Here is a 72,089-nt window from a genome sequence, read left to right on the forward strand (position 1 = left end):
AGGTGGAGAAGAGCAGCATCATTACAAACTGTGCGCTTGATGCGACTGCAGGTGGAGAAGAGCATCATCATTTCAAACTTTGTGCGCTTGATGTGACTGCAGGTTAAGAAGAGCAGCATCATTACAAACTCTTTGCGCTTGATGCGACTGCATGTGGAGTAGAGCAGCATCATTACAAACTCTGTGCGCTTGATGCGACTGCAGGTGGAGAAGAGCAGCATCATAACAAACTCTGTGCACTTGATGCAACTGCAGGTGGAGAAGAGCAGCATCATTACAAACTCTGTGCGCTTGATGCGACTGCAGGTGGAGAAGAGCAGCATCAATACAAACTCTGCGCTTGATGCAACTGCAAGTGGAGAAGAGCAGCATCATTACAAACTGTGCGCTTGATGCGACTGCAGGTGGAGAAGAGCAGCATCATTACAAACTCTGTGCGCTTGATGCGACTGCAGGTGGAGAAGAGCATCATCATTTCAAACTGTGCGCTTGATGTGACTGCAGGTTAAGAAGAGCAGCATCATTACAAACTCTTTGCGCTTGATGCGACTGCATGTGGAGAAGAGCAGCATCATTACAAACTCTGTGCGCTCGATGCGACTGCAGGTGGAGAAGAGCAGCATCATTACAAACTCTGTGCGCTTGATGCGACTGCAGGTGGAGAAGAGCAGCATCAATACAAACTCTGCGCTTGATGCAACTGCAAGTGGAGAAGAGCAGCATCATTACAAACTGTGCGCTTGATGCGACTGCAGGTGGAGAAGAGCAGCATCATTACAAACTCTGTGCGCTTGATGCGACTGCAGGTGGAGAAGAGCAGCATCATTTCAAACTTTGTGCGCTTGATGCGACTGCAGGTTGAGAAGAGCAGCATCATTACAAACTCTTTGCGCTTGATGCGACTGCATGTGGAGAAGAGCAGCATCATTACAAACTCTGCGCTTGATGCGACTGCAGGTGGAGAAGAGCAGCATCATTACAAACTTTGTGCGGTTGATGCGACTGCAGGTGGAGAAGAGCAGCATCTTTACAAACTCTTTGCGCTTGATGCGACTGCAGGTGGAGAAGAGCAGCATCATTACAAACTCTGTGCGCTTGATGCGACTGCAGGTGGAGAAGAGCAGCATCATTACAAACTCTTTGCGCTTGATGCCACTGCAGGTGGAAAAAAGCAGCATGAATATAAACTCTGTGCGCTTGATGCAACTGCAGGTGGAGAAGAGCAGCATCATTACAAACTCTGTGCGCTTGATGCGACTGCAGGTGGAGAAGAGCAGCATCAATACAAACTCTGCGCTTGATGCAACTGCAAGTGGAGAAGAGCAGCATCATTACAAACTGTGCGCTTGATGCGACTGCAGGTGGAGAAGAGCAGCATCATTACAAACTCTGTGCGCTTGATGCGACTGCAGGTAGAGAAGAGCAGCATCAATACAAACTCTGCGCTTGATGCAACTGCAAGTGGAGAAGAGCAGCATCATTACAAACTGTGCGCTTGATGCGACTGCAGGTGGAGAAGAACAGCATCATTACAAACTCTGTGCGCTTGATGCGACTGCAGGTGGAGAAGAGCATCATCATTTCAAACTTTGTGCGCTTGATGTGACTGCAGGTTAAGAAGAGCAGCATCATTACAAACTCTTTGCGCTTGATGCGACTGCAGGTGGAGAAGAGCAGCATCATTACAAACTCTGTGCGCTCGATGCGACTGCAGGTGGAGAAGAGCAGCATCATTACAAACTCTGTGCGCTTGATGCGACTGCAGGTGGAGAAGAGCAGCATCAATACAAACTCTGCGCTTGATGCAACTGCAAGTGGAGAAGAGCAGCATCATTACAAACTGTGCGCTTGATGCGACTGCAGGTGGAGAAGAGCAGCATCATTACAAACTCTGTGCGCTTGATGCGACTGCAGGTGGAGAAGAGCAGCATCATTACAAACTCTGTGCGCTTGATGCGACTGCAGGTGGAGAAGAGCATCATCATTTCAAACTTTGTGCGCTTGATGCGACTGCAGGTTGAGAAGAGCAGCATCATTACAAACTCTTTGCGCTTGATGCGACTGCATGTGGAGAAGAGCAGCATCATTACAAACTCTGTGCGCTTGATGCGACTGCAGGTGGAGAAGAGCAGCATCATTACAAACTTTGTGCGGTTGATGCGACTGCAGGTGGAGAAGAGCAGCATCTTTACAAACTCTTTGCGCTTGATGCGACTGCAGGTGGAGAAGAGCAGCATCATTACAAACTCTGTGCGCTTGATGCGACTGCAGGTGGAGAAGAGCAGCATCATTACAAACTCTGTGCGCTTGATGCGACTGCAGGTGGAGAAGAGCAGCATCAATACAAACTCTGCGCTTGATGCAACTGCAAGTGGAGAAGAGCAGCATCATTACAAACTGTGCGCTTGATGCGACTGCAGGTGGAGAAGAGCAGCATCATTACAAACTCTGTGCGCTTGATGCGACTGCAGGTGGAGAAGAGCAGCATCAATACAAACTCTGCGCTTGATGCAACTGCAAGTGGAGAAGAGCAGCATCATTACAAACTGTGCGCTTGATGCGACTGCAGGTGGAGAAGAGCAGCATCATTACAAACTCTGTGCGCTTGATGCGACTGCAGGTGGAGAAGAGCATCATCATTTCAAACTTTGTGCGCTTGATGTGACTGCAGGTTAAGAAGAGCAGCATCATTACAAACTCTTTGCGCTTGATGCGACTGCATGTGGAGAAGAGCAGCATCATTACAAACTCTGTGCGCTTGATGCGACTGCAGGTGGAGAAGAGCAGCATCATAACAAACTCTGTGCACTTGATGCCACTGCAGGTGGAGAAGAGCAGCATCATTACAAACTTAGTGCGCTTGATGCATCTGCAGGTGGAGAAGAGCATCATCATTTCAAACTTTGTGCGCTTGATGCGACTGCAGGTTGAGAAGAGCAGCATCATTACAAACTCTTTGCGCTTGATGCGACTGCATGTGGAGAAGAGCAGCATCATTACAAACTCTGTGCGCTTGATGCGACTGCAGGTGGAGAAGAGCAGCATCATTACAAACTTTGTGCGGTTGATGCGACTGCAGGTGGAGAAGAGCAGCATCTTTACAAACTCTTTGCGCTTGATGCGACTGCAGGTGGAGAAGAGCAGCATCATTACAAACTCTGTGCGCTTGATGCGACTGCAGGTGGAGAAGAGCAGCATCATTACAAACTCTTTGCGCTTGATGCCACTGCAGGTGGAAAAAAGCAGCATGAATATAAACTCTGTGCGCTTGATGCAACTGCAGGTGGAGAAGAGCAGCATCATTACAAACTCTGTGCGCTTGATGCGACTGCAGGTGGAGAAGAGCAGCATCAATACAAACTCTGCGCTTGATGCAACTGCAAGTGGAGAAGAGCAGCATCATTATTAACTGTGCGCTTGATGCGACTGCAGGTGGAGAAGAGCAGCATCATTACAAACTCTGTGCGCTTGATGCGACTGCAGGTGGAGAAGAGCATCATCATTTCAAACTTTGTGCGCTTGATGTGACTGCAGGTGGAGTAGAGCAGCATCATTACAAACTCTGTGCGCTTGATGCGACTGCAGGTGGAGAAGAGCAGCATCATTACAAACTCTATGCGCTTGATGCGACTGCAGGTGGAGAAGAGCAGCATCAATACAAACTCTGCGCTTGATGCAACTGCAAGTGGAGAAGAGCAGCATCATTACAAACTGTGCGCTTGATGCGACTGCAGGTGGAGAAGAGCAGCATCATTACAAACTCTGTGCGCTTGATGCGACTGCAGGTGGAGAAGAGCATCATCATTTCAAACTTTGTGCGCTTGATGTGACTGCAGGTTAAGAAGAGCAGCATCATTACAAACTCTTTGCGCTTGATGCGACTGCATGTGGAGAAGAGCAGCATCATTACAAACTCTGTGCGCTCGATGCGACTGCAGGTGGAGAAGAGCAGCATCATTACAAACTCTGTGCGTTTGATGCGACTGCAGGTGGAGAAGAGCAGCATCAATACAAACTCTGCGCTTGATGCAACTGCAAGTGGAGAAGAGCAGCATCATTAGAAACTGTGCGCTTGATGCGACTGCAGGTGGAGAAGAGCAGCATCATTACAAACTCTGTGCGCTTGATGCGACTGCAGGTGGAGAAGAGCAGCATCATTACAAACTCTGTGCGCTTGATGCGACTGCAGGTGGAGAAGAGCATCATCATTTCAAACTTTTTGCGCTTGATGCGACTGCAGGTTGAGAAGAGCAGCATCATTACAAACTCTTTGCGCTTGATGCGACTGCATGTGGAGAAGAGCAGCATCATTACAAACTCTGTGCGCTTGATGCGACTGCAGGTGGAGAAGAGCAGCATCATTACAAACTTTGTGCGGTTGATGCGACTGCAGGTGGAGAAGAGCAGCATCTTTACAAACTCTTTGCGCTTGATGCGACTGCAGGTGGAGAAGAGCAGCATCATTACAAACTCTGTGCGCTTGATGCGACTGCAGGTGGAGAAGAGCAGCATCATTACAAACTCTTTGCGCTTGATGCCACTGCAGGTGGAAAAAAGCAGCATGAATATAAACTCTGTGCGCTTGATGCAACTGCAGGTGGAGAAGAGCAGCATCATTACAAACTCTTTGCGCTTGATGCCACTGCAGGTGGAAAAAAGCAGCATGAATATAAACTCTGTGCGCTTGATGCAACTGCAGGTGGAGAAGAGCAGCATCATTACAAACTCTGTGCGCTTGATGCGACTGCAGGTGGAGAAGAGCAGCATCAATACAAACTCTGCGCTTGATGCAACTGCAAGTGGAGAAGAGCAGCATCATTACAAACTGTGCGCTTGATGCGACTGCAGGTGGAGAAGAGCAGCATCATTACAAACTCTGTGCGCTTGATGCGACTGCAGGTGGAGAAGAGCAGCATCAATACAAACTCTGCGCTTGATGCAACTGCAAGTGGAGAAGAGCAGCATCATTACAAACTGTGCGCTTGATGCGACTGCAGGTGGAGAAGAGCAGCATCATTACAAACTCCGTGCGCTTGATGCGACTGCAGGTGGAGAAGAGCATCATCATTTCAAACTTTGTGCGCTTGATGTGACTGCAGGTTAAGAAGAGCAGCATCATTACAAACTCTTTGCGCTTGATGCGACTGCATGTGGAGAAGCGCAGCATCATTACAAACTCTGTGCGCTCGATGCGACTGCAGGTGGAGAAGAGCAGCATCATTACAAACTCTGTGCGCTTGATGCGACTGCAGGTGGAGAAGAGCAGCATCAATACAAACTCTGCGCTTGATGCAACTGCAAGTGGAGAAGAGCAGCATCATTACAAACTGTGCGCTTGATGCGACTGCAGGTGGAGAAGAGCAGCATCATTACAAACTCTGTGCGCTTGATGCGACTGCAGGTGGAGAAGAGCAGCATCATTACAAACTCTGTGCGCTTGATGCGACTGCAGGTGGAGAAGAGCATCATCATTTCAAACTTTGTGCGCTTGATGCGACTGCAGGTTGAGAAGAGCAGCATCATTACAAACTCTTTGCGCTTGATGCGACTGCATGTGGAGAAGAGCAGCATCATTACAAACTCTGTGCGCTTGATGCGACTGCAGGTGGAGAAGAGCAGCATCATTACAAACTTTGTGCGGTTGATGCGACTGCAGGTGGAGAAGAGCAGCATCTTTACAAACTCTTTGCGCTTGATGCGACTGCAGGTGGAGAAGAGCAGCATCATTACAAACTCTGTGCGCTTGATGCGACTGCAGGTGGAGAAGAGCAGCATCATTACAAACTCTTTGCGCTTGATGCCACTGCAGGTGGAAAAAAGCAGCATGAATATAAACTCTGTGCGCTTGATGCAACTGCAGGTGGAGAAGAGCAGCATCATTACAAACTCTGTGCGCTTGATGCGACTGCAGGTGGAGAAGAGCAGCATAAATACAAACTCTGCGCTTGATGCAACTGCAAGTGGAGAAGAGCAGCATCATTACAAACTGTGCGCTTGATGCGACTGCAGGTGGAGAAGAGCAGCATCATTACAAACTCTGTGCGCTTGATGCGACTGCAGGTGGAGAAGAGCATCATCATTTCAAACTTTGTGCGCTTGATGTGACTGCAGGTTAAGAAGAGCAGCATCATTACAAACTCTTTGCGCTTGATGCGACTGCATGTGGAGTAGAGCAGCATCATTACAAACTCTGTGCGCTTGATGCGACTGCAGGTGGAGAAGAGCAGCATCATAACAAACTCTGTGCACTTGATGCAACTGCAGGTGGAGAAGAGCAGCATCAAAACAAACTCTGTGCGCTCGATGCGACTGCAGGTGGAGAAGAGCAGCATCATAACAAACTCTGTGCACTTGATGCCACTCTAGGCGGAAAAAAGCAGCATGAATATAAACTCTGTGCGCTTGATGCGACTGCAAGTGGAGAAGAGCAGCGTCACTACAAACTTAGTGCGCTTGATGCATCTGCAGGTGGAGAAGAGCAGCATCAAAACAAACTCTGTGCGCTTGATTTGACTGCAGGTGGAGAAGAGCAGCATCATTACAAACTCTGTGCGCTCGATGCGACTGCAGGTGGAGAAGAGCAGCATCATTACAAACTCTGTGCGCTTGATGCAACTGCAGGTGGAGAAGAGCAGCATCAATACAAACTCTGCGCTTGATGCGACTGCAAGTGGAGAAGAGCAGCATCATTACAAACTGTGCGCTTGATGCGACTGCAGGTGGAGAAGATCAGCATCATTACAAACTCTGTGCGCTTGATGCGACTGCAGGTGGAGAAGAGCAGCATCATTACAAACTCTGTGCGCTTGATGCGACTGCAGGTGGAGAAGAGCATCATCATTTCAAACTTTGTGCGCTTGATGCGACTGCAGGTTGAGAAGAGCAGCATCATTACAAACTCTTTGCGCTTGATGCGACTGCATGTGGAGAAGAGCAGCATCATTACAAACTCTGTGCGCTTGATGCGACTGCAGGTGGAGAAGAGCAGCATCATTACAAACTTTGTGCGGTTGATGCGACTGCAGGTGGAGAAGAGCAGCATCTTTACAAACTCTTTGCGCTTGATGCGACTGCAGGTGGAGAAGAGCAGCATCATTACAAACTCTGTGCGCTTGATGCGACTGCAGGTGGAGAAGAGCAGCATCATTACAAACTCTTTGCGCTTGATGCCACTGCAGGTGGAAAAGAGCAGCATGAATATAAAGTCTGTGCGCTTGATGCAACTGCAGGTGGAGAAGAGCAGCATCATTACAAACTCTGTGCGCTTGATGCGACTGCAGGTGGAGAAGAGCAGCATCAATACAAACTCTGCGCTTGATGCAACTGCAAGTGGAGAAGAGCAGCATCATTACAAACTGTGCGCTTGATGCGACTGCAGGTGGAGAAGAGCAGCATCATTACAAACTCTGTGCGCTTGATGCGACTGCAGGTGGAGAAGAGCATCATCATTTCAAACTTTGTGCGCTTGATGTGACTGCAGGTTAAGAAGAGCAGCATCATTACAAACTCTTTGCGCTTGATGCGACTGCATGTGGAGAAGAGCAGCATCATTACAAACTCTGTGCGCTTGATGCGACTGCAGGTGGAGAAGAGCAGCATCATAACAAACTCTGTGCACTTGATGCCACTGCAGGTGGAAAAAAGCAGCATGAATATAAACTCTGTGCGCTTGATGCAACTGCAGGTGGAGAAGAGCAGCATCATTACAAACTCTGTGCGCTTGATGCGACTGCAGGTGGAGAAGAGCAGCATCAATTCAAACTCTGCGCTTGATGCAACTGCAAGTGGAGAAGAGCAGCATCATTACAAACTGTGCGCTTGATGCGACTGCAGGTGGAGAAGAGCAGCATCATTACAAACTCTGTGCGCTTGATGCGACTGCAGGTGGAGAAGAGCATCATCATTTCAAACTTTGTGCGCTTGATGTGACTGCAGGTTAAGAAGAGCAGCATCATTACAAACTCTTTGCGCTTGATGCGACTGCATGTGGAGAAGAGCAGCATCATTACAAACTCTGTGCGCTTGATGCGACTGCAGGTGGAGAAGAGCAGCATCATAACAAACTCTGTGCGCTTGATGCAACTGCAGGTGGAGAAGAGCAGCATCAAAACAAACTCTGTGCGCTTGATGCGACTGCAGGTGGAGAAGAGCATCATCATTTCAAACTTTGTGCGCTTGATGTGACTGCAGGTTAAGAAGAGCAGCATCATTACAAACTCTTTGCGCTTGATGCGACTGCATGTGGAGAAGAGCAGCATCATTACAAACTCTGTGCGCTTGATGCGACTGCAGGTGGAGAAGAGCAGCATCATAACAAACTCTGTGCACTTGATGCCACTGCAGGTGGAAAAAAGCAGCATGAATATAAACTCTGTGCGCTTGATGCAACTGCAGGTGGAGAAGAGCAGCATCATTACAAACTCTGTGCGCTTGATGCGACTGCAGGTGGAGAAGAGCAGCATCAATACAAACTCTGCGCTTGATGCAACTGCAAGTGGAGAAGAGCAGCATCATTACAAACTGTGCGCTTGATGCGACTGCAGGTGGAGAAGAGCAGCATCATTACAAACTCTGTGCGCTTGATGCGACTGCAGGTGGAGAGGAGCATCATCATTTCAAACTTTGTGCGCTTGATGTGACTGCAGGTTAAGAAGAGCAGCATCATTACAAACTCTTTGCGCTTGATGCGACTGCATGTGGAGAAGAGCAGCATCATTACAAACTCTGTGCGCTTGATGCGACTGCAGGTGGAGAAGAGCAGCATCATAACAAACTCTGTGCGCTTGATGCAACTGCAGGTGGAGAAGAGCAGCATCAAAACAAACTCTGTGCGCTTGATGCGACTGCAGGTGGAGAAGAGCAGCATCATTACAAACTCTGTGCGCTCGATGCGACTGCAGGTGGAGAAGAGCAGCATCATAACAAACTCTGTGCACTTGATGCCACTGCAGGCGGAAAAAAGCAGCATGAATATAAACTCTGTGCGCTTGATGCCACTGCAAGTGGAGAAGAGCAGCGTCACTACAAACTTAGTGCGCTTGATGCATCTGCAGGTGGAGAAGAGCAGCATCAAAACAAACTCTGTGCGCTTGATGCGACTGCAGGTGGAGAAGAGCAGCATCATTACAAACTCTGTGCGCTCTATGCGACTGCAGGTGGAGAAGAGCAGCATCAATACAAACTCTGCGCTTGATGCAACTGCAAGTGGAGAAGAGCAGCATCATTACAAACTGTGCGCTTGATGCGACTGCAGGTGGAGAAGAGCAGCATCATTACAAACTCTGTGCGCTTGATGCGACTGCAGGTGGAGAAGAGCAGCATCATTACAAACTCTGTGCGCTTGATGCGACTGCAGGTGGAGAAGAGCATCATCATTTCAAACTTTGTGCGCTTGATGCGACTGCAGGTTGAGAAGAGCAGCATCATTACAAACTCTTTGCGCTTGATGCGACTGCATGTGGAGAAGAGCAGCATCATTACAAACTCTGTGCGCTTGATGCGACTGCAGGTGGAGAAGAGCAGCATCATTACAAACTTTGTGCGGTTGATGCGACTGCAGGTGGAGAAGAGCAGCATCTTTACAAACTCTTTGCGCTTGATGCGACTGCAGGTGGAGAAGAGCAGCATCATTACAAACTCTGTGCGCTCGATGCGACTGCAGGTGGAGAAGAGCAGCATCAATACAAACTCTGCGCTTGATGCAACTGCAAGTGGAGAAGAGCAGCATCATTACAAACTGTGCGCTTGATGCGACTGCAGGTGGAGAAGAGCAGCATCATTACAAACTCTGTGCGCTTGATGCGACTGCAGGTGGAGAAGGGCAGCATCATTACAAACTCTGTGCGCTTGATGCGACTGCAGGTGGAGAAGAGCATCATCATTTCAAACTTTGTGCGCTTGATGCGACTGCAGGTTGAGAAGAGCAGCATCATTACAAACTCTTTGCGCTTGATGCGACTGCATGTGGAGAAGAGCAGCATCATTACAAACTCTGTGCGCTTGATGCGACTGCAGGTGGAGAAGAGCAGCATCATTACAAACTTTGTGCGGTTGATGCGACTGCAGGTGGAGAAGAGCAGCATCTTTACAAACTCTTTGCGCTTGATGCGACTGCAGGTGGAGAAGAGCAGCATCATTACAAACTCTGTGCGCTTGATGCGACTGCAGGTGGAGAAGAGCAGCATCATAACAAACTCTGTGCACTTGATGCCACTGCAGGTGGAAAAAAGCAGCATGAATATAAACTCTGTGCGCTTGATGCAACTGCAAGTGGAGAAGAGCAGCAACATTACAAACTCTGCGCTTGATGCAACTGCAAGTGGAGAAGAGCAGCATCATTACAAACTGTGCGCTTGATGCGACTGCAGGTGGAGAAGAGCAGCATCATTACAAACTCTGTGCGCTTGATGCGACTGCAGGTGGAGAAGAGTATCATCATTTCAAACTTTGTGCGCTTGATGCGACTGCAGGTTGAGAAGAGCAGCATCATTACAAACTCTTTGCGCTTGATGCGACTGCATGTGGAGAAGAGCAGCATCATTACAAACTCTGTGCGCTTGATGCGACTGCAGGTGGAGAAGAGCAGCTTCATTACAAACTTTGTGCGGTTGATGCGACTGCAGGTGGAGAAGAGCAGCATCTTTACAAACTCTTTGTGCTTGATGCGACTAAATGTGGAGAAGAGCAGCATCATTACAAACTCTGTGCGCTTGATGCGACTGCAGGTGGAGAAGAGCAGCATCATTACAAACTCTGTGCGCTTGATGCAACTGCAGGTGGAGAAGAGCAGCATCAAAACAAACTCTGTGCGCTTGATGCGACTGCAGGTGGAGAAGAGCAGCATCATTACAAACTCTGTGCGCTCGATGCGACTGCAGGTGGAGAAGAGCAGCATCATAACAAACTCTGTCCACTTGATGCCACTGCAGGCGGAAAAAAGCAGCATGAATATAAACTCTGTGCGATTGATGCAACTGCAGGTGGAGAAGAGCAGCATCATTACAAACTCTGTGCGCTTGATGCGACTGCAAGTGGAGAAGAGCAGCATCATTACAAACTGTGCGCTTGATGCGACTGCAGGTGGAGAAGAGCAGCATCAACACAAACTCTGTGCGCTTGATGCGACTGCAATTGGAGAAGAGCAGCATCATTACAAACTCTGTGCGCTCGATGCGACTGCAGGTGGAGAAGAGCAGCATCATAACAAACTCTGTCCACTTGATGCCACTGCAGGCGGAAAAAAGCAGCATGAATATAAACTCTGTGCGATTGATGCAACTGCATGTGGAGAAGAGCAGCATCATTACAAACTCTGTGCGCTTGATGCGACTGCAAGTGGAGAAGAGCAGCATCATTACAAACTGTGCGCTTGATGCGACTGCAGGTGGAGAAGAGCAGCATCAACACAAACTCTGTGCGCTTGATGCGACTGCAATTGGAGAAGAGCAGCATCATTACAAACTCTGTGCGCTTGATGCGACTGCAGGTGGAGAAGAGCAGCATCAATACAAACTCTGCGCTTGATGCAACTGCATGTGGAGAAGAGCAGCATCATTACAAACTCTGTGCGCTTGATGCGACAGCAGGTGGAGAAGAGCACCATCATTACAAACTCTGTGCGCTTTATGCGACTGCAGGTGGAAAGGAGCAGCATCATTTCAAACTGTGCGCTTGATGCAACTGCAGGTGGAGAAGAGCAGCATCAAAACAAACTCTGTGCGCTTGATGCGACTGCAGGTGGAGAAGAGCATCATCATTTCAAACTTTGTGCGCTTGATGTGACTGCAGGTTAAGAAGAGCAGCATCATTACAAACTCTTTGCGCTTGATGCGACTGCATGTGGAGAAGAGCAGCATCATTACAAACTCTGTGCGCTTGATGCGACTGCAGGTGGAGAAGAGCAGCATCATAACAAACTCTGTGCACTTGATGCCACTGCAGGTGGAAAAAAGCAGCATGAATATAAACTCTGTGCGCTTGATGCAACTGCAGGTGGAGAAGAGCAGCATCATTACAAACTCTGTGCGCTTGATGCGACTGCAGGTGGAGAAGAGCAGCATCAATACAAACTCTGCGCTTGATGCAACTGCAAGTGGAGAAGAGCAGCATCATTACAAACTGTGCGCTTAATGCGACTGCAGGTGGAGAAGAGCAGCATCATTACAAACTCTGTGCGCTTGATGCGACTGCAGGTGGAGAAGAGCATCATCATTTCAAACTTTGTGCGCTTGATGTGACTGCAGGTTAAGAAGAGCAGCATCATTACAAACTCTTTGCGCTTGATGCGACTGCATGTGGAGAAGAGCAGCATCATTACAAACTCTGTGCGCTTGATGCGACTGCAGGTGGAGAAGAGCAGCATCATAACAAACTCTGTGCGCTTGATGCAACTGCAGGTGGAGAAGAGCAGCATCAAAACAAACTCTGTGCGCTTGATGCGACTGCAGGTGGAGAAGAGCAGCATCATTACAAACTCTGTGCGCTCGATGCGACTGCAGGTGGAGAAGAGCAGCATCATAACAAACTCTGTGCACTTGATGCCACTGCAGGCGGAAAAAAGCAGCATGAATATAAACTCTGTGCGCTTGATGCCACTGCAAGTGGAGAAGAGCAGCGTCACTACAAACTTAGTGCGCTTGATGCATCTGCAGGTGGAGAAGAGCAGCATCAAAACAAACTCTGTGCGCTTGATGCGACTGCAGGTGGAGAAGAGCAGCATCATTACAAACTCTGTGCGCTCGATGCGACTGCAGGTGGAGAAGAGCAGCATCAATACAAACTCTGCGCTTGATGCAACTGCAAGTGGAGAAGAGCAGCATCATTACAAACTGTGCGCTTGATGCGACTGCAGGTGGAGAAGAGCAGCATCATTACAAACTCTGTGCGCTTGATGCGACTGCAGGTGGAGAAGAGCAGCATCATTACAAACTCTGTGCGCTTGATGCGACTGCAGGTGGAGAAGAGCATCATCATTTCAAACTTTGTGCGCTTGATGCGACTGCAGGTTGAGAAGAGCAGCATCATTACAAACTCTTTGCGCTTGATGCGACTGCATGTGGAGAAGAGCAGCATCATTACAAACTCTGTGCGCTTGATGCGACTGCAGGTGGAGAAGAGCAGCATCATTACAAACTTTGTGCGGTTGATGCGACTGCAGGTGGAGAAGAGCAGCATCTTTACAAACTCTTTGCGCTTGATGCGACTGCAGGTGGAGAAGAGCAGCATCATTACAAACTCTGTGCGCTTGATGCGACTGCAGGTGGAGAAGAGCAGCATCATTACAAACTCTGCGCTTGATGCAACTGCAAGTGGAGAAGAGCAGCATCATTACAAACTGTGCGCTTGATGCGACTGCAGGTGGAGAAGAGCAGCATCATTACAAACTCTGTGCGCTTGATGCGACTGCAGGTGGAGAAGAGCAGCATCATTACAAACTCTGTGCGCTTGATGCGACTGCAGGTGGAGAAGAGCATCATCATTTCAAACTTTGTGCGCTTGATGCGACTGCAGGTTGAGAAGAGCAGCATCATTACAAACTCTTTGCGCTTGATGCGACTGCATGTGGAGAAGAGCAGCATCATTACAAACTCTGTGCGCTTGATGCGACTGCAGGTGGAGAAGAGCAGCATCATTACAAACTTTGTGCGGTTGATGCGACTGCAGGTGGAGAAGAGCAGCATCTTTACAAACTCTGTGCGCTTGATGCAACTGCAGGTGGAGAAGAGCAGCATCAAAACAAACTCTGTGCGCTTGATGCGACTGCAGGTGGAGAAGAGCAGCATCATTACAAACTCTGTGCGCTCGATGCGACTGCAGGTGGAGAAGAGCAGCATCATAACAAACTCTGTCCACTTGATGCCACTGCAGGCGGAAAAAAGCAGCATGAATATAAACTCTGTGCGATTGATGCAACTGCATGTGGAGAAGAGCAGCATCATTACAAACTCTGTGCGCTTGATGCGACTGCAAGTGGAGAAGAGCAGCATCATTACAAACTGTGCGCTTGATGCGACTGCAGGTGGAGAAGAGCAGCATCAACACAAACTCTGTGCGCTTGATGCGACTGCAATTGGAGAAGAGCAGCATCATTACAAACTCTGTGCGCTTGATGCGACTGCAGGTGGAGAAGAGCAGCATCAATACAAACTCTGCGCTTGATGCAACTGCATGTGGAGAAGAGCAGCATCATTACAAACTCTGTGCGCTTGATGCGACAGCAGGTGGAGAAGAGCACCATCATTACAAACTCTGTGCGCTTTATGCGACTGCAGGTGGAAAGGAGCAGCATCATTTCAAACTGTGCGCTTGATGCAACTGCAGGTGGAGAAGAGCAGCATCAAAACAAACTCTGTGCGCTTGATGCGACTGCAGGTGGAGAAGAGCATCATCATTTCAAACTTTGTGCGCTTGATGTGACTGCAGGTTAAGAAGAGCAGCATCATTACAAACTCTTTGCGCTTGATGCGACTGCATGTGGAGAAGAGCAGCATCATTACAAACTCTGTGCGCTTGATGCGACTGCAGGTGGAGAAGAGCAGCATCATAACAAACTCTGTGCACTTGATGCCACTGCAGGTGGAAAAAAGCAGCATGAATATAAACTCTGTGCGCTTGATGCAACTGCAGGTGGAGAAGAGCAGCATCATTACAAACTCTGTGCGCTTGATGCGACTGCAGGTGGAGAAGAGCAGCATCAATACAAACTCTGCGCTTGATGCAACTGCAAGTGGAGAAGAGCAGCATCATTACAAACTGTGCGCTTAATGCGACTGCAGGTGGAGAAGAGCAGCATCATTACAAACTCTGTGCGCTTGATGCGACTGCAGGTGGAGAAGAGCATCATCATTTCAAACTTTGTGCGCTTGATGTGACTGCAGGTTAAGAAGAGCAGCATCATTACAAACTCTTTGCGCTTGATGCGACTGCATGTGGAGAAGAGCAGCATCATTACAAACTCTGTGCGCTTGATGCGACTGCAGGTGGAGAAGAGCAGCATCATAACAAACTCTGTGCGCTTGATGCAACTGCAGGTGGAGAAGAGCAGCATCAAAACAAACTCTGTGCGCTTGATGCGACTGCAGGTGGAGAAGAGCAGCATCATTACAAACTCTGTGCGCTCGATGCGACTGCAGGTGGAGAAGAGCAGCATCATAACAAACTCTGTGCACTTGATGCCACTGCAGGCGGAAAAAAGCAGCATGAATATAAACTCTGTGCGCTTGATGCCACTGCAAGTGGAGAAGAGCAGCGTCACTACAAACTTAGTGCGCTTGATGCATCTGCAGGTGGAGAAGAGCAGCATCAAAACAAACTCTGTGCGCTTGATGCGACTGCAGGTGGAGAAGAGCAGCATCATTACAAACTCTGTGCGCTCGATGCGACTGCAGGTGGAGAAGAGCAGCATCAATACAAACTCTGCGCTTGATGCAACTGCAAGTGGAGAAGAGCAGCATCATTACAAACTGTGCGCTTGATGCGACTGCAGGTGGAGAAGAGCAGCATCATTACAAACTCTGTGCGCTTGATGCGACTGCAGGTGGAGAAGAGCAGCATCATTACAAACTCTGTGCGCTTGATGCGACTGCAGGTGGAGAAGAGCATCATCATTTCAAACTTTGTGCGCTTGATGCGACTGCAGGTTGAGAAGAGCAGCATCATTACAAACTCTTTGCGCTTGATGCGACTGCATGTGGAGAAGAGCAGCATCATTACAAACTCTGTGCGCTTGATGCGACTGCAGGTGGAGAAGAGCAGCATCATTACAAACTTTGTGCGGTTGATGCGACTGCAGGTGGAGAAGAGCAGCATCTTTACAAACTCTTTGCGCTTGATGCGACTGCAGGTGGAGAAGAGCAGCATCATTACAAACTCTGTGCGCTTGATGCGACTGCAGGTGGAGAAGAGCAGCATCATTACAAACTCTGCGCTTGATGCAACTGCAAGTGGAGAAGAGCAGCATCATTACAAACTGTGCGCTTGATGCGACTGCAGGTGGAGAAGAGCAGCATCATTACAAACTCTGTGCGCTTGATGCGACTGCAGGTGGAGAAGAGCAGCATCATTACAAACTCTGTGCGCTTGATGCGACTGCAGGTGGAGAAGAGCATCATCATTTCAAACTTTGTGCGCTTGATGCGACTGCAGGTTGAGAAGAGCAGCATCATTACAAACTCTTTGCGCTTGATGCGACTGCATGTGGAGAAGAGCAGCATCATTACAAACTCTGTGCGCTTGATGCGACTGCAGGTGGAGAAGAGCAGCATCATTACAAACTTTGTGCGGTTGATGCGACTGCAGGTGGAGAAGAGCAGCATCTTTACAAACTCTTTGCGCTTGATGCGACTGCAGGTGGAGAAGAGCAGCATCATTACAAACTCTGTGCGCTTGATGCGACTGCAGGTGGAGAAGAGCAGCATCATTACAAACTCTTTGCGCTTGATGCCACTGCAGGTGGAAAAAAGCAGCATGAATATAAACTCTGTGCGCTTGATGCAACTGCAGGTGGAGAAGAGCAGCATCATTACAAACTCTGTGCGCTTGATGCGACTGCAGGTGGAGAAGAGCAGCATCAATACAAACTCTGTGCGCTTGATGCGACTGCAGGTGGAGAAGAGCATCATCATTTCAAACTTTGTGCGCTTGATGTGACTGCAGGTTAAGAAGAGCAGCATCATTACAAACTCTTTGCGCCTGATGCGACTGCATGTGGAGAAGAGCAGCATCATTACAAACTCTGTGCGCTTGATGCGACTGCAGGTGGATAAGAGCAGCATCATAACAAACTCTGTGCACTTGATGCCACTGCAGGTGGAAAAAAGCAGCATGAATATAAACTCTGTGCGCTTGATGCAACTGCAAGTGGAGAAGAGCAGCATCATTACAAACTCTGCGCTTGATGCAACTGCAAGTGGAGAAGAGCAGCATCATTACAAACTGTGCGCTTGATGCGACTGCAGGTGGAGAAGAGCAGCATCATTACAAACTCTGTGCGCTTGATGCGACTGCAGGTGGAGAAGAGTATCATCATTTCAAACTTTGTGCGCTTGATGCGACTGCAGGTTGAGAAGAGCAGCATCATTACAAACTCTTTGCGCTTGATGCGACTGCATGTGGAGAAGAGCAGCATCATTACAAACTCTGTGCGCTTGATGCGACTGCAGGTGGAGAAGAGCAGCTTCATTACAAACTTTGTGCGGTTGATGCGACTGCAGGTGGAGAAGAGCAGCATCTTTACAAACTCTTTGTGCTTGATGCGACTAAATGTGGAGAAGAGCAGCATCATTACAAACTCTGTGCGCTTGATGCGACTGCAGGTGGAGAAGAGCAGCATCATTACAAACTCTGTGCGCTTGATGCAACTGCAGGTGGAGAAGAGCAGCATCAAAACAAACTCTGTGCGCTTGATGCGACTGCAGGTGGAGAAGAGCAGCATCATTACAAACTCTGTGCGCTCGATGCGACTGCAGGTGGAGAAGAGCAGCATCATAACAAACTCTGTCCACTTGATGCCACTGCAGGCGGAAAAAAGCAGCATGAATATAAACTCTGTGCGATTGATGCGACTGCAAGTGGAGAAGAGCAGCATCATTACAAACTGTGCGCTTGATGCGACTGCAGGTGGAGAAGAGCAGCATCATTACAAACTCTGTGCGCTTGATGCGACTGCAGGTGGAGAAGAGCAGCATCATTACAAACTCTTTGCGCTTGATGCGACTGCAGGTGGAGGTGAGCAGCATCATTACAAACTCTGTGCGCTTGATGCGACTGCAAGTGGAGAAGAGCAGCATCATTACAAACTGTGCGCTTGATGCGACTGCAGGTGGAGAAGAGCAGCATCATTACAAACTCTGTGCGCTTGATGCGACTGCAGGTGGAGAAGAGCAGCATCATTACAAACTCTTTGCGCTTGATGCGACTGCAGGTGGAGGTGAGCAGCATCATTACAAACTCTTTGCGCTTGATGCGACTGCATGTGGAGAAGAGCAGCATCATTACAAACTCTGTGCGCTTGATGCGACTGCAGGTGGAGAAGAGCAGCATCATTACAAACTGTGCGGTTGATGCGACTGCAGGTGGAGAAGAGCAGCATCAATACAAACTCTGCGCTTGATGCAACTGCAAGTGGAGAAGAGCAGCATCAACACAAACTCTGTGCGCTTGATGCGACTGCAATTGGAGAAGAGCAGCATCATTACAAACTCTGTGCGCTTGATGCGACTGCAGGTGGAGAAGAGCAGCATCAATACAAACTCTGCGCTTGATACAACTGCAAGTGGAGAAGAGCAGCATCATTACAAACTCTGTGCGCTTGATGCGACAGCAGGTGGAGAAGAGCACCATCATTACAAACTCTGTGCGCTTTATGCGACTGCAGGTGGAAAGGAGCAGCATCATTTCAAACTGTGCGCTTGATGCAACTGCAGGTGGAGAAGAGCAGCATCAAAACAAACTCTGTGCACTTGATGCCACTGCAGGCGGAAAAAAGCAGCATGAATATAAACTCTGTGCGCTTGATGCGACTGCAGGTGGAGAAGAGCAGCATCATTTCAAACTGTGCGCTTGATGCGACTGCAAGTGGAGAAGAGCAGCGTCAATACAAACTTAGTGCGCTTGATGCAACTGCAGGTGGAGAAAAGCAGCATCAAAACAAACTCTGTGCGCTTGATGCGACTGCAGGTGGAGAAGAGCAGCATCATTACAAACTCTTTGTGCTTGATGCGACTGCATGTGGAGAAGAGCAACATCATTACAAACTCTGTGCGCTTGATGCGACTGCAGGTGGAGAAGAGCAGCATCATTACAAACTCTGTGCGCTTGATGCAACTGCAGGTGGAGAAGAGCAGCATCAAAACAAACTCTGTGCGCTTGATGCGACTGCAGGTGGAGAAGAGCAGCATCATTACAAACTCTGTGCGCTCGATGCGACTGGAAGTGGAGAAGAGCAACATCATTACAAACTCTGTGCACTTGATGCCACTGCAGGCGGAAAAAAGCAGCATGAATATAAACTCTGTGCGCTTGATGCGACTGCAGGTGGAGAAGAGCAGCATAATTTCAAACTGTGCGCTTGATGCGACTGCAAGTGGAGAAGAGCAGCGTCACTACAAACTCTTTGCGCTTGATGCGACTGCATGTGGAGAAGAGCAGCATCATTACAAACTCTGTGCGCTTGATGCGACTGCAGGTGGAGAAGAGCAACATCATTACAAACTCTGTGCACTTGATGCCACTGCAGGCGGAAAAAAGCAGCATGAATATAAACTCTGTGCGCTTGATGCGACTGCAGGTGGAGAAGAGCAGCATAATTTCAAACTGTGCGCTTGATGCGACGGCAGGTGGAGGTGAGCAGCATCATTACAAACTCTTTGCGCTTGATGCGACTGCATGTGGAGAAGAGCAGCATCATTACAAACTCTGTGCGCTTGATGCGACTGCAGGTGGAGAAGAGCAGCATCATTACAAACTGTGCGGTTGATGCGACTGCAGGTGGAGAAGAGCAGCATCAATACAAACTCTGCGCTTGATGCAACTGCAAGTGGAGAAGAGCAGCATCAACACAAACTCTGTGCGCTTGATGCGACTGCAAGTGGAGAAGAGCAGCATCATTACAAACTCTGTGCGCTTGATGCGACTGCAGGTGGAGAAGAGCAGCATCAATACAAACTCTGCGCTTGATGCAACTGCAAGTGGAGAAGAGCAGCATCATTACAAACTCTGTGCGCTTGATGCGACTGCAGGTGGAGAAGAGCAGCATCATTACAAACTCTGTGCGCTTGATGCGACTGCAGGTGGAGAAGAGCAGCATCATTTCAAACTGTGCGCTTGATGCGACTGCAGGTGGAGAAGAGCAGCATCATTACAAACTCTTTGTGCTTGATGCGACTGCATGTGGAGAAGAGCAGCATCATTACAAACTCTGTGCGCTTGATGCGACTGCAGGTGGAGAAGAGCAGCATCATTACAAACTCTGTGCGCTTGATGCAACTGCAGGTGGAGAAGAGCAGCATCAAAACAAACTCTGTGCGCTTGATGCTACTGCAGGTGGAGAAGAGCAGCATCATTACAAACTCTGTGCGCTCGATGCGACTGCAGGTGGAGAAGAGCAGCATCATAACAAACTCTGTGCACTTGATGCCACTGCAGGCGGAAAAAAGCAGCATGAATATAAACTCTGTGCGCTTGATGCGACTGCAGGTGGAGAAGAGCAGCATAATTTCAAACTGTGCGCTTGATGCGACTGCAAGTGGAGAAGAGCAGCGTCACTACAAACTTAGTGCGCTTGATGCATCTGCAGGTGGAGAAGAGCAGCATCAAAACAAACTCTGTGCGCTTGATGCGACTGCAGGTGGAGAAGAGCAGCATCATTACAAACTCTGTGCGCTCGATGCGACTGCAGGTGGAGAAGAGCAGCATCATAACAAACTCTGTGCACTTAATGCAACTGCAGGTGGAGAAGAGCAGCATCATTACAAACTCATTGCGCTTGATGCGACTGCAGGTGGAGAAGAGCAGCATCATTTCAAACTATGCGCTTGATGCGACTGCAGGTGGAGAAGAGCAGCATCATTACAAACTCTTTGTGCTTGATGCGACTGCATGTGGAGAAGAGCAGCATCATTACAAACTCTGTGCGCTTGATGCGACTGCAGGTGGAGAAGAGCAGCATCATTACAAACTCTGTGCGCTTGATGCAACTGCAGGTGGAGAAGAGCAGCATCAAAACAAACTCTGTGCGCTTGATGCGACTGCAGGTGGAGAAGAGCAGCATCATTACAAACTCTGTGCGCTCGATGCGACTGCAGGTGGAGAAGAGCAGCATCATAACAAACTCTGTGCACTTGATGCCACTGCAGGCGGAAAAAAGCAGCATGAATATAAACTCTGTGCGCTTGATGCGACTGCAGGTGGAGAAGAGCAGCATAATTTCAAACTGTGCGCTTGATGCGACTGCAAGTGGAGAAGAGCAGCGTCACTACAAACTTAGTGCGCTTGATGCATCTGCAGGTGGAGAAGAGCAGCATCAAAACAAACTCTGTGCGCTTGATGCGACTGCAGGTGGAGAAGAGCAGCATCATTACAAACTCTGTGCGCTCGATGCGACTGCAGGTGGAGAAGAGCAGCATCATAACAAACTCTGTGCACTTAATGCCACTGCAGGCGGAAAAAAGCAGCATGAATATAAACTCTGTGCGCTTGATGCAACTGCAGGTGGAGAAGAGCAGCATCATTACAAACTCTGTGCGCTTGATGCGACTGCAGGTGGAGAAGAGCAGCATCAATACAAACTCTGCGCTTGATGCATTTGCAAGTGGAGAAGAGCAGCATCATTACAAACTCTTTGTGCTTGATGCGACTGCATGTGGAGAAGAGCAGCATCATTACAAACTCTGTGCGCTTGATGCGACTGCAGGTGGAGAAGAGCAGCATCATTACAAACTCTGTGCGCTTGATGCAACTGCAGGTGGAGAAGAGCAGCATCAAAACAAACTCTGTGCGCTTGATGCGACTGCAGGTGGAGAAGAGCAGCATCATTACAAACTCTGTGCGCTCGATGCGACTGCAGGTGGAGAAGAGCAGCATCATAACAAACTCTGTGCACTTGATGCCACTGCAGGCGGAAAAAAGCAGCATGAATATAAACTCTGTGCGCTTGATGCGACTGCAGGTGGAGAAGAGCAGCATAATTTCAAACTGTGCGCTTGATGCGACTGCAAGTGGAGAAGAGCAGCGTCACTACAAACTTAGTGCGCTTGATGCATCTGCAGGTGGAGAAGAGCAGCATCAAAACAAACTCTGTGCGCTTGATGCGACTGCAGGTGGAGAAGAGCAGCATCATTACAAACTCTGTGCGCTCGATGCGACTGCAGGTGGAGAAGAGCAGCATCATAACAAACTCTGTGCACTTAATGCCACTGCAGGCGGAAAAAAGCAGCATGAATATAAACTCTGTGCGCTTGATGCAACTGCAGGTGGAGAAGAGCAGCATCATTACAAACTCTGTGCGCTTGATGCGACTGCAGGTGGAGAAGAGCAGCATCAATACAAACTCTGCGCTTGATGCAACTGCAAGTGGAGAAGAGCAGCATCATTACAAACCGTGCGCTTGATGCGACTGCAGGTGGAGAAGAGCAGCATCATTACAAACTCTGTGCGCTTGATGCGACTGCAGGTGGAGAAGAGCAGCATCATTACAAACTCTGCGCTTGATGCAACTGCAAGTGGAGAAGAGCAGCATCATTACAAACTGTGCGCTTGATGCGACTGCAGGTGGAGAAGAGCAGCATCATTACAAACTCTGTGCGCTTGATGCGACTGCAGGTGGAGAAGAGCAGCATCATTACAAACTCTGTGCGCTTGATGCGACTGCAGGTGGAGAAGAGCAGCATCATTACAAACTCTGTGCGCTTGATGCGACTGCAGGTGGAGAAGAGCAGCATCATTACAAACTCTGTGCGCTTGATGCGACTGCAGGTGGAGAAGAGCATCATCATTTCAAACTTTGTGCGCTTGATGCGACTGCAGGTTGAGAAGAGCAGCATCATTACAAACTCTTTGCGCTTGATGCGACTGCATGTGGAGAAGAGCAGCATCATTACAAACTCTGTGCGCTTGATGCGACTGCACGTGGGGAAGAGCAGCATCATTACAAACTTTGTGCGGTTGATGCGACTGCAGGTGGAGAAGAGCAGCATCTTTACAAACTCTTTGCGCTTGATGCGACTGCAGGTGGAGAAGAGCAGCATCATTACAAACTCTGTGCGCTTGATGCGACTGCAGGTGGAGAAGAGCAGCATCATTACAAACTCTTTGCGCTTGATGCCACTGCAGGTGGAAAAAAGCAGCATGAATATAAACTCTGTGCTCTTGATGCAACTGCAGGTGGAGAAGAGCAGCATCATTACAAACTCTGTGCGCTTGATGCGACTGCAGGTGGAGAAGAGCAGCATCAATACAAACTCTGCGCTTGATGCAACTGCAAGTGGAGAAGAGCAGCATCATTACAAACTGTGCGCTTGATGCGACTGCAGGTGGAGAAGAGCAGCATCATTACAAACTATGTACGCTTGATGCGACTGCAGGTGGAGAAGAGCATCATCATTTCAAACTTTGTGCGCTTGATGCGACTGCAGGTTAAGAAGAGCAGCATCATTACAAACTCTTTGCGCTTGATGCGACTGCATGTGGAGAAGAGCAGCATCATTACAAACTCTGTGCGCTTGATGCGACTGCAGGTGGAGAAGAGCAGCATCAAAACAAACTCTGTGCGCTCGATGCGACTGCAGGTGGAGAAGAGCAGCATCATAACAAACTGTGCACTTGATGCCACTGCAGGCGGAAAAAAGCAGAATGAATATAAACTCTGTGCGCTTGATGCGACTGCAGGTGGAGAAGAGCAGCATCATTTCAAACTGTGCGCTTGATACGACTGCAAGTGGAGAAGAGCAGCGTCAATACAAACTTAGTGCGCTTGATGCAACTGCAGGTGGAGAAAAGCAGCATCAAAACAAACTCTGTGCGCTTGATGCGACTGCAGGTGGAGAAGAGCAGCATCATTACAAACTCTGTGCGCTTGATGCGACTGCAGGTGGAGAAGAGCAGCATCATTACAAACTCTGTGCGCTTGATGCAACTGCAGGTGGAGAAGAGCAGCATCAAAACAAACTCTGTGCGCTTGATGCGACTGCAGGTGGAGAAGAGCAGCATCTTTACAAACTCTGTGCGCTCGATGCGACTGCAGGTGGAGAAGAGCAGCATCATAACAAACTCTGTGCACTTGATGCCACTGCAGGCGGAAAAAAGCAGCATGAATATAAACTCTGTGCGCTTGATGCAACTGCAGGTGGAGAAGAGCAGCATCATTACAAACTCTTTGCGCTTGATGCGACTGCAGGTGGAGGTGAGCAGCATCATTACAAACTCTTTGCGCTTGATGCGACTGCATGTGGAGAAGAGCAGCATCATTACAAACTCTGTGCGCTTGATGCGACTGCAGGTGGAGAAGAGCAGCATCATTACAAACTTTGTGCGGTTGATGCGACTGCAGGTGGAGAAGAGCAGCATCAATACAAACTCTGCGCTTGATGCAACTGCAAGTGGAGAAGAGCAGCATCAACACAAACTCTGTGCGCTTGATGCGACTGCAAGTGGAGAAGAGCAGCATCATTACAAACTCTGTGCGCTTGATGCGACTGCAGGTGGAGAAGAGCAGCATCAATACAAACTCTGTGCGCTTGATGCGACTGCAGGTGGAGAAGAGCAGCATCATTTCAAACTGTGCGCTTGATGCGACTGCAGGTGGAGAAGAGCAGCATCATTACAAACTCTTTGTGCTTGATGCGACTGCATGTGGAGAAGAGCAGCATCATTACAAACTCTTTGCGCTTGATGCGACTGCAGGTGGAGAAGAGCAGCATCATTACAAACTCTGTGCGCTTGATGCAACTGCAGGTGGAGAAGAGCAGCATCAAAACAAACTCTGTGCGCTTGATGCGACTGCAGGTGGAGAAGAGCAGCATCATTACAAACTCTGTGCGCTCGATGCGACTGCAGGTGAAGAAGAGCAGCATCATAACAAACTCTGTGCACTTGATGCCACTGCAGGCGGAAAAAAGCAGCATGAATATAAACTCTGTGCGCTTGATGCGACTGCAGGTGGAGAAGAGCAGCATAATTTCAAACTGTGCGCTTGATGCGACTGCAAGTGGAGAAGAGCAGCGTCACTACAAACTTAGTGCGCTTGATGCATCTGCAGGTGGAGAAGAGCAGCATCAAAACAAACTCTGTGCGCTTGATGCGACTGCAGGTGGAGAAGAGCAGCATCATTACAAACTCTGTGCGCTCGATGCGACTGCAGGTGGAGAAGAGCAGCATCATAACAAACTCTGTGCGCTTGATGCAACTGCAGGTGGAGAAGAGCAGCATCATTACAAACTCTGTGCGCTTGATGCGACTGCAGGTGGAGAAGAGCAGCATCAATACAAACTCTGCGCTTGATGCAACTGCAAGTGGAGAAGAGCAGCATCATTACAAACTGTGCGCTTGATGCGACTGCAGGTGGAGAAGAGCAGCATCATTACAAACTCTGTGCGCTTGATGCGACTGCAGGTGGAGAAGAGCAGCATCATTACAAACTCTGTGCGCTTGATGCGACTGCAGGTGGAGAAGAGCATCATCATTTCAAACTTTGTGCGCTTGATGCGACTGCAGGTTGAGAAGAGCAGCATCATTACAAACTCTTTGCGCTTGATGCGACTGCATGTGGAGAAGAGCAGCATCATTACAAACTCTGTGCGCTTGATGCGACTGCAGGTGGAGAAGAGCAGCATCATTACAAACTTTGTGCGGTTGATGCGACTGCAGGTGGAGAAGAGCAGCATCTTTACAAACTCTTTGCGCTTGATGCGACTGCAGGTGGAGAAGAGCAGCATCATTACAAACTCTGTGCGCTTGATGCGACTGCAGGTGGAGAAGAGCAGCATCATTACAAACTCTGTGCGCTTGATGCGACTGCAGGTGGAGAAGAGCAGCATCAATACAAACTCTGCGCTTGATGCAACTGCAAGTGGAGAAGAGCAGCATCATTACAAACTGTGCGCTTGATGCGACTGCAGGTGGAGAAGAGCAGCATCATTACAAACTCTGTGCGCTTGATGCGACTGCAGGTGGAGAAGAGCATCATCATTTCAAACTTTGTGCGCTTGATGCGACTGCAGGTTGAGAAGAGCAGCATCATTACAAACTCTTTGCGCTTGATGCGACTGCATGTGGAGAAGAGCAGCATCATTACAAACTCTGTGCGCTTGATGCGACTGCAGGTGGAGAAGAGCAGCATCATTACAAACTTTGTGCGGTTGATGCGACTGCAGGTGGAGAAGAGCAGCATCTTTACAAACTCTTTGCGCTTGATGCGACTGCAGGTGGAGAAGAGCAGCATCATTACAAACTCTGTGCGCTTGATGCCACTGCAGGTGGAAAAAAGCAGCATGAATATAAACTCTGTGCGCTTGAAGCAACTGCAGGTGGAGAAGAGCAGCATCATTACAAACTCTGTGCGCTTGATGCGACTGCAGGTGGAGAAGAGCAGCATCAATACAAACTCTGCGCTTGATGCAACTGCAAGTGGAGAAGAGCAGCATCATTACAAACTGTGCGCTTGATGCGACTGCAGGTGGAGAAGAGCAGCATCATTACAAACTCTGTGCGCTTGATGCGACTGCAGGTGGAGAAGAGCATCATCATTTCAAACTTTGTGCGCTTGATGCGACTGCAGGTTGAGAAGAGCAGCATCATTACAAACTCTTTGCGCTTGATGCGACTGCATGTGGAGAAGAGCAGCATCATTACAAACTCTGTGCGCTTGATGCGACTGCAGGTGGAGAAGAGCAGCTTCATTACAAACTTTGTGCGGTTGATGCGACTGCAGGTGGAGAAGAGCAGCATCTTTACAAACTCTGTGCGCTTGATGCGACTGCAGGTGGAGAAGAGCAGCATCTTTACAAACTCTTTGCGCTTGATGCGACTGCAGGTGGAGAAGAGCAGCATCATTAAAAACTCTGTGCGCTTGATGCGACTGCAGGTGGAGAAGAGCAGCATCATTACAAACTCTTTGCGCTTGATGAGACTGCAGGTGGAGGAGAGCAGCATCAATACAAACTCCGTGCGCTTGATGCGACTGCAAGTGGAGAAGAGCAGCATCATTACAAACTCTGTGCGCTTGATGCGACTGCAGGTGGAGAAGAGCAGCATCAATACAAACTCTGCGCTTGATGCAACTGCATGTGGAGAAGAGCAGCATCATTACAAACTCTGTGCGCTTGATGCGACTGCAGGTGGAGAAGAGCAGCATCATTACAAACTCTGTGCGCTTGATGCGACTGCAGGTGGAGAAGAGCAGCATCTTTACAAACTCTTTGCGCTTGATGCGACTGCAGGTGGAGAAGAGCAGCATCATTACAAACTCTGTGCGCTTGATGCGACTGCAGGTGGAGAAGAGCAGCATCATTACAAACTCTTTGCGCTTGATGCCACTGCAGGTGGAAAAAAGCAGCATGAATATAAACTCTGTGCGCTTGATGCAACTGCAGGTGGAGAAGAGCAGCATCATTACAAACTCTGTGCGCTTGATGCGACTGCAGGTGGAGAAGAGCAGCATCAATACAAACTCTGCGCTTGATGCAACTGCAAGTGGAGAAGAGCAGCATCATTACAAACTGTGCGCTTGATGCGACTGCAGGTGGAGAAGAGCAGCATCATTACAAACTCTGTACGCTTGATGCGACTGCAGGTGGAGAAGAGCATCATCATTTCAAACTTTGTGCGCTTGATGCGACTGCAGGTTAAGAAGAGCAGCATCATTACAAACTATTTGCGCTTGATGCGACTGCATGTGGAGAAGAGCAGCATCATTACAAACTCTGTGCGCTTGATGCGACTGCAGGTGGAGAAGAGCAGCATCAAAACAAACTCTGTGCGCTCGATGCGACTGCAGGTGGAGAAGAGCAGCATCATAACAAACTGTGCACTTGATGCCACTGCAGGCGGAAAAAAGCAGAATGAATATAAACTCTGTGCGCTTGATGCGACTGCAGGTGGAGAAGAGCAGCATCATTTCAAACTGTGCGCTTGATGCGACTGCAAGTGGAGAAGAGCAGCGTCAATACAAACTTAGTGCGCTTGATGCAACTGCAGGTGGAGAAAAGCAGCATCAAAACAAACTCTGTGCGCTTGATGCGACTGCAAGTGGAGAAGAGCAGCATCATTACAAACTCTGTGCGCTTGATGCGACTGCAGGTGGAGAAGAGCAGCATCAATACAAACTCTGCGCTTGATGCAACTGCATGTGGAGAAGAGCAGCATCATTACAAACTCTGTGCGCTTGATGCGACTGCAGGTGGAGAAGAGCAGCATCATTACAAACTCTGTGCGCTTGATGCGACTGCAGGTGGAGAAGAGCAGCATCTTTACAAACTCTTTGCGCTTGATGCGACTGCAGGTGGAGAAGAGCAGCATCATTACAAACTCTGTGCGCTTGATGCGACTGCAGGTGGAGAAGAGCAGCATCATTACAAACTCTTTGCGCTTGATGCCACTGCAGGTGGAAAAAAGCAGCATGAATATAAACTCTGTGCGCTTGATGCAACTGCAGGTGGAGAAGAGCAGCATCATTACAAACTCTGTGCGCTTGATGCGACTGCAGGTGGAGAGGAGCAGCATCAATACAAACTCTGCGCTTGATGCAACTGCAAGTGGAGAAGAGCAGCATCATTACAAACTGTGCGCTTGATGCGACTGCAGGTGGAGAAGAGCAGCATCATTTCAAACTTTGTGCGCTTGATGCGACTGCAGGTTAAGAAGAGCAGCATCATTACAAACTCTTTGCGCTTGATGCGACTGCATGTGGAGAAGAGCAACATCATTACAAACTCTGTGCGCTTGATGCGACTGCAGGTGGAGAAGAGCAGCATCATTACAAACTTTGTGCGGTTGATGCGACTGCAGGTGGGGAAGAGCAGCATCAATACAAACTCTGCGCTTGATGCAACTGCAAGTGGAGAAGAGCAGCATCAACACAAACTCTGTGCGCTTGATGCGACTGCAAGTGGAGAAGAGCAGCATCATTACAAACTCTGTGCGCTTGATGCGACTGCAGGTGGAGAAGAGCAGCATCAATACAAACTCTGTGCGCTTGATGCGACTGCAGGTGGAGAAGAGCAGCATCATTTCAAACTGTGCGCTTGATGCGACTGCAGGTGGAGAAGAGCAGCATCATTACAAACTCTTTGTGCTTGATGCGACTGCATGTGGAGAAGAGCAGCATCATTACAAACTCTTTGCGCTTGATGCGACTGCAGGTGGAGAAGAGCAGCATCATTACAAACTCTGTGCGCTTGATGCAACTGCAGGTGGAGAAGAGCAGCATCAAAACAAACTCTGTGCGCTTGATGCGACTGCAGGTGGAGAAGAGCAGCATCATTACAAACTCTGTGCGCTCGATGCGACTGCAGGTGGAGAAGAGCAGCATCATAACAAACTCTGTAAACTTGATGCCACTGCAGGCGGAAAAAAGCAGCATGAATATAAACTCTGTGCGCTTGATGCGACTGCAGGTGGAGAAGAGCAGCATAATTTCAAACTGTGCGCTTGATGCGACTGCAAGTGGAGAAGAGCAGCGTCACTACAAACTTAGTGCGCTTGATGCATCTGCAGGTGGAGAAGAGCAGCATCAAAACAAACTCTGTGCGCTTGATGCGACTGCAGGTGGAGAAGAGCAGCTTCATTACAAACTCTGTGCGCTCGATGCGACTGCAGGTGGAGAAGAGCAGCATCATAACAAACTCTGTGCGCTTGATGCAACTGCAGGTGGAGAAGAGCAGCATCATTACAAACTCTGTGCGCTTGATGCGACTGCAGGTGGAGAAGAGCAGCATCAATATAAACTCTGCGCTTGATGCAACTGCAAGTGGAGAAGAGCAGCATCATTACAAACTGTGCGCTTGATGCGACTGCAGGTGGAGAAGAGCAGCATCATTACAAACTCTGTGCGCTTCATGCGACTGCAGGTGGAGAAGAGCAGCATCATTACAAACTCTGTGCGCTTGATGCGACTGCAGGTGGAGAAGAGCATCATCATTTCAAACTTTGTGCGCTTGATGCGACTGCAGGTTGAGAAGAGCAGCATCATTACAAACTCTTTGCGCTTGATGCGACTGCATGTGGAGAAGAGCAGCATCATTACAAACTCTGTGCGCTTGATGCGACTGCAGGTGGAGAAGAGCAGCATCATTACAAACTTTGTGCGGTTGATGCGACTGCAGGTGGAGAAGAGCAGCATCTTTACAAACTCTTTGCGCTTGATGCGACTGCAGGTGGAGAAGAGCAGCATCATTACAAACTCTGTGCGCTTGATGCGACTGCAGGTGGAGAAGAGCAGCATCATTACAAACTCTTTGCGCTTGATGCCACTGCAGGTGGAAAAAAGCAGCATGAATATAAACTCTGTGCGCTTGATGCAACTGCAGGTGGAGAAGAGCAGCATCATTACAAACTCTGTGCGCTTGATGCGACTGCAGGTGGAGAAGAGCAGCATCAATACAAACTCTGCGCTTGATGCAACTGCAAGTGGAGAAGAGCAGCATCATTACAAACTGTGCGCTTGATGCGACTGCAGGTGGAGAAGAGAAGCATCATTACAAACTCTGTGCGCTTGATGCGACTGCAGGTGGAGAAGAGCATCATCATTTCAAACTTTGTGCGCTTGATGCGACTGCAGGTTGAGAAGAGCAGCATCATTACAAACTCTTTGCGCTTGATGCGACTGCATGTGGAGAAGAGCAGCATCATTACAAACTCTGTGCGCTTGATGCGACTGCAGGTGGAGAAGAGCAGCATCATTACAAACTTTGTGCGGTTGATGCGACTGCAGGTGGAGAAGAGCAGCATCTTTACAAACTCTTTGCGCTTGATGCGACTGCAGGTGGAGAAGAGCAGCATCATTACAAACTCTGTGCGCTTGATGCCACTGCAGGTGGAAAAAAGCAGCATGAATATAATCTCTGTGCGCTTGAAGCAACTGCAGGTGGAGAAGAGCAGCATCATTACAAACTCTGTGCGCTTGATGCGACTGCAGGTGGAGAAGAGCAGCATCAATACAAACTCTGCGCTTGATGCAACTGCAAGTGGAGAAGAGCAGCATCATTACAAACTGTGCGCTTGATGCGACTGCAGGTGGAGAAGAGCAGCATCATTACAAACTTTGTGCGCTTGATGCGACTGCAGGTGGAGAAGAGCATCATCATTTCAAACTTTGTGCGCTTGATGCGACTGCAGGTTGAGAAGAGCAGCATCATTACAAACTCTTTGCGCTTGATGCGACTGCATGTGGAGAAGAGCAGCATCATTACAAACTCTGTGCGCTTGATGCGACTGCAGGTGGAGAAGAGCAGCTTCATTACAAACTTTGTGCGGTTGATGCGACTGCAGGTGGAGAAGAGCAGCATCTTTACAAACTCTTTGTGCTTGATGCGACTAAATGTGGAGAAGAGCAGCATCATTACAAACTCTGTGCGCTTGATGCGACTGCAGGTGGAGAAGAGCAGCATCTTTACAAACTCTTTGCGCTTGATGCGACTGCAGGTGGAGAAGAGCAGCATCATTAAAAACTCTGTGCGCTTGATGCGACTGCAGGTGGAGAAGAGCAGCATCATTACAAACTCTTTGCGCTTGATGAGACTGCAGGTGGAGGAGAGCAGCATCAATACAAACTCCGTGCGCTTGATGCGACTGCAAGTGGAGAAGAGCAGCATCATTACAAACTCTGTGCGCTTGATGCGACTGCAGGTGGAGAAGAGCAGCATCAATACAAACTCTGCGCTTGATGCAACTGCATGTGGAGAAGAGCAGCATCATTACAAACTCTGTGCGCTTGATGCGACTGCAGGTGGAGAAGAGCAGCATCATTACAAACTCTGTGCGCTTGATGCGACTGCAGGTTGAGAAGAGCAGCATCATTACAAACTCTTTGCGCTTGATGCGACTGCATGTGGAGAAGAGCAGCATCATTACAACTCTGTGCGCTTGATGCGACTGCAGGTGGGGAAGAGCAGCATCATTACAAACTTTGTGCGGTTGATGCGACTGCAGGTGGAGAAGAGCAGCATCTTTACAAACTCTTTGCGCTTGATGCGACTGCAGGTGGAGAAGAGCAGCATCATTACAAACTCTGTGCGCTTGATGCGACTGCAGGTGGAGAAGAGCAGCATCATTACAAACTCTTTGCGCTTGATGCCACTGCAGGTGGAAAAAAGCAGCATGAATATAAACTCTGTGCGCTTGATGCAACTGCAGGTGGAGAAGAGCAGCATCATTACAAACTCTGTGCGCTTGATGCGACTGCAGGTGGAGAAGAGCAGCATCAATACAAACTCTGCGCTTGATGCAACTGCAAGTGGAGAAGAGCAGCATCATTACAAACTGTGCGCTTGATGCGACTGCAGGTGGAGAAGAGCAGCATCATTACAAACTCTGTACGCTTGATGCGACTGCAGGTGGAGAAGAGCATCATCATTTCAAACTTTGTGCGCTTGATGCGACTGCAGGTTAAGAAGAGCAGCATCATTACAAACTCTTTGCGCTTGATGCGACTGCATGTGGAGAAGAGCAGCATCATTACAAACTCTGTGCGCTTGATGCGACTGCAGGTGGAGAAGAGCAGCATCAAAACAAACTCTGTGCGCTCGATGCGACTGCAGGTGGAGAAGAGCAGCATCATAACAAACTGTGCACTTGATGCCACTGCAGGCGGAAAAAAGCAGAATGAATATAAACTCTGTGCGCTTGATGCGACTGCAAGTGGAGAAGAGCAGCATCAACACAAACTCTGTGCGCTTGATGCGACTGCAAGTGGAGAAGAGCAGCATCATTACAAACTCTGTGCGCTTGATGCGACTGCAGGTGGAGAAGAGCAGCATCAATACAAACTCTGTGCGCTTGATGCGACTGCAGGTGGAGAAGAGCAGCATCATTTCAAACTGTGCGCTTGATGCGACTGCAGGTGGAGAAGAGCAGCATCATTACAAACTCTTTGTGCTTGATGCGACTGCATGTGGAGAAGAGCAGCATCATTACAAACTCTTTGCGCTTGATGCGACTGCAGGTGGAGAAGAGCAGCATCATTACAAACTCTGTGCGCTTGATGCAACTGCAGGTGGAGAAGAGCAGCATCAAAACAAACTCTGTGCGCTTGATGCGACTGCAGGTGGAGAAGAGCAGCATCATTACAAACTCTGTGCGCTCGATGCGACTGCAGGTGGAGAAGAGCAGCATCATAACAAACTCTGTGCACTTAATGCCACTGCAGGCGGAAAAAAGCAGCATGAATATAAACTCTGTGCGCTTGATGCAACTGCAGGTGGAGAAGAGCAGCATCATTACAAACTCTGTGCGCTTGATGCGACTGCAGGTGGAGAAGAGCAGCATCAATACAAACTCTGCGCTTGATGCAACTGCAAGTGGAGAAGAGCAGCATCATTACAAACTGTGCGCTTGATGCGACTGCAGGTGGAGAAGAGCAGCATCATTACAAACTCTGTGCGCTTGATGCGACTGCAGGTGGAGAAGAGCAGCATCATTACAAACTCTGTGCGCTTGATGCGACTGCAGGTGGAGAAGAGCATCATCATTTCAAACTTTGTGCGCTTGATAAGACTGCAGGTTGAGAAGAGCAGCATCATTACAAACTCTTTGCGCTTGATGCGAATGCATGTGGAGAAGAGCAGCATCATTACAAACTCTGTGCGCTTGATGCGACTGCAGGTGGAGAAGAGCAGCATCATTACAAACTTTGTGCGGTTGATGCGACTGCAGGTGGAGAAGAGCAGCATCTTTACAAACTCTTTGCGCTTGATGCGACTGCAGGTGGAGAAGAGCAGCATCATTACAAACTCTGTGCGCTTGATGCGACTGCAGGTGGAGAAGAGCAGCATCATTACAAACTCTTTGCGCTTGATGCCACTGCAGGTGGAAAAAAGCAGCATGAATATAAACTCTGTGCGCTTGATGCAACTGCAGGTGGAGAAGAGCAGCATCATTACAAACTCTGTGCGCTTGATGCGACTGCAGGTGGAGAAGAGCAGCATCAATACAAACTCTGCGCTTGATGCAACTGCAAGTGGAGAAGAGCAGCATCTTTACAAACTGTGCGCTTGATGCGACTGCAGGTGGAGAAGAGCAGCATCATTACAAACTCTGTGCGCTCGATGCGACTGCAGGTGGAGAAGAGCAGCATCATAACAAACTCTGTGCACTTAATGCCACTGCAGGCGGAAAAAAGCAGCATGAATATAAACTCTGTGCGCTTGATGCAACTGCAGGTGGAGAAGAGCAGCATCATTACAAACTGTGCGCTTGATGCGACTGCAGGTGGAGAAGAGCAGCATCATTACAAACTCTGTGCGCTTGATGCGACTGCAGGTGGAGAAGAGCAGCATCATTACAAACTCTGTGCGCTTGATGCGACTGCAGGTGGAGAAGAGCATCATCATTTCAAACTTTGTGCGCTTGATGCGACTGCAGGTTGAGAAGAGCAGCATCATTACAAACTCTTTGCGCTTGATGCGAATGCATGTGGAGAAGAGCAGCATCATTACAAACTCTGTGCGCTTGATGCGACTGCAGGTGGAGAAGAGCAGCATCATTACAAACTTTGTGCGGTTGATGCGACTGCAGGTGGAGAAGAGCAGCATCTTTACAAACTCTTTGCGCTTGATGCGACTGCAGGTGGAGAAGAGCAGCATCATTACAAACTCTGTGCGCTTGATGCGACTGCAGGTGGAGAAGAGCAGCATCATTACAAACTCTTTGCGCTTGATGCCACTGCAGGTGGAAAAAAGCAGCATGAATATAAACTCTGTGCGCTTGATGCAACTGCAGGTGGAGAAGAGCAGCATCATTACAAACTCTGTGCGCTTGATGCGACTGCAGGTGGAGAAGAGCAGCATCAATACAAACTCTGCGCTTGATGCAACTGCAAGTGGAGAAGAGCAGCATCTTTACAAACTGTGCGCTTGATGCGACTGCAGGTGGAGAAGAGCAGCATCATTACAAACTCTGTGCGCTTGATGCGACTGCAGGTGGAGAAGAGCATCATCATTTCAAACTTTGTGCGCTTGATGCGACTGCAGGTTGAGAAGAGCAGCATCATTACAAACTCTTTGCGCTTGATGCGACTGCATGTGGAGAAGAGCAGCATCATTACAAACTCTGTGCGCTTGATGCGACTGCAGGTGGAGAAGAGCAGCCTCATTACAAACTTTGTGCGGTTGATGCGACTGCAGGTGGAGAAGAGCAGCATCTTTACAAACTCTTTGCGCTTGATGCGACTGCAGGTGGAGAAGAGCAGCATCATTACAAACTCTGTGCGCTTGATGCCACTGCAGGTGGAAAAAAGCAGCATGAATATAAACTCTGTGCGCTTGAAGCAACTGCAGTTGGAGAAGAGCAGCATCATTTCAAACTTTGTGCGCTTGATGCGACTGCAGGTTGAGAAGAGCAGCATCATTACAAACTCTTTGCGCTTGATGCGACTGCATGTGGAGAAGAGCAGCATCATTACAAACTCTGTGCGCTTGATGCGACTGCAGGTGGAGAAGAGCAGCTTCATTACAAACTTTGTGCGGTTGATGCGACTGCAGGTGGAGAAGAGCAGCATCTTTACAAACTCTTTGTGCTTGATGCGACTAAATGTGGAGAAGAGCAGCATCATTACAAACTCTGTGCGCTTGATGCGACTGCAGGTGGAGAAGAGCAGCATCTTTACAAACTCTTTGCGCTTGATGCGACTGCAGGTGGAGAAGAGCAGCATCATTAAAAACTCTGTGCGCTTGATGCGACTGCAGGTGGAGAAGAGCAGCATCATTACAAACTCTTTGCGCTTGATGCGACTGCAGGTGGAGAAGAGCAGCATCATTACAAACTCTTTGTGCTTGATGCGACTGCATGTGGAGAAGAGCAGCATCATTACAAACTCTGTGCGCTTGATGCGACTGCAGGTGGAGAAGAGCAGCATCATTACAAACTGTGCGCTTGATGCAACTGCAGTTGGAGAAGAGCAGCATCAAAACAAACTCTGTGCGCTTGATGCGACTGCAGGTGGAGAAGAGCAGCATCATTACAAACTCTTTGTGCTTGATGCGACTGCATGTGGAGAAGAGCAGCATCATTACAAACTCTGTGCGCTTGATGCGACTGCAGGTGGAGAAGAGCAGCATCATTACAAACTCTGTGCGCTTGATGCGACTGCAGGTGGAGAAGAGCAGCATCATTACAAACTCTTTGCGCTTGATGCCACTGCAGGTGGAAAAAAGCAGCATGAATATAAACTCTGTGCGCTTGATGCAACTGCAGGTGGAGAAGAGCAGCATCATTACAAACTCTGTGCGCTTGATGCGACTGCAGGTGGAGAAGAGCAGCATCAATACAAACTCTGCGCTTGATGCAACTGCAAGTGGAGAAGAGCAGCATCTTTACAAACTGTGCGCTTGATGCGACTGCAGGTGGAGAAGAGCAGCATCATTACAAACTCTGTGCGCTCGATGCGACTGCAGGTGGAGAAGAGCAGCATCATAACAAACTCTGTGCACTTAATGCCACTGCAGGCGGAAAAAAGCAGCATGAATATAAACTCTGTGCGCTTGATGCAACTGCAGGTGGAGAAGAGCAGCATCATTACAAACTGTGCGCTTGATGCGACTGCAGGTGGAGAAGAGCAGCATCATTACAAACTCTGTGCGCTTGATGCGACTGCAGGTGGAGAAGAGCAGCATCATTACAAACTCTGTGCGCTTGATGCGACTGCAGGTGGAGAAGAGCATCATCATTTCAAACTTTGTGCGCTTGATGCGACTGCAGGTTGAGAAGAGCAGCATCATTACAAACTCTTTGCGCTTGATGCGAATGCATGTGGAGAAGAGCAGCATCATTACAAACTCTGTGCGCTTGATGCGACTGCAGGTGGAGAAGAGCAGCATCATTACAAACTTTGTGCGGTTGATGCGACTGCAGGTGGAGAAGAGCAGCATCTTTACAAACTCTTTGCGCTTGATGCGACTGCAGGTGGAGAAGAGCAGCATCATTACAAACTCTGTGCGCTTGATGCGACTGCAGGTGGAGAAGAGCAGCATCATTACAAACTCTTTGCGCTTGATGCCACTGCAGGTGGAAAAAAGCAGCATGAATATAAACTCTGTGCGCTTGATGCAACTGCAGGTGGAGAAGAGCAGCATCATTACAAACTCTGTGCGCTTGATGCGACTGCAGGTGGAGAAGAGCAGCATCAATACAAACTCTGCGCTTGATGCAACTGCAAGTGGAGAAGAGCAGCATCTTTACAAACTGTGCGCTTGATGCGACTGCAGGTGGAGAAGAGCAGCATCATTACAAACTCTGTGCGCTTGATGCGACTGCAGGTGGAGAAGAGCATCATCATTTCAAACTTTGTGCGCTTGATGCGACTGCAGGTTGAGAAGAGCAGCATCATTACAAACTCTTTGCGCTTGATGCGACTGCATGTGGAGAAGAGCAGCATCATTACAAACTCTGTGCGCTTGATGCGACTGCAGGTGGAGAAGAGCAGCCTCATTACAAACTTTGTGCGGTTGATGCGACTGCAGGTGGAGAAGAGCAGCATCTTTACAAACTCTTTGCGCTTGATGCGACTGCAGGTGGAGAAGAGCAGCATCATTACAAACTCTGTGCGCTTGATGCCACTGCAGGTGGAAAAAAGCAGCATGAATATAAACTCTGTGCGCTTGAAGCAACTGCAGTTGGAGAAGAGCAGCATCATTTCAAACTTTGTGCGCTTGATGCGACTGCAGGTTGAGAAGAGCAGCATCATTACAAACTCTTTGCGCTTGATGCGACTGCATGTGGAGAAGAGCAGCATCATTACAAACTCTGTGCGCTTGATGCGACTGCAGGTGGAGAAGAGCAGCTTCATTACAAACTTTGTGCGGTTGATGCGACTGCAGGTGGAGAAGAGCAGCATCTTTACAAACTCTTTGTGCTTGATGCGACTAAATGTGGAGAAGAGCAGCATCATTACAAACTCTGTGCGCTTGATGCGACTGCAGGTGGAGAAGAGCAGCATCTTTACAAACTCTTTGCGCTTGATGCGACTGCAGGTGGAGAAGAGCAGCATCATTAAAAACTCTGTGCGCTTGATGCGACTGCAGGTGGAGAAGAGCAGCATCATTACAAACTCTTTGCGCTTGATGCGACTGCAGGTGGAGAAGAGCAGCATCATTACAAACTCTTTGTGCTTGATGCGACTGCATGTGGAGAAGAGCAGCATCATTACAAACTCTGTGCGCTTGATGCGACTGCAGGTGGAGAAGAGCAGCATCATTACAAACTGTGCGCTTGATGCAACTGCAGTTGGAGAAGAGCAGCATCAAAACAAACTCTGTGCGCTTGATGCGACTGCAGGTGGAGAAGAGCAGCATCATTACAAACTCTTTGTGCTTGATGCGACTGCATGTGGAGAAGAGCAGCATCATTACAAACTCTGTGCGCTTGATGCGACTGCAGGTGGAGAAGAGCAGCATCATTACAAACTCTGTGCGCTTGATGCAACTGCAGGTGGAGAAGAGCAGCATCAAAACAAATTCTGTGCGCTTGATGCGACTGCAGGTGGAGAAGAGCAGCATCATTACAAACTCTGTGCGCTCGATGCGACTGCAGGTGGAGAAGAGCAGCATCAATACAAACTCTGCGCTTGATGCAACTGCAAGTGGAGAAGAGCAGCATCATTACAAACTGTGCGCTTGATGCGACTGCAGGTGGAGAAGAGCAGCATCATTACAAACTGTGCGCTTGATGCGACTGCTGGTGGAGAAGAGCAGTATCAATACAAACTGTGCGCTTCATGCGACTGCAGGTGGAGAAGACCAGCATCAAAACAAACTCTGTGCGCTTGATGCGACTGCAGGTGGAGGTGAGCAGCATCATTACAAACTCTTTGCGCTTGATGCGACTGCATGTGGAGAAGAGCAGCATCATTACAAACTCTGTGCGCTTGATGCGACTGCAAGTGGAGAAGAGCAACATCATTACAAACTTTGTGCGGTTGATGCGACTGCAGGTGGAGAAGAGCAGCCTCAATACAAACTCAGCGCTTGATGCAACTGCAAGTGGAGAAGAGCAGCATCATTACAAACTCTGTGCGCTTGATGCAACTGCAGGTGGAGAAGAGCAGCATCAAAACAAACTCTGTGCGCTTGATGCGACTGCAGGTGGAGAAGAGCAGCATCATTACAAACTCTGTGCGCTCGATGCGACTGCAGGTGGAGAAGAGCAGCATCATAACAAACTCTGTGCACTTGATGCCACTGCAGGCGGAAAAAAGCAGCATGAATATAAACTCTGTGCGCTTGATGCGACTGCAGGTGGAGAAGAGCAGCATAATTTCAAACTGTGCGCTTGATGCGACTGCAAGTGGAGAAGAGCAGCGTCACTACAAACTTAGTGCGCTTGATGCATCTGCAGGTGGAGAAGAGCAGCATCAAAACAAACTCTGTGCGCTTGATGCGACTGCAGGTGGAGAAGAGCAGCATCATTACAAACTCTGTGCGCTCGATGCGACTGCAGGTGGAGAAGAGCAGCATCATAACAAACTCTGTGCACTTAATGCCACTGCAGGCGGAAAAAAGCAGCATGAATATAAACTCTGTGCGCTTGATGCAACTGCAGGTGGAGAAGAGCAGCATCATTACAAACTCTGTGCGCTTGATGCGACTGCAGGTGGAGAAGAGCAGCATCAATACAAACTGTGCGCTTGATGCGACTGCAGGTGGAGAAGAGCAGCATCATTACAAACTCTGTGCACTTGATGCGACTGCAGGTGGAGAAGAGCATCATCATTTCAAACTTTGTGCGCTTGATGCGACTGCAGGTTGAGAAGAGCAGCATCATTACAAACTCTTTGCGCTTGATGCGACTGCATGTGGAGAAGAGCAGCATCATTACAAACTCTGTGCGCTTGATGCGACTGCAGGTGGAGAAGAGCAGCATCAATACAAACTCTGCGCTTGATGCAACTGCAAGTGGAGAAGAGCAGCATCATTACAAACTGTGCGCTTGATGCGACTGCAGGTGGAGAAGAGCAGCATCATTACAAACTCTGTGCGCTTGATGCGACTGCAGGTGGAGAAGAGCATCATCATTTCAAACTTTGTGCGCTTGATGCGACTGCAGGTTGAGAAGAGCAGCATCATTACAAACTCTTTGCGCTTGATGCGACTGCATGTGGAGAAGAGCAGCATCATTACAAACTCTGTGCGCTTGATGCGACTGCAGGTGGAGAAGAGCAGCATCATTACAAACTTTGTGCGGTTGATGCGACTGCAGGTGGAGAAGAGCAGCATCTTTACAAACTCTTTGCGCTTGATGCGACTGCAGGTGGAGAAGAGCAGCATCATTACAAACTCTGTGCGCTTGATGCGACTGCAGGTGGAGAAGAGCAGAATCATTTCAACCTCTTTGCGCTTGATGCCACTGCAGGTGGAAAAAAGCAGCATGAATATAAACTCTGTGCGCTTGATGCAACTGCAGGTGGAGAAGAGCAGCATCATTACAAACTCTGTGCGCTTGATACGACTGCAGGTGGAGAAGAGCAGCATCAATACAAACTCTGCGCTTGATGCAACTGCAAGTGGAGAAGAGCAGCATCATTACAAACTGTGCGCTTGATGCGACTGCAGGTGGAGAAGAGCAGCATCATTACAAACTCTGTGCGCTTGATGCCACTGCAGGTGGAAAAAAGCAGCATGAATATAAACTCTGTGCGCTTGATGCAACTGCAAGTGGAGAAGAGCAGCATCATTACAAACTCTGCGCTTGATGCAACTGCAAGTGGAGAAGAGCAGCATCATTACAAACTGTGCGCTTGATGCGACTGCAGGTGGAGAAGAGCAGCATCATTACAAACTCTGTGCGCTTGATGCGACTGCAGGTGGAGAAGAGCATCATCATTTCAAACTTTGTGCGCTTGATGCGACTGCAGGTTGAGAAGAGCAGCATCATTACAAACTCTTTGCGCTTGATGCGACTGCATGTGGAGAAGAGCAGCATCATTACAAACTCTGTGCGCTTGATGCGACTGCAGGTGGAGAAGAGCAGCTTCATTACAAACTTTGTGCGGTTGATGCGACTGCAGGTGGAGAAGAGCAGCATCTTTACAAACTCTTTGTGCTTGATGCGACTAAATGTGGAGAAGAGCAGCATCATTACAAACTCTGTGCGCTTGATGCGACTGCAGGTGGAGAAGAGCAGCATCATTACAAACTCTGTGCGCTTGATGCAACTGCAGGTGGAGAAGAGCAGCATCAAAACAAACTCTGTGCGCTTGATGCGACTGCAGGTGGAGAAGAGCAGCATCATTACAAACTCTGTGCGCTCGATGCGACTGCAGGTGGAGAAGAGCAGCATCATAACAAACTCTGTGCACTTGATGCCACTGCAGGTGGAGAAGAGCAGCATCATTACAAACTCTGTGCGCTTGATGCGACTGCAAGTGGAGAAGAGCAGCATCATTACAAACTGTGCGCTTGATGCGACTGCAGGTGGAGAAGAGCAGCATCATTACAAACTCTGTGCGCTTGATGCGACTGCAGGTGGAGAAGAGCAGCATCATTACAAACTCTTTGCGCTTGATGCGACTGCAGGTGGAGGTGAGCAGCATCATTACAAACTCTTTGCGCTTGATGCGACTGCATGTGGAGAAGAGCAGCATCATTACAAACTCTGTGCGCTTGATGCGACTGCAGGTGGAGAAGAGCAGCATCATTACAAACTTTGTGCGGTTGATGCGACTGCAGGTGGAGAAGAGCAGCATCAATACAAACTCTGCGCTTGATGCAACTGCAAGTGGAGAAGAGCAGCATCAACACAAACTCTGTGCGCTTGATGCGACTGCAAGTGGAGAAGAGCAGCATCATTACAAACTCTGTGCGCTTGATGCGACTGCAGGTGGAGAAGAGCAGCATCAATACAAACTCTGCGCTTGATGCGACTGCAGGTGGAGAAGAGCAGCATCATTACAAACTCTGTGCGCTTGATGCGACTGCAGGTGGAGAAGAGCAGCATCATTACAAACTATGTGTGCTTGATGCAACTGCAGGTGGAGAAGAGCAGCATCAAAACAAACTCTGTGCGCTTGATGCGACTGCAGGTGGAGAAGAGCAGCATCATAACAAACTCTGTGCACTTGATGCCACTGCAGGCGGAAAAAAGCAGCATGAATATAAATTCTGTGCGCTTGATGCAACTGCAGGTGGAGAAGAGCAGCATCATTACAAACTCTTTGCGCTTGATGCGACTGCAGGTGGAGGTGAGCAGCATCATTACAAACTCTTTGCGCTTGATGCGACTGCATGTGGAGAAGAGCAGCATCATTACAAACTTTGTGCGGTTGATGCGACTGCAGGTGGAGAAGAGCAGCATCAATACAAACTCTGCGCTTGATGCAACTGCAAGTGGAGAAGAGCAGCATCAACACAAACTCTGTGCGCTTGATGCGAATGCAAGTGGAGAAGAGCAGCATCATTACAAACTCTTTGCGCTTGATGCGACTGCATGTGGAGAAGAGCAGCATCATTACAAACTCTGTGCGCTTGATGCGACTGCAGGTGGAGAAGAGCAGCATCAATACAAACTCTGCGCTTGATGCGACTGCAGGTGGAGAAGAGCAGCATCATTACAAACTCTGTGCGCTTGATGCGACTGCAGGTGGAGAAGAGCAGCATCATTACAAACTATGTGCGCTTGATGCAACTGCAGGTGGAGAAGAGCAGCATCAAAACAAACTCTGTGCGCTTGATGCGACTGCAGGTGGAGAAGAGCAGCATCATAACAAACTCTGTGCACTTGATGCCACTGCAGGCGGAAAAAAGCAGCATGAATATAAATTCTGTGCGCTTGATGCAACTGCAGGTGGAGAAGAGCAGCATCATTACAAACTCTTTGCGCTTGATGCGACTGCAGGTGGAGGTGAGCAGCATCATTACAAACTCTTTGCGCTTGATGCGACTGCATGTGGAGAAGAGCAGCATCATTACAAACTTTGTGCGGTTGATGCGACTGCAGGTGGAGAAGAGCAGCATCAATACAAACTCTGCGCTTGATGCAACTGCAAGTGGAGAAGAGCAGCATCAACACAAACTCTGTGCGCTTGATGCGAATGCAAGTGGAGAAGAGCAGCATCATTACAAACTCTTTGCGCTTGATGCGACTGCATGTGGAGAAGAGCAGCATCATTACAAACTCTGTGCGCTTGATGCGACTGCAGGTGGAGAAGAGCAGCATCAATACAAACTCTGCGCTTGATGCGACTGCAGGTGGAGAAGAGCAGCATCATTACAAACTCTGTGCGCTTGATGCGACTGCAGGTGGAGAAGAGCAGCATCATTACAAACTATGTGCGCTTGATGCAACTGCAGGTGGAGAAGAGCAGCATCAAAACAAACTCTGTGCGCTTGATGCGACTGCAGGTGGAGAAGAGCAGCATCATAACAAACTCTGTGCACTTGATGCCACTGCAGGCGGAAAAAAGCAGCATGAATATAAATTCTGTGCGCTTGATGCAACTGCAGGTGGAGAAGAGCAGCATCATTACAAACTCTTTGCGCTTGATGCGACTGCAGGTGGAGGTGAGCAGCATCATTACAAACTCTTTGCGCTTGATGCGACTGCATGTGGAGAAGAGCAGCATCATTACAAACTTTGTGCGGTTGATGCGACTGCAGGTGGAGAAGAGCAGCATCAATACAAACTCTGCGCTTGATGCAACTGCAAGTGGAGAAGAGCAGCATCAACACAAACTCTGTGCGCTTGATGCGAATGCAAGTGGAGAAGAGCAGCATCATTACAAACTCTGTGCGCTTGATGCGACTGCAGGTGGAGAAGAGCAGCATCAATACAAACTCTGCGCTTGATAGAACTGCAAGTGGAGAAGAGCAGCATCATTACAAACTCTGTGCGCTTGATGCGTCTGCAGGTGGAGAAGAGCAGCATCATTACAAACTCTGTGCGCTTGATGCGACTGCAGGTGGAGAAGAGCAGCATCATTTCAAACTGTGCGCTTGATGCGACTGCAGGTGGAGAAGAGCAGCATCATTACAAACTCTGTGCGCTTGATGCGACTGCAGGTGGAGAAGAGCAGCATCATTACAAACTCTGTGCGCTTGATGCAACTGCAGGTGGAGAAGAGCAGCATCAAAACAAACTCTGTGCGCTTGATGCGACTGCAGGTGGAGAAAAGCAGCATCATTACAAACTCTGTGCGCTCGATGCGACTGCAGGTGGAGAAGAGCAGCATCATAACAAACTCTGTGCACTTGATGCCACTGCAGGCGGAAAAAAGCAGCATGAATATAAACTCTGTGCGCTTGATGCGGCTGCAAGTGGTGAAGAGCAGCGTCACTACAAACTCAGTGCGCTTGATGCATCTGCAGGTGGAGAAGAGCAGCATCAAAACAAACTCTGTGCGCTTGATGCGACTGCAGGTGGAGAAGAGCAGCATCATTACAAACTCTGTGCGCTCGATGCTACTGCAGGTGGAGAAGAGCAGCATCATTACAAACTCTGTGCGCTTGATGCGACTGCAGGTAGAGAAGAGCAGCATCAATACAAACTCTGCGCTTGATGCAACTGCAAGTGGAGAAGAGTAGCATCATTACAAACTGTGCGCTTGATGCGACTGCAGGTGGAGAAGAGCAGCATCATTACAAACTCTGTGCGCTTGATGCGACTGCAGGTGGAGAAGAGCAGCATCATTACAAACTCTGTGCGCTTGATGCAACTGCAGGTGGAGAAGAGCAGCATCAAAACAAACTCTGTGCGCTTGATGCGACTGCAGGTGGAGAAGAGCAGCATCATAACAAACTCTGTGCACTTGATGCCACTGCAGGCGGAAAAAAGCAGCATGAATATAAATTCTGTGCGCTTGATGCAACTGCAGGTGGAGAAGAGCAGCATCATTACAAACTCTTTGCGCTTGATGCGACTGCAGGTGGAGGTGAGCAGCATCATTACAAACTCTTTGCGCTTGATGCGACTGCATGTGGAGAAGAGCAGCATCATTACAAACTTTGTGCGGTTGATGCGACTGCAGGTGGAGAAGAGCAGCATCAATACAAACTCTGCGCTTGATGCAACTGCAAGTGGAGAAGAGCAGCATCAACACAAACTCTGTGCGCTTGATGCGACTGCAAGTGGAGAAGAGCAGCATCAATACAAACTCTGCGCTTGATAGAACTGCAAGTGGAGAAGAGCAGCATCATTACAAACTCTGTGCGCTTGATGCGTCTGCAGGTGGAGAAGAGCAGCATCATTACAAACTCTGTGCGCTTGATGCGACTGCAGGTGGAGAAGAGCAGCATCATTTCAAACTGTGCGCTTGATGCGACTGCAGGTGGAGAAGAGCAGCATCATTACAAACTCTGTGCGCTTGATGCGACTGCAGGTGGAGAAGAGCAGCATCATTACAAACTCTGTGCGCTTGATGCAACTGCAGGTGGAGAAGAGCAGCATCAAAACAAACTCTGTGCGCTTGATGCGACTGCAGGTGGAGAAAAGCAGCATCATTACAAACTCTGTGCGCTCGATGCGACTGCAGGTGGAGAAGAGCAGCATCATAACAAACTCTGTGCACTTGATGCCACTGCAGGCGGAAAAAAGCAGCATGAATATAAACTCTGTGCGCTTGATGCGGCTGCAAGTGGTGAAGAGCAGCGTCACTACAAACTCAGTGCGCTTGATGCATCTGCAGGTGGAGAAGAGCAGCATCAAAACAAACTCTGTGCGCTTGATGCGACTGCAGGTGGAGAAGAGCAGCATCATTACAAACTCTGTGCGCTCGATGCTACTGCAGGTGGAGAAGAGCAGCATCATTACAAACTCTGTGCGCTTGATGCGACTGCAGGTAGAGAAGAGCAGCATCAATACAAACTCTGCGCTTGATGCAACTGCAAGTGGAGAAGAGTAGCATCATTACAAACTGTGCGCTTGATGCGACTGCAGGTGGAGAAGAGCAGCATCATTACAAACTCTGTGCGCTTGATGCGACTGCAGGTGGAGAAGAGCAGCATCATTACAAACTCTGTGCGCTTGATGCGACTGCAGGTGGAGAAGAGCATCATCATTTCAAACTTTGTGCGCTTGATGCGACTGCAGGTTGAGAAGAGCAGCATCATTACAAACTCTTTGCGCTTGATGCGACTGCATGTGGAGAAGAGCAGCATCATTACAAACTCTGTGCGCTTGATGCGACTGCAGGTGGAGAAGAGCAGCATCATTACAAACTTTGTGCGGTTGATGCGACTGCAGGTGGAGAAGAGCAGCATCTTTACAAACTCTTTGCGCTTGATGCGACTGCAGGTGGAGAAGAGCAGCATCATTACAAACTCTGTGCGCTTGATGCGACTGCAGGTGGAGAAGAGCAGCATCAGTACAAACTCTGCGCTTGATGCAACTGCAAGTGGAGAAGAGCAGCATCATTACAAACTGTGCGCTTGATGCGACTGCAGGTGGAGAAGAGCAGCATCATTACAAACTCTGTGCGCTTGATGCGACTGCAGGTGGAGAAGAGCATCATCATTTCAAACTTTGTGCGCTTGATGTGACTGCAGGTTAAGAAGAGCAGCATCATTACAAACTCTTTGCGCTTGATGCGACTGCATGTGGAGAAGAGCAGCATCATTACAAACTCTGTGCGCTTGATACGACTGCAGGTGGAGAAGAGCAGCATCATAACAAACTCTGTGCACTTGATGCCACTGCAGGTGGAAAAAAGCAGCATGAATATAAACTCTGTGCGCTTGATGCAACTGCAGGTGGAGAAGAGCAGCATCATTACAAACTCTGTGCGCTTGATGCGACTGCAGGTGGAGAAGAGCAGCATCAATACAAACTCTGCGCTTGATGCAACTGCAAGTGGAGAAGAGCAGCATCATTACAAACTGTGCGCTTGATGCGACTGCAGGTGGAGAAGAGCAGCATCATTACAAACTCTGTGCGCTTGATGCGACTGCAGGTGGAGAAGAGCATCATCATTTCAAACTTTGTGCGCTTGATGCGACTGCATGTGGAGAAGAGCAGCATCATTACAAACTCTGTGCGCTTGATGCGACTGCAGGTGGAGAAGAGCAGCATCATAACAAACTCTGTGCGCTTGATGCAACTGCAGGTGGAGAAGAGCAGCATCAAAACAAACTCTGTGCGCTTGATGCGACTGCAGGTGGAGAAGAGCAGCATCATTACAAACTCTGTGCGCTCGATGCGACTGCAGGTGGAGAAGAGCAGCATCATAACAAACTCTGTGCACTTGATGCCACTGCAGGCGGAAAAAAGCAGCATGAATATAAACTCGGTGCGCTTGATGCGACTGCAAGTGGAGAAGAGCAGCGTCACTACAAACTTAGTGCGCTTGATGCATCTGCAGGTGGAGAAGAGCAGCATCAAAACAAACTCTGTGCGCTTGATGCGACTGCAGGTGGAGAAGAGCAGCATCATTACAAACTCTGTGCGCTCAATGCGACTGCAGGTGGAGAAGAGCAGCATCATTACAAACTCTGTGCGCTTGATGCGACTGCAGGTGGAGAAGAGCATCATCATTTCAAACTCTTTGAGCTTGATGCGACTGCATGTGGAGAAGAGCAGCATCATTACAAACTCTGTGCGCTTGATGCGACTGCAGGTGGAGAAGAGCAGCATCATTACAAACTTTGTGCGGTTGATGCGACTGCAGGTGGAGAAGAGCAGCATCATTACAAACTCTGTGCGCTTGATGCGACTGCAGGTGGAGAAGAGCAGCATCAATACAAACTCTGCGCTTGATGCAACTGCAAGTGGAGAAGAGCAGCATCATTACAAACTGTGCGCTTGATGCGACTGCAGGTGGAGAAGAGCAGCATCATTACAAACTCTGTGCGCTTGATGCGACTGCAGGTGGAGAAGAGCATCATCATTTCAAACTTTGTGCGCTTGATGCGACTGCATGTGGAGAAGAGCAGCATCATTACAAACTCTGTGCGCTTGATGCGACTGCAGGTGGAGAAGAGCAGCATCATAACAAACTCTGTGCGCTTGATGCAACTGCAGGTGGAGAAGAGCAGCATCAAAACAAACTCTGTGCGCTTGATGCGACTGCAGGTGGAGAAGAGCAGCATCATTACAAACTCTGTGCGCTCGATGCGACTGCAGGTGGAGAAGAGCAGCATCATAACAAACTCTGTGCACTTGATGCCACTGCAGGCGGAAAAAAGCAGCATGAATATAAACTCGGTGCGCTTGATGCGACTGCAAGTGGAGAAGAGCAGCGTCACTACAAACTTAGTGCGCTTGATGCATCTGCAGGTGGAGAAGAGCAGCATCAAAACAAACTCTGTGCGCTTGATGCGACTGCAGGTGGAGAAGAGCAGCATCATTACAAACTCTGTGCGCTCAATGCGACTGCAGGTGGAGAAGAGCAGCATCATTACAAACTCTGTGCGCTTGATGCGACTGCAGGTGGAGAAGAGCAGCATCAATACAAACTCTGCGCTTGATGCAACTGCAAGTGGAGAAGAGCAGCATCATTACAAACTGTGCGCTTGATGCGACTGCAGGTGGAGAAGAGCAGCATCATTACAAACTCTGTGCGCTTGATGCGACTGCAGGTGGAGAAGAGCAGCATCATTACAAACTCTGTGCGCTTGATGCGACTGCAGGTGGAGAAGAGCATCATCATTTCAAACTTTGTGCGCTTGATGCGACTGCAGGTTGAGAAGAGCAGCATCATTACAAACTCTGTGCGCTTGATGCGACTGCAGGTGGAGAAGAGCAGCATCATTACAAACTTTGTGCGGTTGATGCGACTGCAGGTGGAGAAGAGCAGCATCATTACAAACTCTGTGCGCTTGATGCGACTGCAGGTGGAGAAGAGCATCATCATTTCAAACTCTTTGCGCTTGATGCGACTGCATGTGGAGAAGAGCAGCATCATTACAAACTCTGTGCGCTTGATGCGACTGCAGGAGGAGAAGAGCAGCATCATTCCAAACTTTGTGCGGTTGATGCGACTGCAGGTGGAGAAGAGCAGCATCTTTACAAACTCTTTGCGCTTGATGCGACTGCAGGTGGAGAAGAGCAGCATCATTACAAACTCTGTGCGCTTGATGCGACTGCAGGTGGAGAAGAGCAGCATCATTACAAACTCTTTGCGCTTGATGCCACTGCAGGTGGAAAAAAGCAGCATCAATACAAACTCTGCGCTTGATGCAACTGCAAGTGGAGAAGAGCAGCATCATTACAAACTCTGCGCTTGATGCGACTGCAGGTGGAGAAGAGCAGCATCATTACAAACTCTGTGCGCTTGATGCGACTGCAGGTGGAGAAGAGCATCATCATTTCAAACTTTGTGCGCTTGATGTGACTGCAGGTTAAGAAGAGCAGCATCATTACAAACTCTTTGCGCTTGATGCGACTGCATGTGGAGAAGAGCAGCATTATTACAAACTCTGTGCGCTTGATGCGACTGCAGGTGGAGAAGAGCAGCATCATAACAAACTCTGTGCACTTGATGCCACTGCAGGTGGAAAAAAGCAGCATGAATATAAACTCTGTGCGCTTGATGCAACTGCAAGTGGAGAAGAGCAGCATCATTACAAACTCTGCGCTTGATGCAACTGCAAGTGGAGAAGAGCAGCATCATTACAAACTGTGCGCTTGATGCGACTGCAGGTGGAGAAGAGCAGCATCATTACAAACTCTTTGCGCTTGATGCGACTGCATGTGAAGAAGAGCAGCATCATTACAAACTCTGTGCGCTTGATGCGACTGCAGGTGGAGAAGAGCAGCTTCATTACAAACTTTGTGCGGTTGATGCGACTGCAGGTGGAGAAGAGCAACATCTTTACAAACTCTTTGTGCTTGATGCGACTAAATGTGGAGAAGAGCAGCATCATAACAAACTCTGTGCGCTTGATGCGACTGCAGGTGGAAAAGAGCAGCATCATTACAAACTCTGTGCGCTTGATGCAACTGCAGGTGGAGAAGAGCAGCATCAAAACAAACTCTGTGCGCTTGATGCGACTGCAGGTGGAGAAGAGCAGCATCATTACAAACTCTGTGCGCTCGATGCGACTGCATGTGGAGAAGAGCAGCATCATTACAAACTGTGCGCTTGATGCGACTGCAGGTGGAGAAGAGCAGCATCATTACAAACTCTGTGCGCTTGATGCGACTGCAGGTGGAGAAGAGCAGCATCATTACAAACTCTTTGCGCTTGATGCGACTGCAGGTGGAGGTGAGCAGCATCATTACAAACTCTTTGCGCTTGATGCGACTGCATGTGGAGAAGAGCAGCATCATTACAAACTCTGTGCGCTTGATGCGACTGCAGGTGGAGAAGAGCAGCATCATTACAAACTTTGTGCGGTTGATGCGACTGCAGGTGGAGAAGAGCAGCACCAATACAAACTCTGCGCTTGATGCAACTGCAAGTGGAGAAGAGCAGCATCAACACAAACTCTGTGCGCTTGATGCGACTGCAGGTGGAGAAGAGCAGCATCAATACAAACTCTGCGCTTGATGCAACTGCAAGTGGAGAAGAGCAGCATCATTACAAACTCTGTGCGCTTGATGCGACTGCAGGTGGAGAAGAGCATCATCATTTCAAACTCTTTGCGCTTGATGCGACTGCATGTGGAGAAGAGCAGCATCATTACAAACTCTGTGCGCTTGATGCGACTGCAGGTGGAGAAGAGCAGCATCATTACAAACTTTGTGCGGTTGATGCGACTGCAGGTGGAGAAGAGCAGCATCTTTACAAACTCTTTGCGCTTGATGCGACTGCAGGTGGAGAAGAGCAGCATCATTACAAACTCTGTGCGCTTGATGCGACTGCAGGTGGAGAAGAGCAGCATCATTACAAACTCTTTGCGCTTGATGCCACTGCAGGTGGAAAAAAGCAGCATGAATATAAACTCTGTGCGCTTGATGCAACTGCAGGTGGAGAAGAGCAGCATCATTAAAAACTCTGTGCGCTTGATGCGACTGCAGGTGGAGAAGAGCAGCATCAATACAAACTCTGCGCTTGATGCAACTGCAAGTGGAGAAGAGCAGCATCATTACAAACTGTGCGCTTGATGCGACTGCAGGTGGAGAAGAGCAGCATCATTACAAACTCTGTGCGCTTGATGCGACTGCAGGTGGAGAAGAGCATCATCATTTCAAACTTTGTGCGCTTGATGTGACTGCAGGTTAAGAAGAGCAGCATCATTACAAACTCTTTGCGCTTGATGCGACTGCATGTGGAGAAGAGCAGCATCATTACAAACTCTGTGCGCTTGATGCGACTGCAGGTGGAGAAGAGCAGCATCATAACAAACTCTGTGCACTTGATGCCACTGCAGGTGGAAAAAAGCAGCATGAATATAAACTCTGTGCGCTTGATGCAACTGCAAGTGGAGAAGAGCAGCATCATTACAAACTCTGCGCTTGATGCAACTGCAAGTGGAGAAGAGCAGCATCATTACAAACTGTGCGCTTGATGCGACTGCAGGTGGAGAAGAGCAGCATCATTACAAACTCTGTGCGCTTGATGCGACTGCAGGTGGAGAAGAGTATCATCATTTCAAACTTTGTGCGCTTGATGCGACTGCAGGTTGAGAAGAGCAGCATCATTACAAACTCTTTGCGCTTGATGCGACTGCATGTGAAGAAGAGCAGCATCATTACAAACTCTGTGCGCCTTATGCGACTGCAGGTGGAGAAGAGCAGCTTCATTACAAACTTTGTGCGGTTGATGCGACTGCAGGTGGAGAAGAGCAGCATCTTTACAAACTCTTTGTGCTTGATGCGACTAAATGTGGAGAAGAGCAGCATCATAACAAACTCTGTGCGCTTGATGCGACTGCAGGTGGAAAAGAGCAGCATCATTACAAACTCTGTGCGCTTGATGCAACTGCAGGTGGAGAAGAGCAGCATCAAAACAAACTCTGTGCGCTTGATGCGACTGCAGGTGGAGAAGAGCAGCATCATTACAAACTCTGTGCGCTCGATGCGACTGCAGGTGGAGAAGAGCAGCATCATAACAAACTCTGTCCACTTGATGCCACTGCAGGCGGAAAAAAGCAGCATGAATATAAACTCTGTGCGCTTGATGCAACTGCAGGTGGAGAAGAGCAGCATCATTACAAACTCTGTGCGCTTGATGCGACTGCAAGTGGAGAAGAGCAGCATCATTACAAACTGTGCGCTTGATGCGACTGCAGGTGGAGAAGAGCAGCATCATTACAAACTCTGTGCGCTTGATGCGACTGCAGGTGGAGAAGAGCAGCATCATTACAAACTCTTTGCGCTTGATGCGACTGCAGGTGGAGGTGAGCAGCATCATTACAAACTCTTTGCGCTTGATGCGACTGCATGTGGAGAAGAGCAGCATCATTACAAACTCTGTGCGCTTGATGCGACTGCAGGTGGAGAAGAGCAGCATCATTACAAACTTTGTGCGGTTGATGCGACTGCAGGTGGAGAAGAGCAGCACCAATACAAACTCTGCGCTTGATGCAACTGCAAGTGGAGAAGAGCAGCATCAACACAAACTCTGTGCGCTTGATGCGACTGCAGGTGGAGAAGAGCAGCATCAATACAAACTCTGCGCTTGATGCGACTGCAGGTGGAGGTGAGCAGCATCATTACAAACTCTTTGCGCTTGATGCGACTGCATGTGGAGAAGAGCAGCATCATTACAAACTCTGTGCGCTTGATGCGACTGCAGGTGGAGAAGAGCAGCATCATTACAAACTTTGTGCGGTTGATGCGACTGCAGGTGGAGAAGAGCAGCACCAATACAAACTCTGCGCTTGATGCAACTGCAAGTGGAGAAGAGCAGCATCAACACAAACTCTGTGCGCTTGATGCGACTGCAGGTGGAGAAGAGCAGCATCAATACAAACTCTGCGCTTGATGCAACTGCAAGTGGAGAAGAGCAGCATCATTACAAACTCTGTGCGCTTGATGCGACTGCAGGTGGAGAAGAGCATCATCATTTCAAACTCTTTGCGCTTGATGCGACTGCATGTGGAGAAGAGCAGCATCATTACAAACTCTGTGCGCTTGATGCGACTGCAGGTGGAGAAGAGCAGCATCATTACAAACTTTGTGCGGTTGATGCGACTGCAGGTGGAGAAGAGCAGCATCTTTACAAACTCTTTGCGCTTGATGCGACTGCAGGTGGAGAAGAGCAGCATCATTACAAACTCTGTGCGCTTGATGCGACTGCAGGTGGAGAAGAGCAGCATCATTACAAACTCTGTGCGCTTGATGCGACTGCAGGTGGAGAAGAGCAGCATCATTAAAAACTCTGTGCGCTTGATGCGACTGCAGGTGGAGAAGAGCAGCATCAATACAAACTCTGCGCTTGATGCAACTGCAAGTGGAGAAGAGCAGCATCATTACAAACTGTGCGCTTGATGCGACTGCAGGTGGAGAAGAGCAGCATCATTACAAACTCTGTGCGCTTGATGCGACTGCAGGTGGAGAAGAGCATCATCATTTCAAACTTTGTGCGCTTGATGTGACTGCAGGTTAAGAAGAGCAGCATCATTACAAACTCTTTGCGCTTGATGCGACTGCATGTGGAGAAGAGCAGCATCATTACAAACTCTGTGCGCTTGATGCGACTGCAGGTGGAGAAGAGCAGCATCATAACAAACTGTGCGCTTAATGCGACTGCAGGTGGAGAAGAGCAGCATCATTACAAACTCTGTGCGCTTGATGCGACTGCAGGTGGAGAAGAGCAGCATCATTACAAACTCTGTGCGCTTGATGCGACTGCAGGTGGAGAAGAGCATCATCATTTCAAACTTTGTGCGCTTGATGCGACTGCAGGTTGAGAAGAGCAGCATCATTAAAAACTCTTTGCGCTTGATGCGACTGCATGTGGAGAAGAGCAGCATCATTACAAACTCTGTGCGCTTGATGCGACTGCAGGTGGAGAAGAGCAGCATCATTACAAACTTTGTGCGGTTGATGCGACTGCAGGTGGAGAAGAGCAGCATCTTTACAAACTCTTTGCGCTTGATGCGACTGCAGGTGGAGAAGAGCAGCATCATTACAAACTCTGTGCGCTTGATGCGACTGCAGGTGGAGAAGAGCAGCATCAGTACAAACTCTGCGCTTGATGCAACTGCAAGTGGAGAAGAGCAGCATCATTACAAACTGTGCGCTTGATGCGACTGCAGGTGGAGAAGAGCAGCATCATTACAAACTCTGTGCGCTTGATGCGACTGCAGGTGGAGAAGAGCATCATCATTTCAAACTTTGTGCGCTTGATGTGACTGCAGGTTAAGAAGAGCAGCATCATTACAAACTCTTTGCGCTTGATGCGACTGCATGTGGAGAAGAGCAGCATCATTACAAACTCTGTGCGCTTGATACGACTGCAGGTGGAGAAGAGCAGCATCATAACAAACTCTGTGCACTTGATGCCACTGCAGGTGGAAAAAAGCAGCATGAATATAAACTCTGTGCGCTTGATGCAACTGCAGGTGGAGAAGAGCAGCATCATTACAAACTCTGTGCGCTTGATGCGACTGCAGGTGGAGAAGAGCAGCATCAATACAAACTCTGCGCTTGATGCAACTGCAAGTGGAGAAGAGCAGCATCATTACAAACTGTGCGCTTGATGCGACTGCAGGTGGAGAAGAGCAGCATCATTACAAACTCTGTGCGCTTGATGCGACTGCAGGTGGAGAAGAGCATCATCATTTCAAACTTTGTGCGCTTGATGCGACTGCATGTGGAGAAGAGCAGCATCATTACAAACTCTGTGCGCTTGATGCGACTGCAGGTGGAGAAGAGCAGCATCATAACAAACTCTGTGCGCTTGATGCAACTGCAGGTGGAGAAGAGCAGCATCAAAACAAACTCTGTGCGCTTGATGCGACTGCAGGTGGAGAAGAGCAGCATCATTACAAACTCTGTGCGCTCGATGCGACTGCAGGTGGAGAAGAGCAGCATCATAACAAACTCTGTGCACTTGATGCCACTGCAGGCGGAAAAAAGCAGCATGAATATAAACTCGGTGCGCTTGATGCGACTGCAAGTGGAGAAGAGCAGCGTCACTACAAACTTAGTGCGCTTGATGCATCTGCAGGTGGAGAAGAGCAGCATCAAAACAAACTCTGTGCGCTTGATGCGACTGCAGGTGGAGAAGAGCAGCATCATTACAAACTCTGTGCGCTCAATGCGACTGCAGGTGGAGAAGAGCAGCATCATTACAAACTCTGTGCGCTTGATGCGACTGCAGGTGGAGAAGAGCAGCATCAATACAAACTCTGCGCTTGATGCAACTGCAAGTGGAGAAGAGCAGCATCATTACAAACTGTGCGCTTGATGCGACTGCAGGTGGAGAAGAGCAGCATCATTACAAACTCTGTGCGCTTGATGCGACTGCAGGTGGAGAAGAGCAGCATCATTACAAACTCTGTGCGCTTGATGCGACTGCAGGTGGAGAAGAGCATCATCATTTCAAACTTTGTGCGCTTGATGCGACTGCAGGTTGAGAAGAGCAGCATCATTACAAACTCTGTGCGCTTGATGCGACTGCAGGTGGAGAAGAGCAGCATCATTACAAACTTTGTGCGGTTGATGCGACTGCAGGTGGAGAAGAGCAGCATCATTACAAACTCTGTGCGCTTGATGCGACTGCAGGTGGAGAAGAGCATCATCATTTCAAACTCTTTGCGCTTGATGCGACTGCATGTGGAGAAGAGCAGCATCATTACAAACTCTGTGCGCTTGATGCGACTGCAGGTGGAGAAGAGCAGCATCATTACAAACTTTGTGCGGTTGATGCGACTGCAGGTGGAGAAGAGCAGCATCTTTACAAACTCTTTGCGCTTGATGCGACTGCAGGTGGAGAAGAGCAGCATCATTACAAACTCTGTGCGCTTGATGCGACTGCAGGTGGAGAAGAGCAGCATCATTACAAACTCTTTGCGCTTGATGCCACTGCAGGTGGAAAAAAGCAGCATGAATATAAACTCTGTGCGCTTGATGCAACTGCAGGTGGAGAAGAGCAGCATCATTAAAAACTCTGTGCGCTTGATGCGACTGCAGGTGGAGAAGAGCAGCATCAATACAAACTCTGCGCTTGATGCAACTGCAAGTGGAGAAGAGCAGCATCATTACAAACTGTGCGCTTGATGCGACTGCAGGTGGAGAAGAGCAGCATCATTACAAACTCTGTGCGCTTGATGCGACTGCAGGTGGAGAAGAGCATCATCATTTCAAACTTTGTGCGCTTGATGTGACTGCAGGTTAAGAAGAGCAGCATCATTACAAACTCTTTGCGCTTGATGCGACTGCATGTGGAGAAGAGCAGCATCATTACAAACTCTGTGCGCTTGATGCGACTGCAGGTGGAGAAGAGCAGCATCATAACAAACTCTGTGCACTTGATGCCACTGCAGGTGGAAAAAAGCAGCATGAATATAAACTCTGTGCGCTTGATGCAACTGCAAGTGGAGAAGAGCAGCATCATTACAAACTCTGCGCTTGATGCAACTGCAAGTGGAGAAGAGCAGCATCATTACAAACTGTGCGCTTGATGCGACTGCAGGTGGAGAAGAGCAGCATCATTACAAACTCTTTGCGCTTGATGCGACTGCATGTGAAGAAGAGCAGCATCATTACAAACTCTGTGCGCTTGATGCGACTGCAGGTGGAGAAGAGCAGCTTCATTACAAACTTTGTGCGGTTGATGCGACTGCAGGTGGAGAAGAGCAACATCTTTACAAACTCTTTGTGCTTGATGCGACTAAATGTGGAGAAGAGCAGCATCATAACAAACTCTGTGCGCTTGATGCGACTGCAGGTGGAAAAGAGCAGCATCATTACAAACTCTGTGCGCTTGATGCAACTGCAGGTGGAGAAGAGCAGCATCAAAACAAACTCTGTGCGCTTGATGCGACTGCAGGTGGAGAAGAGCAGCATCATTACAAACTCTGTGCGCTCGATGCGACTGCATGTGGAGAAGAGCAGCATCATTACAAACTGTGCGCTTGATGCGACTGCAGGTGGAGAAGAGCAGCATCATTACAAACTCTGTGCGCTTGATGCGACTGCAGGTGGAGAAGAGCAGCATCATTACAAACTCTTTGCGCTTGATGCGACTGCAGGTGGAGGTGAGCAGCATCATTACAAACTCTTTGCGCTTGATGCGACTGCATGTGGAGAAGAGCAGCATCATTACAAACTCTGTGCGCTTGATGCGACTGCAGGTGGAGAAGAGCAGCATCATTACAAACTTTGTGCGGTTGAAGCGACTGCAGGTGGAGAAGAGCAGCACCAATACAAACTCTGCGCTTGATGCAACTGCAAGTGGAGAAGAGCAGCATCAACACAAACTCTGTGCGCTTGATGCGACTGCAGGTGGAGAAGAGCAGCATCATTACAAACTTTGTGCGGTTGAAGCGACTGCAGGTGGAGAAGAGCAGCACCAATACAAACTCTGCGCTTGATGCAACTGCAAGTGGAGAAGAGCAGCATCAACACAAACTCTGTGCGCTTGATGCGACTGCAGGTGGAGAAGAGCAGCATCAATACAAACTCTGCGCTTGATGCAACTGCAAGTGGAGAAGAGCAGCATCATTACAAACTCTGTGCGCTTGATGCGACTGCAGGTGGAGAAGAGCATCATCATTTCAAACTCTTTGCGCTTGATGCGACTGCATGTGGAGAAGAGCAGCATCATTACAAACTCTGTGCGCTTGATGCGACTGCAGGTGGAGAAGAGCAGCATCATTACAAACTTTGTGCGGTTGATGCGACTGCAGGTGGAGAAGAGCAGCATCTTTACAAACTCTTTGCGCTTGATGCGACTGCAGGTGGAGAAGAGCAGCATCATTACAAACTCTGTGCGCTTGATGCGACTGCAGGTGGAGAAGAGCAGCATCATTACAAACTCTTTGCGCTTGATGCCACTGCAGGTGGAAAAAAGCAGCATGAATATAAACTCTGTGCGCTTGATGCAACTGCAGGTGGAGAAGAGCAGCATCATTAAAAACTCTGTGCGCTTGATGCGACTGCAGGTGGAGAAGAGCAGCATCAATACAAACTCTGCGCTTGATGCAACTGCAAGTGGAGAAGAGCAGCATCATTACAAACTGTGCGCTTGATGCGACTGCAGGTGGAGAAGAGCAGCATCATTACAAACTCTGTGCGCTTGATGCGACTGCAGGTGGAGAAGAGCATCATCATTTCAAACTTTGTGCGCTTGATGTGACTGCAGGTTAAGAAGAGCAGCATCATTACAAACTCTTTGCGCTTGATGCGACTGCATGTGGAGAAGAGCAGCATCATTACAAACTCTGTGCGCTTGATGCGACTGCAGGTGGAGAAGAGCAGCATCATAACAAACTCTGTGCACTTGATGCCACTGCAGGTGGAAAAAAGCAGCATGAATATAAACTCTGTGCGCTTGATGCAACTGCAAGTGGAGAAGAGCAGCATCATTACAAACTCTGCGCTTGATGCAACTGCAAGTGGAGAAGAGCAGCATCATTACAAACTGTGCGCTTGATGCGACTGCAGGTGGAGAAGAGCAGCATCATTACAAACTCTGTGCGCTTGATGCGACTGCAGGTGGAGAAGAGTATCATCATTTCAAACTTTGTGCGCTTGATGCGACTGCAGGTTGAGAAGAGCAGCATCATTACAAACTCTTTGCGCTTGATGCGACTGCATGTGAAGAAGAGCAGCATCATTACAAACTCTGTGCGCTTGATGCGACTGCAGGTGGAGAAGAGCAGCTTCATTACAAACTTTGTGCTGTTGATGCGACTGCAGGTGGAGAAGAGCAGCATCTTTACAAACTCTTTGTGCTTGATGCGACTAAATGTGGAGAAGAGCAGCATCATAACAAACTCTGTGCGCTTGATGCGACTGCAGGTGGAAAAGAGCAGCATCATTACAAACTCTGTGCGCTTGATGCAACTGCAGGTGGAGAAGAGCAGCATCAAAACAAACTCTGTGCGCTTGATGCGACTGCAGGTGGAGAAGAGCAGCATCATTACAAACTCTGTGCGCTCGATGCGACTGCAGGTGGAGAAGAGCAGCATCATAACAAACTCTGTCCACTTGATGCCACTGCAGGCGGAAAAAAGCAGCATGAATATAAACTCTGTGCGCTTGATGCAACTGCAGGTGGAGAAGAGCAGCATCATTACAAACTCTGTGCGCTTGATGTGACTGCAAGTGGAGAAGAGCAGCATCATTACAAACTGTGCGCTTGATGCGACTGCAGGTGGAGAAGAGCAGCATCATTACAAACTCTGTGCGCTTGATGCGACTGCAGGTGGAGAAGAGCAGCATCATTACAAACTCTTTGCGCTTGATGCGACTGCAGGTGGAGGTGAGCAGCATCATTACAAACTCTTTGCGCTTGATGCGACTGCATGTGGAGAAGAGCAGCATCATTACAAACTCTGTGCGCTTGATGCGACTGCAGGTGGAGAAGAGCAGCATCATTACAAACTTTGTGCGGTTGATGCGACTGCAGGTGGAGAAGAGCAGCACCAATACAAACTCTGCGCTTGATGCAACTGCAAGTGGAGAAGAGCAGCATCAACACAAACTCTGTGCGCTTGATGCGACTGCAGGTGGAGAAGAGCAGCATCAATACAAACTCTGCGCTTGATGCGACTGCAGGTGGAGGTGAGCAGCATCATTACAAACTCTTTGCGCTTGATGCGACTGCATGTGGAGAAGAGCAGCATCATTACAAACTCTGTGCGCTTGATGCGACTGCAGGTGGAGAAGAGCAGCATCATTACAAACTTTGTGCGGTTGATGCGACTGCAGGTGGAGAAGAGCAGCACCAATACAAACTCTGCGCTTGATGCAACTGCAAGTGGAGAAGAGCAGCATCAACACAAACTCTGTGCGCTTGATGCGACTGCAGGTGGAGAAGAGCAGCATCAATACAAACTCTGCGCTTGATGCAACTGCAAGTGGAGAAGAGCAGCATCATTACAAACTCTGTGCGCTTGATGCGACTGCAGGTGGAGAAGAGCATCATCATTTCAAACTCTTAGCGCTTGATGCGACTGCATGTGGAGAAGAGCAGCATCATTACAAACTCTGTGCGCTTGATGCGACTGCAGGTGGAGAAGAGCAGCATCATTACAAACTTTGTGCGGTTGATGCGACTGCAGGTGGAGAAGAGCAGCATCTTTACAAACTCTTTGCGCTTGATGCGACTGCAGGTGGAGAAGAGCAGCATCATTACAAACTCTGTGCGCTTGATGCGACTGCAGGTGGAGAAGAGCAGCATCATTACAAACTCTGTGCGCTTGATGCGACTGAAGGTGGAGAAGAGCAGCATCATTAAAAACTCTGTGCGCTTGATGCGACTGCAGGTGGAGAAGAGCAGCATCAATACAAACTCTGCGCTTGATGCAACTGCAAGTGGAGAAGAGCAGCATCATTACAAACTGTGCGCTTGATGCGACTGCAGGTGGAGAAGAGCAGCATCATTACAAACTCTGTGCGCTTGATGCGACTGCAGGTGGAGAAGAGCATCATCATTTCAAACTTTGTGCGCTTGATGTGACTGCAGGTTAAGAAGAGCAGCATCATTACAAACTCTTTGCGCTTGATGCGACTGCATGTGGAGAAGAGCAGCATCATTACAAACTCTGTGCGCTTGATGCGACTGCAGGTGGAGAAGAGCAGCATCATAACAAACTCTGTGCACTTGATGCCACTGCAGGTGGAAAAAAGCAGCATGAATATAAACTCTGTGCGCTTGATGCAACTGCAAGTGGAGAAGAGCAGCATCATTACAAACTCTGCGCTTGATGCAACTGCAAGTGGAGAAGAGCAGCATCATTACAAACTGTGCGCTTGATGCGACTGCAGGTGGAGAAGAGCAGCATCATTACAAACTCTGTGCGCTTGATGCGACTGCAGGTGGAGAAGAGTATCATCATTTCAAACTTTGTGCGCTTGATGCGACTGCAGGTTGAGAAGAGCAGCATCATTACAAACTCTTTGCGCTTGATGTGACTGCATGTGAAGAAGAGCAGCATCATTACAAACTCTGTGCGCTTGATGCGACTGCAGGTGGAGAAGAGCAGCTTCATTACAAACTTTGTGCGGTTGATGCGACTGCAGGTGGAGAAGAGCAGCATCTTTACAAACTCTTTGTGCTTGATGCGACTAAATGTGGAGAAGAGCAGCATCATAACAAACTCTGTGCGCTTGATGCGACTGCAGGTGGAAAAGAGCAGCATCATTACAAACTCTGTGCGCTTGATGCAACTGCAGGTGGAGAAGAGCAGCATCAAAACAAACTCTGTGCGCTTGATGCGACTGCAGGTGGAGAAGAGCAGCATCATTACAAACTCTGTGCGCTCGATGCGACTGCAGGTGGAGAAGAGCAGCATCATAACAAACTCTGTCCACTTGATGCCACTGCAGGCGGAAAAAAGCAGCATGAATATAAACTCTGTGCGCTTGATGCAACTGCAGGTGGAGAAGAGCAGCATCATTACAAACTCTGTGCGCTTGATGCGACTGCAAGTGGAGAAGAGCAGCATCATTACAAACTGTGCGCTTGATGCGACTGCAGGTGGAGAAGAGCAGCATCATTACAAACTCTGTGCGCTTGATGCGACTGCAGGTGGAGAAGAGCAGCATCATTACAAACTCTTTGCGCTTGATGCGACTGCAGGTGGAGGTGAGCAGCATCATTACAAACTCTTTGCGCTTGATGCGACTGCATGTGGAGAAGAGCAGCATCATTACAAACTCTGTGCGCTTGATGCGACTGCAGGTGGAGAAGAGCAGCATCATTACAAACTTTGTGCGGTTGATGCGACTGCAGGTGGAGAAGAGCAGCACCAATACAAACTCTGCGCTTGATGCAACTGCAAGTGGAGAAGAGCAGCATCAACACAAACTCTGTGCGCTTGATGCGACTGCAGGTGGAGAAGAGCAGCATCAATACAAACTCTGCGCTTGATGCAACTGCAAGTGGAGAAGAGCAGCATCATTACAAACTCTGTGCGCTTGATGCGACTGCAGGTGGAGAAGAGCAGCATCATTACAAACTCTGTGCGCTTTATGCGACTGCAGGTGGAAAGGAGCAGCATCATTTCAAACTGTGCGCTTGATGCAACTGCAGGTGGAGAAGAGCAGCATCAAAACAAACTCTGTGCACTTGATGCCACTGCAGGCGGAAAAAAGCAGCATGAATATAAACTCTGTGCGCTTGATGCGACTGCAGGTGGAGAAGAGCAGCATCATTACAAACTCTTTGCGCTTGATGCGACTGCAGGTGGAGGTGAGCAGCATCATTACAAACTCTTTGCGCTTGATGCGACTGCATGTGGAGAAGAGCAGCATCATTACAAACTCTGTGCGCTTGATGCGACTGCAGGTGGAGAAGAGCAGCATCATTACAAACTGTGCGGTTGATGCGACTGCAGGTGGAGAAGAGCAGCATCAATACAAACTCTGCGCTTGATGCAACTGCAAGTGGAGAAGAGCAGCATCAACACAAACTCTGTGCGCTTGATGCGACTGCAGGTGGAGAAGAGCAGCATCATTACAAACTCTGTGCGCTTGATGCGACTGCAGGTGGAGAAGAGCAGCATCATTTCAAACTGTGCGCTTGATGCGACTGCAGGTGGAGAAGAGCAGCATCATTACAAACTCTTTGCGCTTGATGCGACTACAGGTGGAGAAGAGCAGCATCATTACAAACTCTGTGCGATTGATGCGACTGCAGGTGGAGAAGAGCAGCATCATTACAAACTCTGTGCGCTTGATGCAACTGCAGGTGGAGAAGAGCAGCATCAAAACAAACTCTGTGCGCTTGATGCGACTGCAGGTGGAGAAGAGCAGCATCATTACAAACTCTGTGCGCTCGATGCGACTGCAGGTGGAGAAGAGCAGCATCATAACAAACTCTGTGCACTTGATGCCACTGCAGGCGGAAAAAAGCAGCATGAATATAAACTCTGTGCGCTTGATGCGACTGCAGGTGGAGAAGAGCAGCATCATTTCAAACTGTGCGCTTGATGCGACTGCAGGTGGAGAAGAGCAGCATCATTACAAACTCTTTGCGCTTGATGCGACTACAGGTGGAGAAGAGCAGCATCAATACAAACTCTGCGCTTGATGCAACTGCAAGTGGAGAAGAGCAGCATCATTACAAACTCTTTGTGCTTGATGCGACTGCATGTGGAGAAGAGCAGCATCATTACAAACTCTGTGCGCTTGATGCGACTGCAGGTGGAGAAGAGCAGCATCATTACAAACTCTGTGCGCTTGATGCAACTGCAGGTGGAGAAGAGCAGCATCAAAACAAACTCTGTGCGCTTGATGCGACTGCAGGTGGAGAAGAGCAGCATCATTACAAACTCTGTCCGCTCGATGCGACTGCAGGTGGAGAAGAGCAGCATCATAACAAACTCTGTGCACTTGATGCCACTGCAGGCGGAAAAAAGCAGCATGAATATAAACTCTGTGTGCTTGATGCGACTGCAGGTGGAGAAGAGCAGCATAATTTCAAACTGTGCGCTTGATGCGACTGCAAGTGGAGAAGAGCAGCGTCACTACAAACTTAGTGCGCTTGATGCATCTGCAGGTGGAGAAGAGCAGCATCAAAACAAACTCTGTGCGCTTGATGCGACTGCAGGTGGAGAAGAGCAGCATCATTACAAACTCTGTGCGCTCGATGCAAATGCAGGTGGAGAAGAGCAGCATCATAACAAACTCTGTGCACTTAATGCCACTGCAGGCGGAAAAAAGCAGCATGAATATAAACTCTGTGCGCTTGATGCAACTGCAGGTGGAGAAGAGCAGCATCATTACAAACTCTGTGCGGTTGATGCGACTGCAGGTGGAGAAGAGCAGCATCAATACAAACTCTGCGCTTGATGCAACTGCAAGTGGAGAAGAGCAGCATCATTACAAACTCTTTGTGCTTGATGCGACTGCATGTGGAGAAGAGCAGCATCATTACAAACTCTGTGCGCTTGATGCGACTGCAGGTGGAGAAGAGCAGCATCAAAACAAACTCTGTGCGCTTGATGCGACTGCAGGTGGAGAAGAGCAGCATCATTACAAACTCTGTGCGCTCGATGCGACTGCAGGTGGAGAAGAGCAGCATCATAACAAACTCTGTGCACTTGATGCCACTGCAGGCGGAAAAAAGCAGCATGAATATAAACTCTGTGCGCTTGATGCGACTGCAGGTGGAGAAGAGCAGCATAATTTCAAACTGTGCGCTTGATGCGACTGCAAGTGGAGAAGAGCAGCGTCACTACAAACTTAGTGCGCTTGATGCATCTGCAGGTGGAGAAGAGCATCATCAAAACAAACTCTGTGCGCTTGATGCGACTGCAGGTGGAGAAGAGCAGCATCATTACAAACTCTGTGCGCTCGATGCGACTGCAGGTGGAGAAGAGCAGCATCATAACAAACTCTGTGCACTTAATGCCACTGCAGGCGGAAAAAAGCAGCATGAATATAAACTCTGTGGGCTTGATGCAACTGCAGGTGGAGAAGAGCAGCATCATTACAAACTCTGTGCGCTTGATGCGACTGCAGGTGGAGAAGAGCAGCATCAATACAAACTCTGCGCTTGATGCAACTGCAAGTGGAGAAGAGCAGCATCATTACAAACTCTTTGTGCTTGATGCGACTGCATGTGGAGAAGAGCAGCATCATTACAAACTCTGTGCGCTTGATGCGACTGCAGGTGGAGAAGAGCAGCATCATTACAAACCGTGCGCTTGATGCGACTGCAGGTGGAGAAGAGCAGCATCATTACAAACTCTGTGCGCTTGATGCGACTGCAGGTGGAGAAGAGCAGCATCATTACAAACTCTGTGCGCTTGATGCGACTGCAGGTGGAGAAGAGCATCATCATTTCAAACTTTGTGCGCTTGATGCGACTGCAGGTTGAGAAGAGCAGCATCATTACAAACTCTTTGCGCTTGATGCGACTGCATGTGGAGAAGAGCAGCATCATTACAAACTCTGTGCGCTTGATGCGACTGCAGGTGGGGAAGAGCAGCATCATTACAAACTTTGTGCGGTTGATGCGACTGCAGGTGGAGAAGAGCAGCATCTTTACAAACTCTTTGCGCTTGATGCGACTGCAGGTGGAGAAGAGCAGCATCATTACAAACTCTGTGCGCTTGATGCAACTGCAGGTGGAGAAGAGCAGCATCATTACAAACTCTTTGCGCTTGATGCCACTGCAGGTGGAAAAAAGCAGCATGAATATAAACTCTGTGCGCTTGATGCAACTGCAGGTGGAGAAGAGCAGCATCATTACAAACTCTGTGCGCTTGATGCGACTGCAGGTGGAGAAGAGCAGCATCAATACAAACTCTGCGCTTGATGCAACTGCAAGTGGAGAAGAGCAGCATCATTACAAACTGTGCGCTTGATGCGACTGCAGGTGGAGAAGAGCAGCATCATTACAAACTCTGTACGCTTGATGCGACTGCAGGTGGAGAAGAGCATCATCATTTCAAACTTTGTGCGCTTAATGCGACTGCAGGTTAAGAAGAGCAGCATCATTACAAACTCTTTGCGCTTGATGCGACTGCATGTGGAGAAGAGCAGCATCATTACAAACTCTGTGCGCTTGATGCGACTGCAGGTGGAGAAGAGCAGCATCAAAACAAACTCTGTGCGCTCGATGCTACTGCAGGTGGAGAAGAGCAGCATCATAACAAACTCTGTGCACTTGATGCCACTGCAGGCGGAAAAAAGCAGAATGAATATAAACTCTGTGCGCTTGATGCGACTGCAGGTGGAGAAGAGCAGCATCATTACAAACTCTGTGCGCTTGATGCAACTGCAGGTGGAGAAGAGCAGCATCAAAACAAACTCTGTGCGCTTGATGCGACTGCAGGTGGAGAAGAGCAGAGTCATTACAAACTCTGTGCGCTCGATGCGACTGCAGGTGGAGAAGAGCAGCATCATAACAAACTCTGTGCACTTGATGCCACTGCAGGCGGAAAAAAGCAGCATGAATATAAACTCTGTGCGCTTGATGCAACTGCAGGTGGAGAAGAGCAGCATCATTACAAACTCTTTGCGCTTGATGCGACTGCAGGTGGAGGTGAGCAGCATCATTACAAACTCTTTGCGCTTGATGCGACTGCATGTGGAGAAGAGCAGCATCATTACAAACTCTGTGCGCTTGATGCGACTGCAGGTGGAGAAGAGCAGCATCATTACAAACTTTGTGCGGTTGATGCGACTGCAGGTGGAGAAGAGCAGCATTAATACAAACTCTGCGCTTGATGCAACTGCAAGTGGAGAAGAGCAGCATCAACACAAACTCTGTGCGCTTGATGCGACTGCAAGTGGAGAAGAGCAGCATCATTACAAACTCTGTGCGCTTGATGCGACTGCAGCTGGAGAAGAGCAGCATCAATACAAACTCTGCGCTTGATGCAACTGCAAGTGGAGAAGAGCAGCATCATTACAAACTCTGTGCGCTTGATGCGACTGCAGGTGGAGAAGAGCAGCATCATTACAAACTCTGTGCGCTTGATGCGACTGCAGGTGGAGAAGAGCAGCATCATTTCAAACTGTGCGCTTGATGCGACTGCAGGTGGAGAAGAGCAGCATCATTACAAACTCTTTGTGCTTGATGCGACTGCATGTGGAGAAGAGCAGCATCATTACAAACTCTGTGCGCTTGATGCGACTGCAGGTGGAGAAGAGCAGCATCATTACAAACTCTGTGCGCTTGATGCAACTGCAGGTGGAGAAGAGCAGCATCAAAACAAACTCTGTGCGCTTGATGCGACTGCAGGTGGAGAAGAGCAGCATCATTACAAACTCTGTGCGCTCGATGCGACTGCAGGTGGAGAAGAGCAGCATCATAACAAACTCTGTGCACTTGATGCCACTGCAGGCGGAAAAAAGCAGCATGAATATAAACTCTGTGCGCTTGATGCGACTGCAGGTGGAGAAGAGCAGCATAATTTCAAACTGTGCGCTTGATGCGACTGCAAGTGGAGAAGAGCAGCGTCACTACAAACTTAGTGCGCTTGATGCATCTGCAGGTGGAGAAGAGCAGCATCATTACAAACTCTGTGCGCTTGATGCAACTGCAGGTGGAGAAGAGCAGCATCAAAACAAACTCTGTGCGCTTGATGCGACTGCAGGTGGAGAAGAGCAGCATCATTACAAACTCTGTGCGCTCGATGCGACTGCAGGTGGAGAAGAGCAGCATCATAACAAACTCTGTGCACTTGATGCCACTGCAGGCGGAAAAAAGCAGCATGAATATAAACTCTGTGCGCTTGATGCGACTGCAGGTGGAGAAGAGCAGCATAATTTCAAACTGTGCGCTTGATGCGACTGCAAGTGGAGAAGAGCAGCGTCACTACAAACTTAGTGCGCTTGATGCATCTGCAGGTGGAGAAGAGCAGCATCATTACAAACTCTGCGCTTGATGCAACTGCAAGTGGAGAAGAGCAGCATCATTACAAACTGTGCGCTTGATGCGACTGCAGGTGGAGAAGAGCAGCATCATTACAAACTCTGTGCGCTTGATGCGACTGCAGGTGGAGAAGAGCAGCATCATTACAAACTCTTTGCGCTTGATGCGACTGCAGGTGGAGAAGAGCAGCATCATTACAAACTCTGTGCGCTTGATGCGACTGCAGGTGGAGAAGAGCAGCATCATTACAAACTTTGTGCGGTTGATGCGACTGCAGGTGGAGAAGAGCAGCATCTTTACAAACTCTTTGCGCTTGATGCGACTGCAGGTGGAGAAGAGCAGCATCATTACAAACTCTGTGCGCTTGATGCGACTGCAGGTGGAAAAGAGCAGCATCATTACAAACTCTTTGCGCTTGATGCCACTGCAGGTGGAAAAAAGCAGCATGAATATAAACTCTGTGCGCTTGATGCAACTGCAGGTGGAGAAGAGCAGCATCATTACAAACTCTGTGCGCTTGATGCGACTGCAGGTGGAGAAGAGCAGCATAAATACAAACTCTTTGCGCTTGATGCAACTGCAAGTGGAGAAGAGCAGCATCATTACAAACTGTGCGCTTGATGCGACTGCAGGTGGAGAAGAGCAGCATCATTACAAACTCTGTGCGCTTGATGCGACTGCAGGTGGAGAAGAGCATCATCATTTCAAACTTTGTGCGCTTGATGCGACTGCAGGTTGAGAAGAGCAGCATCATTACAAACTCTTTGCGCTTGATGCGACTGCATGTGGAGAAGAGCAGCATCATTACAAACTCTGTGCGCTTGATGCGACTGCAGGTGGAGAAGAGCAGCATCATTACAAACTTTGTGCGGTTGATGCGACTGCAGGTGGAGAAGAGCAGCATCTTTACAAACTCTTTGCGCTTGATGCGACTGCAGGTGGAGAAGAGCAGCATCATTACAAACTCTGTGCGCTTGATGCCACTGCAGGTGGAAAAAAGCAGCATGAATATAAACTCTGTGCGCTTGATGCAACTGCATGTGGAGAAGAGCAGCATCATTACAAACTCTGTGCGCTTGATGCGACTGCAGGTGGAGAAGAGCAGCATCAATACAAACTCTGCGCTTGATGCAACTGCAAGTGGAGAAGAGCAGCATCATTACAAACTGTGCGCTTGATGCGACTGCAGGTGGAGAAGAGCAGCATCATTACAAACTCTGTGCGCTTGATGCGACTGCAGGTGGAGAAGAGCATCATCATTTCAAACTTTGTGCGCTTGATGCGACTGCAGGTTGAGAAGAGCAGCATCATTACAAACTCTTTGCGCTTGATGCGACTGCATGTGGAGAAGAGCAGCATCATTACAAACTCTGTGCGCTTGATGCGACTGCAGGTGGAGAAGAGCAGCTTCATTACAAACTTTGTGCGGTTGATGGGACTGCAGGTGGAGAAGAGCAGCATCTTTACAAACTCTTTGTGCTTGATGCGACTAAATGTGGAGAAGAGCAGCATCATTACAAACTCTGTGCGCTTGATGCGACTGCAGGTGGAGAAGAGCAGCATCATTAAAAACTCTGTGCGCTTGATGCAACTGCAGGTGGAGAAGAGCAGCATCAAAACAAACTCTGTGCGCTTGATGCGACTGCAGGTGGAGAAGAGCAGCATCATTACAAACTCTGTGCACTTGATACCACTGCAGGCGGAAAAAAGCAGCATGAATATAAACTCTGTGCGCTTGATGCAACTGCAGGTGGAGAAGAGCAGCATCATTACAAACTCTGTGCGCTTGATGCGACTGCAAGTGGAGAAGAGCAGCATCATTACAAACTGTGCGCTTGATGCGACTGCAGGTGGAGAAGAGCAGCATCAAAACAAACTCTGTGCGCTTGATGCGACTGCAGGTGGAGAAGAGCAGCATCATTACAAACTCTGTGCGCTCGATGCAACTGCAGGTGGAGAAGAGCAGCATCATTACAAACTCTGTGCGCTCGATGCGACTGCAGGTGGAGAAGAGCAGCATCATAACAAACTCTGTGCACTTGATGCCACTGCAGGCGGAAAAAAGCAGCATGAATATAAACTCTGTGCGCTTTATGCGACTGCAGGTGGAGAAGAGCAGCATAATTTCAAACTGTGCGCTTGATGCGACTGCAAGTGGAGAAGAGCAGCGTCACTACAAACTTAGTGCGCTTGATGCATCTGCAGGTGGAGAAGAGCAGCATCAAAACAAACTCTGTGCGCTTGATGCGACTGCAGGTGGAGAAGAGCAGCATCATTACAAACTCTGTGCGCTCGATGCGACTGCAGGTGGAGAAGAGCAGCATCATAACAAACTCTGTGCACTTAATGCCACTGCAGGCGGAAAAAAGCAGCATGAATATAAACTCTGTGCGCTTGATGCAACTGCAGGTGGAGAAGAGCAGCATCATTACAAACTCTGTGCGCTTGATGCGACTGCAGGTGGAGAAGAGCAGCATCAATACAAACTCTGCGCTTGATGCAACTGCAAGTGGAGAAGAGCAGCATCATTACAAACTGTGCGCTTGATGCGACTGCAGGTGGAGAAGAGCAGCATCATTACAAACTCTGTGCGCTTGATGCGACTGCAGGTGGAGAAGAGCAGCATCATTACAAACTTTGTGCGCTTGATGCGACTGCAGGTTGAGAAGAGCAGCATCATTACAAACTCTTTGCGCTTGATGCGACTGCATGTGGAGAAGAGCAGCATCATTACAAACTCTGTGCGCTTGATGCGACTGCAGGTGGAGAAGAGCAGCATCTTTACAAACTCTTTGCGCTTGATGCCACTGCAGGTGGAAAAAAGCAGCATGAATATAAACTCTGTGCGCTTGATGCAACTGCAGGTGGAAAAAAGCAGCATGAATATAAACTCTGTGCGCTTGATGCAACTGCAGGTGGAGAAGAGCAGCATCATTACAAACTCTGTGCGCTTGATGCGACTGCAGGTGGAGAAGAGCAACATCAATACAAACTCTGCGCTTGATGCAACTGCAAGTGGAGAAGAGCAGCATCATTACAAACTGTGCGCTTGATGCGACTGCAGGTGGAGAAGAGCAGCTTCATTACAAACTTTGTGCGGTTGATGCGACTGCAGGTGGAGAAGAGCAGCATCATTACAAACTCTGTGCGCTTGATGCGACTGCAGGTGGAGAAGAGCAGCTTCATTACAAACTTTGTGCGGTTGATGCGACTGCAGGTGGAGAAGAGCAGCATCTTTACAAACTCTTTGTGCTTGATGCGACTAAATGTGGAGAAGAGCAGCATCATTACAAACTATGTGCGCTTGATGCGACTGCAGGTGGAGAAGAGCAGCATCATTACAAACTCTAAGCGCTTGATGCAACTGCAGGTGGAGAAGAGCAGCATCAAAACAAACTCTGTGCGCTTGATGCGACTGCAGGTGGAGAAGAGCAGCATCATTACAAACTCTGTGCACTTGATACCACTGCAGGCGGAAAAAAGCAGCATGAATATAAACTCTGTGCGCTTGATGCAACTGCAGGTGGAGAAGAGCAGCATCATTACAAACTCTGTGCGCTTGATGCGACTGCAAGTAGAGAAGAGCAGCATCATTACAAACTGTGCGCTTGATGCGACTGCAGGTGGAGAAGAGCAGCATCATTACAAACTCTGTGCGCTTGATGCGACTGCAGGTGGAGAAGAGCAGCATCATTACAAACTCTGTGCGCTCTATGCAACTGCAGGTGGAGAAGAGCAGCATCATTACAAACTCTGTGCGCTTGATGCAACTGCAGGTGGAGAAGAGCAGCATCATTACAAACTCTGTGCGCTCGATGCGACTGCAGGTGGAGAAGAGCAGCATCATAACAAACTCTGTGCACTTGATGCCACTGCAGGCGGAAAAAAGCAGCATGAATATAAACTCTGTGCGCTTGATGCGACTGCAGGTGGAGAAGAGCAGCATAATTTTAAACTGTGCGCTTGATGCGACTGCAAGTGGAGAAGAGCAGCGTCACTACAAACTTAGTGCGCTTGATGCATCTGCAGGTGGAGAAGAGCAGCATCAAAACGAACTCTGTGCGCTTGATGCGACTGCAGGTGGAGAAGAGCAGCATCATTACAAACTCTGTGCGCTCGATGCGACTGCAGGTGGAGAAGAGCAGCATCATAACAAACTCTGTGCACTTAATTCCACTGCAGGCGGAAAAAAGCAGCATGAATATAAACTCTGTGCGCTTGATGCAACTGCAGGTGGAGAAGAGCAGCATCATTACAAACTCTGTGCGCTTGATGCGACTGCAGGTGGAGAAGAGCAGCATCAATACAAACTCTGCGCTTGATGCAACTGCAAGTGGAGAAGAGCAGCATCATTACAAACTCTTTGTGCTTGATGCGACTGCAGGTGGAGAAGAGCAGCATCATTACAAACTCTGTGCGCTTGATGCGACTGCAGGTGGAGAAGAGCAGCATCATTACAAACTCTGTGCGCTTGATGCAACTGCAGGTGGAGAAGAGCAGCATCAAAACAAACTCTGTGCGCTTGATGCGACTGCAGGTGGAGAAGAGCAGCATCATTACAAACTCTGTGCGCTTGATGCGACTGCAGGTGGAGAAGAGCAGCATCTTTACAAACTCTTTGTGCTTGATGCGACTGCATGTGGAGAAGAGCAGCATCATTACAAACTCTGTGCGCTCGATGCGACTGCAGGTGGAGAAGAGCAGCATCATAACAAACTCTGTGCACTTGATGCCACTGCAGGCGGAAAAAAGCAGCATGAATATAAACTCTGTGCGCTTGATGCGACTGCAGGTGGAGAAGAGCAGCATAATTTCAAACTGTGCGCTTGATGCGACTGCAAGTGGAGAAGAGCAGCGTCACTACAAACTTAGTGCGCTTGATGCATCTGCAGGTGGAGAAGAGCAGCATCATTACAAACTCTGCGCTTGATGCAACTGCAAGTGGAGAAGAGCAGCATCATTACAAACTGTGCGCTTGATGCGACTGCAGGTGGAGAAGAGCAGCATCATTACAAACTCTGTGCGCTTGATGCGACTGCAGGTGGAGAAGAGCAGCATCATTACAAACTCTGTG

This window comes from Eucyclogobius newberryi, unplaced genomic scaffold (assembly GCF_026437365.1).
Source record: "Eucyclogobius newberryi isolate DKJ021-1_F unplaced genomic scaffold, fEucNew1.0.hap1 SCAF_12, whole genome shotgun sequence".
Lineage (NCBI taxonomy): Eukaryota > Metazoa > Chordata > Actinopteri > Gobiiformes > Gobiidae > Eucyclogobius > Eucyclogobius newberryi.